At 40.1% G+C, this 71299-nt stretch overlaps 6 protein-coding genes and 2 long non-coding RNA genes across 11 annotated transcripts in view; 7 read left to right on the top strand and 1 right to left on the bottom strand.

The window, feature by feature from the left end:
- The first annotated feature begins 12110 nt into the window (after positions 1-12110).
- On the top strand, positions 12111-24667 carry LOC105902147 (carcinoembryonic antigen-related cell adhesion molecule 1-like). 3 transcript variants are annotated; one of them, XM_031576889.1, is made up of 6 exons: positions 12111-12182; positions 12525-12762; positions 22149-22240; positions 23131-23403; positions 23529-23780; positions 24193-24667. In XM_031576889.1, the coding sequence occupies exons 1-6, from the start codon at positions 12140-12142 to the stop codon at positions 24321-24323; spliced, it is 1029 nt and encodes a 342-aa protein (XP_031432749.1). In that variant the 5' UTR covers positions 12111-12139; the 3' UTR covers positions 24324-24667. The 3 variants fall into 3 exon arrangements, with proteins under 3 accessions (XP_031432749.1, XP_031432750.1, XP_031432748.1); XM_031576890.2 differs by lacking the exons at positions 12111-12182; positions 12525-12762 and adding an exon at positions 21372-21568 and having other exon boundaries at positions 21911-22240; positions 24196-24667; XM_031576888.2 differs by lacking the exons at positions 12111-12182; positions 12525-12762 and adding an exon at positions 21379-21568 and having other exon boundaries at positions 21911-22240.
- A 6644-nt stretch (positions 24668-31311) lies between these two features.
- LOC105894900 (carcinoembryonic antigen-related cell adhesion molecule 20-like) lies at positions 31312-33191 on the top strand. Its single transcript, XM_031576021.2, has 2 exons — positions 31312-32166; positions 32640-33191. Exons 1-2 carry the CDS (start codon positions 31878-31880, stop codon positions 32717-32719), a joined length of 369 nt encoding a protein of 122 aa, XP_031431881.2. The 5' UTR covers positions 31312-31877; the 3' UTR covers positions 32720-33191.
- A 3285-nt stretch (positions 33192-36476) lies between these two features.
- On the top strand, positions 36477-43974 carry LOC116222499 (carcinoembryonic antigen-related cell adhesion molecule 6-like). The gene is made up of 10 exons (XM_031576892.2): positions 36477-36522; positions 36860-37195; positions 39321-39596; positions 39799-40050; positions 41091-41223; positions 41420-41448; positions 41708-41754; positions 41912-41993; positions 42301-42353; positions 42510-43974. Exons 1-10 carry the CDS (start codon positions 36477-36479, stop codon positions 42558-42560), a joined length of 1305 nt encoding a protein of 434 aa, XP_031432752.1. The 3' UTR covers positions 42561-43974.
- A 64-nt stretch (positions 43975-44038) lies between these two features.
- LOC105894899 (carcinoembryonic antigen-related cell adhesion molecule 8-like) lies at positions 44039-50226 on the top strand. Of its 2 annotated transcripts, none has more exons than XM_031576886.1 (6): positions 44039-44399; positions 46151-46477; positions 46908-47186; positions 47454-47720; positions 48885-49011; positions 49785-50226. In XM_031576886.1, the coding sequence occupies exons 1-6, from the start codon at positions 44360-44362 to the stop codon at positions 49846-49848; spliced, it is 1104 nt and encodes a 367-aa protein (XP_031432746.1). In that variant the 5' UTR covers positions 44039-44359; the 3' UTR covers positions 49849-50226. The 2 variants fall into 2 exon arrangements, with proteins under 2 accessions (XP_031432746.1, XP_031432747.1); XM_031576887.2 differs by lacking the exon at positions 44039-44399 and adding an exon at positions 45717-45952.
- LOC122133250 lies at positions 47570-48715 on the bottom strand. Its single transcript, XR_006152651.1, has 3 exons — positions 48191-48715; positions 47781-47857; positions 47570-47745 (listed from the first exon to the last, which is right to left on the bottom strand). It is a non-coding gene; the product is annotated as an uncharacterized LOC122133250 (long non-coding RNA).
- A 2695-nt stretch (positions 50227-52921) lies between the features above and the next one.
- On the top strand, positions 52922-55228 carry LOC116222500. Its single transcript, XR_004164698.1, has 5 exons — positions 52922-53009; positions 53545-53653; positions 54688-54716; positions 54958-55006; positions 55119-55228. It is a non-coding gene; the product is annotated as an uncharacterized LOC116222500 (long non-coding RNA).
- Positions 55229-59509: 4281 nt separating this feature from the next.
- LOC122133282 (carcinoembryonic antigen-related cell adhesion molecule 20-like) lies at positions 59510-64430 on the top strand. The gene is made up of 8 exons (XM_042709126.1): positions 59510-59648; positions 60667-60933; positions 61027-61281; positions 61998-62109; positions 63242-63270; positions 63406-63428; positions 63736-63907; positions 64228-64430. Exons 1-8 carry the CDS (start codon positions 59510-59512, stop codon positions 64413-64415), a joined length of 1185 nt encoding a protein of 394 aa, XP_042565060.1. The 3' UTR covers positions 64416-64430.
- A 6397-nt stretch (positions 64431-70827) lies between these two features.
- Positions 70828-71299, top strand: part of LOC122133281 (SLAM family member 9-like) — a 4444-nt gene continuing 3972 nt past the window's right edge. Inside the window, exons 1-2 of the mRNA XM_042709125.1 lie at positions 70828-70925; positions 71245-71299. The exon at positions 71245-71299 is cut by the window's right edge and continues 275 nt beyond it. Of these exons, the coding sequence (XP_042565059.1) occupies positions 70880-70925; positions 71245-71299 (101 nt within the window). The 5' untranslated portion in view covers positions 70828-70879. The remainder of the gene's footprint in view (positions 70926-71244) is intronic.

Raw genomic sequence — 71299 nt, 5'->3', positions numbered from 1 at the left:
AGTAACCAGGATCATTGTGTGTCACATAACTTGATTAATTTCTTCTATTCAAGCTCAGCATAAAATAATCATAATAATATTAAACTGAAAATGTCCTCCCAACATTCAGCAGAAAACTCAGACCTTCTCTAGAACTGTTTGAAAGTGTATCCATCAATTATTAAAAATTTTCTTTAGGAAACATCTGTCTACTTGAACTACTGTAGGCATCACTTTATGTGACATACCCCTTACCAATTACATCATAATTATAGGATTTTCATAGTTTGATTAAGGGTTAGGGTTACAAAGTGTCACATTGGTATTATTGTTGTTGTTGTCGTGCTTATTTTTCAAACCAAACAAACAATGAAGAAAGCTGCAAAATTGTATATTAAAACATGCTCTGTCTAAATGACTCTCTCACAGCGAAGGCATCCCCCCCGACCATCATAAACTCTGGAGGCACCCTCATAGCAGGCAACAGCTCTGTCAACTTAACCTGTGACGCTCAGGGCACCATCATCACCAGAGCATGGACGAAGGGTGGCCAACCTCTGTCTCCTAACGACAGAACCACCTTCAGTATAGAGAACAGAACGCTGTCCATCAGCCCAGTAGAGAGTGGAGACAATGGGCAGTACACATGCACCGTCAGCAACCCTGTCAGCTCTGCACATGAGACCCACACACTTGTTGTCAATTGTGAGTATTTCTGAAATACTGGCATTGAGCTGCTGAGTTGATGTAAGTTTATGATACTTTTGATGGAAGGTATTTCACTGCATGTTTCTTGAGTGTAAATTACAGTTGTGATCGCTTCATTACAGATGGGCCTCATAATGTCCGCATTAGTCCACTCGACGTCGTAACATCTGGGGATAAAGTGTCTTTGGAGTGCTTTGCTGACTCTGTTCCTACTGCGAGTTTAACCTGGATGTTCAACGGGAGTGAAACAGGAAGCAATTCGCAGCTCATCATTGACAAAGTGGACCACAGCCATGCTGGGAAGTACACCTGTACAGCCTGGAATAGTGTGACCAGACTGACGGCCTCCGCTGAGCACATGCTCCACGTAACAGGTATGTGTGTCAATAAGGCAGAGAGGAAAGACACAGACAGGGAAGTATGATTCTAACTTTCCTAACCAGTTAACCAGCCCATATTGCCACATTGAAAATAGTATACTAATTAATACCTTACCACATTGAAAACAGTATGCTGATTAATACCTTACCACATTGAAAACAGTATGCTGATTAATACCTTACCACATTGAAAACAGTATGCTGATTAATACCTTACCACATTGAAAACAGTATGCTGATTAATACCTTACCACATTGAAAACAGTATGCTGAATAATACCTTACCACATTGAAAACAGTATGCTTATTAATACCATACCACATTGAAAAGATAGGCGAGTTTGGTCAAATGTGACTCCACATGGTGTGTGTGTTGTTACCATAACCGTTGATAAAAAGGCCTATCTGTCAGACATACAGTAAAAACAAACAAAAAAGTGAGATTGACATACTGATCACATATAGTAAACAGATCAGGAAGAAGACATGAAATTATTTTTCTCTTTTCAGAAGATAATCCTGCTCCTTTCAGTCCACTGTCTGGTGGAGCCATAGCAGGGATTGTGATTGGCTCAATGGCAGGGGCAGGTGTTGTTGCTGGCGTAACAGCATTCGGTCTAAAGAAGGCTGGGAAATGGTAGTGCTTCATGGAGAGTCTGGGATTATTTAACGCATGGGCATATCTGTGGCATGGCACTATTTACTCTCAATCATGATCATTACAGATAGAATACAAATACATTTCTATTTCTAAATAAGATTTCAGAATTATTATGTTCTAAGGGAGCTACGTAGACAGCTTTGAAGTGAAGTAAAACTGTTAACATAAATTTTATATCTGAAACTGATTTTCTTGTACCTTCTCAGTCCATAGTTCAATACCATCAAAATATGTGGTAACTATCAATACAAAGCACTTGTATACAAGGATTTTGATGTAAAACATGTAATAATTAATTTCTAACGCACAATCGTGTATGAAACTAATCCCACCTGCTCTTCAAAAAGCTTACCCTAACTTCTGTGTTTCAGTGTTTTATAGAAAAGCTATCATAAAGCATTCAACTCAAATTCACAAGATTGTTATGTTTACTAAGACAGCTTGATACAACGTAAGATAAGCAAAATATTTCTAACATGGTGATGTAATGTAAATAAATACATATTGAAGTTGATATTAAGTACTTATTCTTTCTTTGTTTGAATTGTCTTTAAGGGGATATTTTTTATAGTAACATGGTTCATGGTTTTTCTAATAAAACGGTTGACAACATTGCACCTTGACACATTGTTTGATTTTTATGGGTACCATATTTATTCATAAAAGTTGCACAATCTAAAACATTGTACCCTGACACCTTGTTTGCTTCATGACCCAGGGATCAACGTGATCAAGTTTTGATATGTGATCAGTTAGAGGAGTAGTAAAAACATGGATGTGATAGTTTCTTTCATAAACAGCAATCACAATACAAACAGCACAGTTTCTGTATTTGCTAAAGGTGTATTTGTCTTTGTAGTAAAGAAGTAACAGTCCATATAGCTTTGTCTGGTTTACTTTGTCAGTCCTCAAAGTTCAAACACATTTACAGAGCTTCCTTGGTTTAATCATTTACGTTACCAAGGCTACACAGGCCACACCCGCCATCAGTGACCCAAATATCAGGCTGAAACTCACTGTGACTCACTGACGGAAGAATCTGACAGGAAAATGGCTTGAGCAATGACACATTTAAACACTCATAGACACACTTTATAATAAAATGACACATTTAAACACTCATACACACACTTTATAATAAAATGACACATTTAAACACTAATAGACACACTTTATAATAAAATGACACATTTCAACACTAATAGACACACTTTATAATAAAATGACGTAAACTACTCCTCCTATTGTGTTAAGAAAACCTTTTGGTTATTATGACTTTGAGACATGGAGAAGCAGGACAGAGTGATGGCTCATTGAAGGATTGGAATTATACAAAAAGCACGTTTGTACAAGGGGTTTGAGTAAGGAGGGGGTGGGGTGCTCCTGACCAACTAGGACATTTAGGAGGAAAACACACCGGCACCATCCCTTTAAAAACACACTGCACAACCCCTTTAAAAACACACTGCACAACCCCTTTAAAAACACACCGGCACCACCCCTTTAAAAACACACCGGCACCATCCCTTTAAAAACACACTGCACAACCCTTTGTTGTGCCGCCTGATTGACCTCTCTGTAATTTGGGGTCATTTTAGGAAGCTAGACAGACAGCCATGGTGTTTCATTAACGGGTTCTATCATTTTGTAAATAGTATGTAGTATAGTAGTATGACCCAAACACAATAGGAGGGGTGTGTAACCAAGAAAGTAAGTCCTTCACTGTAATAATATAATTTATGTTTGATGAACCAGCAATTTATCTGGCTGATCCAGCCTGCTAAACAGCCTAAAATGTTCATCATGCGCCTATCCCCAGGGATAAACTCTATGACACCTTCTCTGTTCATAGGTCTGTACTTCAGACATGTCAAAGTTCCTCCATAGTTTACAGCAACATCAGTGAAACCAGCCTATTGTGTCTCTGGTTGGAGGGACTGTGTCTGCTGTTGCCTTTCTGCAACACGTGCTTGCCTGTCATTGATTGGCTGAGCTTCAGGCGGTTGGCTCACTGCACCACCCCTTTGTTGTGCCACCTGATTGACCTCTGATTGACCTCTTTCCAACGTCACGCTGGGCAACCTCTCTTTCTCTACCTGTACATTCCCCTTTATTTGAACATCCCCCTGTGCTAGGATCACTGCATTGGGCCAGCCATGACTGCAGTGTCCCCTGCTACCACAGCCAATATATATACATATATATCCAAGGGTGTAGGTTTGGTCTCAGCATTGGTAGGGACACTGCCCTGATATTGTAGCCTGGATACCAGACCGAACTTAGCCCCGCCCACAACATTTGAAGTCGGGAAGTTCGGTCTGGCATTACTCCATTGGGGAGAAATTATCTCCGGACAGAAATTGCCGGACCAATCAAATTGTCAAGGCGGGCTTTATACGATGATGGACAGATGATCAACAGTAACGTAATCAAGCACGTCACCAACACACGAGTTGAATTCGTTTTCAACAAACATGGCTGCCGCTGGAGAGCTGAAATGTAGAGATTCGAGTCCATTTAGACATTGACAGTGTATTCATTTTGAAAGAGGAACAGAGAAACGCGATCAAGGCATTTGTCAATCGAAAAGATGTTTTTGCCTTCCTTCCTACGGGATCCGGTAAAAGTTTAATTTATCAGCTGGCCCTGGTCACATACTACGTTGTTCTGATTGGTTGTAGGGAACCAATTGAGCGAAGAGGCATTTTTTCTCCTGGTTCGGTTGAAACACGCCCCATAATCACAGCCCAATGGAGCGATATCAGACTCATATTCTGACTAGAATTATGAGTATGACATCGTCAGGCTACTGATATTGTGTTGAACAGGCAAACTTTATTAAAATATATTAATTATTATTTTGTACTAACTTGTGTAACTTGGAACTGATTTAACATAATAAGAATAAAAAAAAAACTTAGTTTAAATGCAAAGTTCACCACACTCCACACTTATTGCAAGTATTAACATCACTTCTTTTTGTTGTCCTTTTTTGGATATCCCAAACATGAGTAAGACCTCACCTGAAGCCCTGACGGTCCAGGTGCTGCTTCCTCAACCTGCACCACATCTTTAAATGCAATCTTTACCAAAATGGACAATTCAACGCCCCCCCTCCACCATGTCCTGGCAGGACAGACCAGCAGCCGCCGTAGCAGGCGGCTCAACACGCTACGTTCATGGATTGAGCGACATAGGAGGTCCTTTGTCCCAGCTGCCATCAAACTCAAACTGTGAAATCTGCATCTGCACTGCACACTATGTGACTCTACACTGTACACCTTACGGTGGTTTTGCACTATACATCTTACACTGTACATAACCGTTTTGTATTGTATTGTATTGGTATCGTATTGTCTGTACTTATTGACGCTATGTGAGCTGCAAGATACCTAAATCTAAAAGCGTCTGCTAAATGACTAAATGTAAATGTAAGTACAACTTTGTACCCTTTGCTGTCAGCAATGATTTTGACCTTTTTGATGCACAATTATCCGGTTTTATTATTATTTTGGTCCGCAATTATCACCTTAAGGACCATTTCTGTAGCCTACCTTACCGGGTACTTTTCTGACAACTGTACCTTTGGGTACAGAAATTATACCTCTATTTCTCTGTGTGTATATAAATAAATCACAATTCATGTTAAAGGTACATGTTTTTGTAGGTAACCTGTTTTTACTACCACCCCAAATTCATGTTGATGACATATGGTAATGTGTAGGACAGATAAACACATCTGTCACTCCAACTAGCTGGTCTGGCTAGAAGTCAGCTGTCACGGAGCTGTGGAGTTTGTAAAACCTCACTTCTAAAAACACTAGCTAGCAGACACCTGAGCACTTGAATGGGAATTATGTGGATGATCATTGACTTAGGTGTCATTTTTACTCTCCATAGGAAACTGGGCCTTCCAAAGGGTCGACAAGGTAAGAATACGTTCTCTCTTTGTATGTGTGTGTGTGTGTGTGTGTGTGTGTGTGTGTGTGTGTGTGTGTGTGTGTGTGTGTGTGTGTGTGTATGTGAAGGAGAGTGAGGAAGAGAGGGAGACTGATGTTGTATTACCTCTAAATAACATCCTTGTTTTAAAACCATGTCATCACTGACCAGCTACAGGAAAGACCTCTGTTTGACTTGATTGGTTTTTTATCCCTGTCTCACACAGCTCACCTCAACAAAATAATGCTTCAACGGTGAGTCCAAACTACATTCTTTATCCGCATTCTTTTTAAGTGATCTTTGACTGCAAACATCAGATATCATTGCACTTGTCTTATCAGTGTAATGAATTCCCGTCAGTCTCTTCTTCCTGTAACACCACACCATTTTACCATCAATGTCATTATGACTACGCTCACAGAAACTTCCTCATACAGGCCAAAGCCGTTCCATGCAGGGGTGATAAGCAATATAACTGTACGTTTAAAAAGGACATTGCACCATAGCAGTATAGATGGAAGACAAGATATAGATGGTTGGTTTGTAAAGTGCAGTTCATTGAGTTGAGTTGACTCACCTGTGGAGGTTCACAGAGTAAGATGAAACTAAATAATGAATGCACTCAGTTCATTTCTGACACAACAGGATAACAGCAATATTCAGTTCCTTCAATGATGTCACTGAAGAGATACATTTTGAGCCCCATATGTCAGTGGAATCGCTCAATACCCTTGTCCTGTCACTTTTTTTAAATAAATTATATTAATTTTGTTTTAGTAATGAATTATTACCTGGTATGAATAATAACAAATACAAAAGCTTCTTTGTTTCTCATTTACTTGACTTCAGGAACTTGACTATACAGATATCAGACACTTTCAGAAAAGAAATGGGCAGAGGGAGGATCTGGGAAATGGAGGAAATTGTGAACGTTGTTGTCATGCATGTTTCTCCATTTACAGAATAGTGTAGCGTTGCAGAGGGCAGGGCTGGGAAATGGAGTTATTGTTGGAGATCAGAACACAGAATAGGCTGCAGTCAGACCTTCCTTCCCTCCAGGTCCCCAAGCTCACAGGCCCAAAGGCCAGGTCAGTGGCAAGTTATAAAATTGTTTATAATTATTCATTATTTTTACATCTTTTTTTGTAGATATGTTTTTTCACAAAGAGATACTTGTATGTGTGTATATGTGTGTATACAGTATGTGTGTATATGAGTGTATGTGTGTGTATACAGTATGTGTGTATATGAGTGTATGTGTGTGTATGCAGTATGAGTGTATATGTGTGTATACAGTATGTGTGTATATGAGTGTATATGTGTGTATACAGTATGTGTGTATGTGTGTGTATATGAGTGTATGTGTGTATATGAGTGTATATGTGTGTATACAGTATGTGTGAATGTGAGTGTATACAGTATGTGTGTATATGAGTGTATATGTGTGTATGCAGTATGAGTGTATATGTGTGTATACTGTATGTGTGTATATGAGTGTATGTGTGTGTATACAGTATGTGTGTATATGAGTGTATGTGTGTGTATACAGTATGTGTGTATATGAGTGTTTATGTGTGTACAGTATGTGTGTATATGTGTGTATACAGTATGTGTGTATATGTGTGTATATGTGTGTATATGTTTGTATATGTGTGTATACAGTATGTGTGTATATGAGTGCATTTGGCTTCTAATCCCCAAAGCCCACTGGTCTTGCTACAATGCCCTTGTCTATATTACCCAATACAGACCCCTTTCAGCTCGGAATACTGCTCCTTTGCTGGAGGTCAACTGTGATGATTGTGTTCTAAATGTGCTGTGGGATGAGACAGATTTCTGTGGACTATTCCAGAAAAAGGAGCTGGTGTTCCTGTAGCTGAATTGATAAAGCCAAGTGGACAAAGTCATGGGTTTGGATGAAAGCATCAGCTACATGACAAAATGTCCAGTTAATGCTGTGGTAAGACTACAGTGGCCCCAAATGGCTGATAGGTACTGGAAAACCAAATATTTATGGGCAATAAAATGATGATGCTGTGCCAAGGTGAAGGGATTACAAGCTTTATAGACTTGTGTGCTCAGTGCAAAGTGCTTCATTACATGATTTGCATTCATGATTACATGATTCTTCCTACAGGCTCCTGGACCACCCAACCAGGTACCAGATGTGACGTATGCTCAGGTGAAAAAGAAATGATCGCCCTCTCTTACTCCCTTAGTGGGGTTTTCAAGCAGGCACCTTCCTTCATCAGTGTTTTGTATATTAGGCCCACAACAAGTACCCCTGGACACCTCTCAGAGCTGGGTTCAGCTCAAGGTTTCTTGCTATTGAACTACAAAGGCAGTTTTTCCTTGCCACTGTTATCAAGTGCTTGCTTTGTAGGGGCTAGGGGTCAGTTCTGGTCAAGTGTCCTCAAGCTCGACATCAGTACATTCAACAGATGTTCTTCAGATGCCACCGCAGCACATTGCAGGCAAACATATCTGCTATAGGTTGTTGGATTCTCATACAAGTCAAAATTCTAGTTGTGTATGATTGCAGCTTGTGAGCCACCACTGATGTGCTCCGCCAACCAAATTCGGCTGGGCTGTTGAATTGCGTCGCAGTTGCACACACTAGATATCTCGAGCTATCTTAATATGTTAGGGAGCTGAGCTCACGTAGTTAAATAGGTAATAATCTCCAGGTACCATTGCCTCATGCAGTACACATATGGAAGTCACTAGCAAAACTAGCAAAGGTATATGTATACAATGCTATTACCTAACATGGTACAGCTCACTTAGCCAGTTAACCTCATGTCATTTATATAAATAAAGCCTAACATATCCTAAGAGTTTTCTGACTGTCCTAATCAGGCCTGAATGAATAGTTAACCAATGGATTCATTTATAGTCCTATATTTCCTCATTCTGTTTAGGCGGGTGTCTGGTATTGTAGTAAACATAATATGGATTAGGAGTGTGTTGATTTTCTCCCTCGAATGCTGTGAAGGGTTTTATTTTACTTTAAAGGCTATGTCCATCAGTAATGCATGAGTGATATCTTGACTTTTATTTATTTGGTGAGATGGAATCTGTTGGTCCTCTGTCTGTCAAAGCCACTTCAGTTGAAGTCACCAAATGTGTCAATGACTGACTAAAGTGAGGCGGAACAAAAACACAGCGACATACTTCCTCAAAAGATAAGGTCCTTATACGTGCTTCTTTATTCATCATAACTAAATATCTGTGCTTCTTTATTCATCATAACTAAATATCTGTGTAATTTCAAGAATATTGTAATGTAGGCATGTGTGTGGCTTTTGCATTCATCAGTTACAAGATTGAAATGTATTGAAAACAAACTGACAGGATTATATAGCTCAACATGATGTGGATGGGTTAATCAGGTATATTATTTGATTATCTCTAACAATCTTTTTTTCACACCAGCAGGCCTCCTCTGAAATGAACTGTCTCCGTTGATGTTTGTGTCACACGGGTAGAGGTCATAGGCCTGTCACTCAGGTTTTTCTACCGTGGTTTCATATACCTGGTCAAATACATCTGGAGCCTGTTCGATACAGTAACAAAAAGTGAGTGGTAGAACTCATTCAAGCAAATTCCGTTTTGTTACAAATTAAAACAAACTGATTTCAAAGGTGCAAGGCATGTGTGTACTCTAGAAGGATACCAGTGGGCAGGGAGAGGGGTCTCATACACATGACCATCCAAGCCTGAAACAGACAGGAAGTCATTTGGTTGAGATTTGTGTTTATGACTTCTTTGTTTAAGATTTCCTTTTCAACTGAATGTCCCTACATCAGTCGTTCTCAAAGTGTGGTCCGCCAGTGCCCCCTAGTGGTCCGCGACGGCCACAAGTAAATTATTGCAACATTTCTAACATACAGCTCAGAACGAAGAGAACAAAGTCAGTAGTAGCCTAATCTATTAAAGAGTAGCCTAATCTATTAACAAGGTCATGGATCGGTGGCTTAAGATAGGGACAATGAAAAGAAAATTAAATGAGAAAGCCTCTGACACAGACAAGGAGAAGGTGCAACGGCGAGATGGTTCAGCCGCAGTGGGCATCGTGGAGGCCGTGGATGCTAATAGTGCTAGTTTGCTGCCGCCTGCCGGCGAAAACCCTCAACCAATTTATGAAACTCGGCCTGAACATGAAAAAAAGTGAAACGAAAATACAGGAGTAGTATAAAGTAACCCAACGGCAATGTGAAAGACTGGTGGAGAGCATGCCAAGACACATGAAAGCTGTGATTGTAAATCAAGGTTATTCCACCAAATATTGATAGTGTGCTACGCCACTAGATGGCATTGTCATTGCAGGCCAGTTTTGAACTTAAGGGGGAAATCCACATCACCACAAGCCATAATGTTGCCATAAAAGGCAGTTTTATTGGGAATGCCATCAAGGCAAAAAACACGTAAAAACATCAGACACACACATACACACACTTGATATCCATGGGAGACTACCTGTTTGTAGTAATTACAACTTCTAGACCTGATTGCTTTAAGCATTACACTACTAGTATCCAGCCTATCTCCCGTGGTAATGATAGGCGAGGAAGACACCTGACACAGTGAGAATGACACAGCAGTGCGATGGAGGAGTTTGAATGTGTTTGTGTGAATGTCATTTCCTCTCCATACTTTTGTCGTGAAATGAAACTTAGTTTTTAACATAATACTGTGATGATGAGCAGGAAGAAGACTTCTCTTTGGCATCTTTGCTGTTTGTTAAAGACACACAGCAAATGAACACTCAGGAACTGATGACCAATGGGCAGGATGGCAAGGATCTTATACGCAGACACAGCGCACAGGGCGAGGGTAGACAAAGGGGCGAACACACGAGGAAAACTACACCATGGCATTACACACAACACCCAGGCAAAATGGCAACAGAAATACACGCTGACATTCTAAACTGGGTTGCTGACCTGACATGCATAACCCCCTTTATCTGAGTATGTCTCCTTTATCTGATTATATCTCCTTTATTGGTTTTACCAGTGGTAAGTTATCAGCGACTTTATTTATTTATTTTATTTAATTCATGTGCTTGGGAAGTTGAAGTTGCAGAAGGGTTGCATGTCCAGAGATTTTGGCCAAAAACTGTATGCATAACACATATGTAAGTAAAATACTAAATATAATCACAACATGCTTAATTGAGTATTAATGTGCAGTGACTGAAAAGTATTAACAGATTTTTTTGTGTTGAGTGTCTTATGTGTTCTTCGATGTTTATTTACACCAAGATAGAGTGCTATTTGACAGTTATGTCTTAGTAAACGGAAACCTTTTTTCATTGCAGCTGCGTTGGACTTGGAGGCTGTGGGAAAAGAAAAACAAGACCAGTGTTAGGCACACAAAAGCACATCTTACTTTTAGATGTCAGGTGATGCTACAGTTAAGTTCCACATAACTATTCAACATTCATGTACAATTCATTACTAACAAGCATTAGCTCAAGCATGGGGTTTACTCACTCGTTTGACAAATGTCACTGAAGTGTTCGCAGGAGTTGGAGGTTTGCGATTGTAGTTAAGTGATGGCGGGTCAGCTGGATTTGGAGGGGGTGAGGCAGGAGCAGGGATTGTGTTCGCAGGAGTCGGACCAGGGGATGTTGTGTTCGCAGCAGTTGGAGGTTTGCGATCGTAGTTAGATGACGGCGGGTCAGCTGGATTTGGAGGGGGCGAGGCAGGAGCAGGGTTGTGTTATCACAACTTTTATACTTTTTATTTAGAAAGATGACCAAGTACTCGGACCTGGCTGCGGAGTGCAGGGAGGCTGGCTGGAAGACCACCATCTACCCAGTGGAGGTTGGATGCCGAGGCTTTGTGGGGCAGTCAACCACACGCCTACTAAGGGACGCAGGCGTGACAGGAGGAAAGCTTAAGAAAGCAACAAAAGAACTGGCAGAAGAGGCGGAGAAGGGCAGCTTTTGGCTGTGGCTAAGGAGGAGGGGAAAGGGCTGGGGAAAGAACACCTAACCCAGATACCAGCTGCAGGGGGTGACAGGGAGACGTCCCCGTCACTGCTCCGCCACCAGGAGACGTTCCAGGATTAAAGGAGCGAAACGTCTGTGAATGGTGGTTCCTGGCTGACGACCCTGCAGCTGATCCACAGGCACCGGAGGAGGTGCGTCAGGCAGCAATGCCCAGCAGGAAATTCAAGCTACCTGTTCATTTACGATACAGGACAGTTCAGAAAATGATTGCTTATATAATGATTGCAAATACAAACTATGCCTTTTCCTCTGTTGTAAAAATTACTTTCAAGTCAGTGTCTGTACCCTTTAGTGACGATGTGATTTTATTACCCTAGGGAGGCGGGATTTTTTGTGAAGGGAGTTTCAGTAATAAAAAGGAAGTGCTCCTGTTTGAAACTGAATTGATGGTCATTTGCAAACACTTTATTAAGCAGGACTCTAAGAGTTGATCACAGTTAGTGAATGTTCTAAATGGAGTATTTACTCTTCAAAACTACTGCATTTCTTTTATTAGGTAATGTATGTGTAAAGTTAACAGAGCTTTATAATTCTATGCTAACATACACAATTTTAGCTTTTTTGAAATGCCATGTTTTGCTCAGGTAAAGTTTATTTAAATTGTGGTATCAAATGTTTGGGAAAGATTTTGCTCACATAAGAGCACATCATTATTACTCCTACTTTCATGGTTGTTGCTAATTGTGTTTCCATCTATGTTGCAAACACTGTCTTGATGTTGTCAAAGGATTTGGTTGAAGTACACTGAAGTGTTGAAATCCTGTTGTGAGTATATGGTGCTCTGTAGTATTTGTAACCACTATGAGAAATTCAATCTGTGACTTTCCTGTTCCTTTAGGATTTTGCTCGTGCCAAAATGAGTTACTACTGAATGGACCTCTGGATGGAGCAGTAGGAGGGAGTGTGAAGTTCACCCTTATTAACCCACCATCTGCAACACCTACTAGAATCACCTGGCATTTTAAAGGAAATAGAGAGGTTACAATCGTCACTTCCCTTGGTGATAGAGAGGATATACATGCTGATTATGTTGGAAGAATCTCTGTGGACAAAACCACCGCTTCACTGGAGCTCAGGGGCCTGACTCTTAATGACACTGGGCTGTACACTGTGAGCATCTCCATCAGTGATGTAGAAAGTCGGGGAGACACATCACTGAAGGTGTTCGGTATGTACTTCTTATACATCCACTGAATGAATAGTATTCAAATAATTTTACATAAGATGTAGTATTATGTTATTTGTAAATGGGACACAGAGATGTTATGGTGCTTAAAATGGGCCAACAATGTGACACCCTTAGCTTGTAAGTGTCTATGGCATTTTGAAAACAAACTCTTTGAGGACAGCTTACAGACAGACCACTGTGTTGGGGTGAATAATGTATGGTGTTTGCTGTACATTTTATTTTAACTGGCATGTTATAATTGTCCTCGGCCACTGTTACAACTGACCCCGACACATTAAAACTGCCCCCAGTAGCACTCCCTGCATTTAGATGAAAATGAGAGAAAAAGTAAGGCACATGTGTTTCAATTAGTGAAGTAAATATAGAGAAGAGATGTTTATGTATCAGTTAAAATAAAAGACGTCACCTCGGCCGATATTTTGCAACAAGGCAAAATACAAGGCAAAGCAAAAAATGTTACGACTGTACCTGATTCATAATGTTTTCCTTATACTCTGTTGTGTGAATGTGGTACATATACTGCTGTTTCCATGGTTCTGAAATGGGGCAAACAAATCCGTCTTAGCAGATATCGAAAGTAACCAAGAACATTGTTTGTCACATAACTTGATTAATTTCTCAGCATGTAATAGTGATAATATTAAATTGAAATGTCCTCCCAACATTCAGCAGAGAACTGTTTGTATCCATCAATAATTCAAAATTTTCTTTAGGAAACATCTTTGTCTTCTTGAACTACTGTAGGCATCACTTTATATGACATACCCCTTGCCAGTAACATCATAAATATAGGATTTTCGTAGAGTTTGATTTAGGGTTAGGGTTACAAACTGTGTCAAATTGGTATTATTGTTGTTGTTGGTTTATTTTTCAAACCAAACAAACAATGAAAAACCTTCCGAATCGTATATTAAAACATGCTCTGTCTAAATTAATCTCTCACAGCGAAGGTTTCTACTTCTCCCATCATTAGCTCTGGAGGCACCTTCATAGCAGGCAACAGCTCTGTCAACCTAACCTGTGATGCTCAGGGCACCATCATCACCAGAGCGTGGACGAAGGGTGGCCAACCACTGTCTCCTAGCAACAGAACCACCTTCGGTGAAGAGAACAGAACGCTGTCCATCAGCCCAGTAGAGAGTGGAGACAATGGGCAGTACACATGCACCGTCAGCAACCCTGTCAGCTCTGCACATGAGACCCACACACTTGTTGTCAATTGTGAGTATTTCTGAAATACTGGCATTGAGCTGCTGATGGAGTTGATGTAAGTTTATGATACTTGTGAAGGTATTTCACTGCATGTTTCTTAAGTGTAAATTACAGTTGTGATGGCTTCATTACAGATGGGCCTCATAATGTCCACATTAGTCTACTCAACGTCGTAACATCTGGGGATAAAGTGTCTTTGGAGTGCTTTGCTGACTCTGTTCCTACTGCGAGTTTAACCTGGAAGTCCAACGGGAGTGAAACAGGAAGCGATTCGCAGCTCATCATTGACAAAGTGGACCACAGCCATGCTGGGAAGTACACCTGCACAGCCTGGAATAGTGTGACCAGACTAACGGCCTCCGCTGAGCAGATGCTCCACGTAACAGGTATGTCTGTCAATAGGGCAGAGAGGAAACACACAGACAGGGAATTATGATTCTAACTTTCCTAACCAGTTAACCAGCCCATATTGCCACATTGAAAACAGTATGCTGATTAATACCTTACCACATTGAAAAGATAGGAAAGTTTGGTAAAATGTGACTCCACATTGTGTGTGTGATATTACCATAACTGTTGTTGGAAAGGTTTATCTTTACAAAAAAGTGAGATTGACATACTGATCACATATAATAAACAGATCAGGAAGAAGACATGAAATTATTCTTCTTTTTGATTTATTCCAGATTCCAGTCCACTGTCTGGTGGAGCCATAGCGGGGATTGTGATTGGCTCAATGGCAGGGGTAGGTGTGGTTATTGGCTTAACTGCATTCGGTCTAAAGAAAGCTGGGGTATGGTAGTGCTTCATGGAGAGTCTGGGATCATTTAACGCATGGGCATATCTGTGGCATGGCACTATTTACTCTCAATCATGATCATTACAGATAGAATACAAATACATTTCTATTTCTAAATAAGATTTCAGACTTATTATGTTCTAAGGGAGCTACGTAGACAGCTTTGAAGTGATATAAAAGAGTTAACATCAATTTTATATCTGAAACTGATTGTCTTTCACCTTCTCAGTAAATAGTTCAATACCATACAAATATGTGGTAACTATCAATACAAAGCACTTGTATACAAGGTTTTTTATGTAAAACATGTAATAATTTTTAACGCACAATCATGTATGAAACTAATCACACATGCTCTTCAAAAAGCTTACCCTAACTTCTGTGTTTCAATGTATTATAGAAAAGCTCTCATAAAACATTCAACTCAAATTCAACAACTCAAATTCAAAGTGAGAAGATTGTAATGTTTACTAAGACAGCTTGATACAACGTAAGATAAGCTAAATATTTCTAACATGGTAATGTAAATAAATAAACATGCATGAAAATAACATATTGAAGTTAATATTAAGTACTTATTCTTTCTTTGTTTAAATTGTCTTTAAGGGGATATTGTATAGTAACATAGTTAATGGTAATTACAAAACTATTCCTTTTAATTGATCTACACGTACCATCCCAGTGAGGAACAGTCTTGCAGGTAATTGTGTACAAATGTTTTTGTAATAAAATGGTTGACAACATTGCACCTTGACACTTTGTTTGATTTTTATGGGTACCATATTTATTCATAAACGTTCCGCAATCTAAAACATTGCACCCTGACACCTTGTTTGCTTCATGACCCAGGGATCAAAGTGATCAAGTTTTGATATGTGATCAGTTAGAAGAGTCGTAAAAACATGGTTGTGGTAGTTTCTTTTCATTAAGGCACACGAAGGCAATCTCACAGGATATGCCTCAGGAAAATGGCTCGAGCAATGACACATTTAAACACTCATAGACACACTTTATAATAAAATGACGTAAACTACTCCTCCACCACCCCTTTAAAAACACACTACACCATCCCTTTAAAAACACACTGCACCACCCCTTTGTTGTGCCGCCTGATTGACCTCTAATTTGTTGGGGTCATTTTGGGAAGCTAGACACAGCCATGGTGTTTCATTGATGGGTTCTATCATTTTGTAAATAGTATGTAGTATAGTAGTGTGACACAAACACAATATGAGGGGTAAGTAATGTTAGATGTAGATGATTTCATATATCAGACTACAGTGTAACATAAGAGACTTCATCTCAAACAACCCCCATTCCTAGTTTGCATATCACCATGCCAGAGCCATAAAGGCTCCTGGCTTTTTGTCTATGTTGAGGAGCCGTCAGACATGACTCCTGACTTTTGTGTGTCTTGGAGCCAGAGACATTAGGTGGCTTTTGTCTACAGCCACGACAAGATGGCTGAAGCCAAAGGTATTAGCATCCATATGGCCCTACCTGGCCATAGGCCTGTTCAAGCTAGACATCCCCTTTTGACTTCCAGACACACCCATCCCCTCCCCCTACCCCTTCTTGTTAATTCTACAATATAAATGTTTGTACTTTCTGTAATGTATTGGAAGAAGACCAACTCGTTACCAGAAGACGTGCCTCGTGCATGCTCGTGCTGTGTCAAGGTGACCGTGGCTAGTGGCTGAATAAACACATTCTTTCGCTAAGCCGTCTTCCACAAGTCTGTTATTCTGAACAAGCTAACTTGAACCAAGTGTGGGCCTCCGACGAATTCGCCGGAGAAAAGCAGAGTCTTTCAGTAACCAAGAAAGTAAATCCTTCACTATAATAATAGCATTCATGTTTGATGAGCCAGCAATTTAACTGGCTTATCCAGCCTGCTAAACAGCCTAAAATGTTCATCATGGGCTTACCCCCAGGGATTAACCCTCTGAATCTTGTTGGAAGGCAGACACCTTCTCTGTTTATAGGTCTGTACTTCAGACATGTCAAAGTTCCTCCTTAGTTTACAGCAACATCAGTGAAACCAGCCTATTGTGTCTCTGGTTGGAGGGACTGTGTCTGCTGTTGCCTTTCTGCAACACGTGCTTGCCTGTCATTGATTGGCTGAGCTTCAGGTGGTTGGCTCACTGCACCACTCCTTTGTTGTGCCGTCTGATTGACCTCTGATTGACCTCTGATTGACCTCTCTTTCTCTACCTGTACATTCCCCTTTATTTGAACATCCCCCCTGTGCTAGGATCACTGCATTGGGCCAGCCATGACTGCAGTGTCCCCTGCTACCACAACCAATATATACGGTATATCATCCTATCCAAGTTATGCCAATATATATATCATCCTATCCAGGTTATGCCAATATATATATCATCCTATCCAGGTTATGCCAATATATATATATATATATCATCCTATCCAGGTTATGCCAATATATATATCATCCTATCCAGGTTATGCCAATATATATATCACCATATCCAGATTATGCCAATATATATATCATCCTATCCAGGTTATGCCAATATATATCATCCTATCCAGGTTATGCCAATATATATATCATCCTATCCATGTTATGCCAATATATATATCATCCTATCCAGGTTATGCCAATATATATATATCATCCTATCCAGGTTATGCCAATATATATATATCATCCTATCCAGGTTATGCCAATATATATCATCCTATCCAGGTTATGCCAATATATATATCATCCTATCCAGGTTATGCCAATATATATATCATCCTATCCAGGTTATGCCAATATATATATCATCCTATCCAGGTTATGCCAATATATATATATCATCCTATCCAGGTTATGCCAATATATATATATCATCCCATCCAGGTTATGCCAATATATATATCATCCTATCCAGGTTATGCATGGCTTTCACTCACCATGATCCCACTCTGTTTTCTGTCTAAAGTGATTTTACTAAAAGGAGTTGGAGTGGCAGCAATGGCTTATTGCAAGTCACCCGCTTATGGGGCACGCTTGGTACACACGCTTACAATAAAATGTTATCATCAGGTAGTGTGTAAAGGACCTTTAGATAACAATGATTGTTAATGATTCATTGTTAATGATCCTACAAGGATAAAAAATAATATGTTTTAAAAGGTCACAGCCATGCATGCATAGTAATCATTATTACAATCCGTCTCTACAGCACAGTACAAGTATTTGTTTGATTATATTGTGAGGAATAAAGTACTCTTGGTGATCAATCACTGATCACTCACAGCCTGACGGAGAAGGCAATGTTCACTTTGAACTGGGAGTTTTTTCTCTTACAGCTAATGTGTAGCGTAGTAAAACAAATTGTGTGATGGTGGCAAAGGGTAATGTTAATGACCATTGCACATTCATTGCCATTGTTTTAGCCCACTGATATAGCCTTCAAGTAAACCATCTCAACCTTAGAGCCCACTGATATAGCCTTCTCACCTTAGTGACCTCTTCTAGTGTTCGACTATGCAGATGGATCCAGATTTATTCATGCCGTTCTGGGGGTGTATAAATCAATAATTAATATAATGAATCATAAAATATCATTAATCAATCACCATAATTAAGCATTATGATGTTCATGACATAGTCTAAGATATTATGAGCTAATGTCAAGGATATGTATTAGGTTAGGCTACTGTCAATCAGCTTTATCACAGTGGAAAATCGAACAAACACAATTGTTATCATAATGCTAGAACATTAACCTGAGTGTCCTTGCAATTTTGATGACTAACCATTTAGCATTAGTATAATGCCAAAGCAGGTACCACGGCACAGAACACTGCAACAAACTCAGTAACACTTTATTTAGATGGTCCGTCTACAGACACTTTACAAATGGTTTGTTGAAAACCAAGTTCAGTCTTTGTCACTGTTCACTGAACATCACCCTGGCTAAACCCAACAGAGTGGACGGAGGGAGAGCGCAGTCACCCCTTCAAGCCTTGAACTCTGACCTCTGACGGCAACGCCAAAGAGCCAGGCTCGATTGTATATCAGTCAGAGGACATACTCATATGTAGTGATGGCACTCTATCCCTCGGGAAGCACGCACAGGCATCCCTCACGCATCCTCAAACAGTACTTCTCCCAGGATGCCCCACATACTAGTGCTTCACCCTTCTCTGGGGTCTCACACAGGGGTCAACCTACCTGGGGGTCCCTCGTACGGTTCACATACTGGGCACGCTTATGATGGCCTCACAGCAAGTCATCCCACTTCTGACATGGTTTGTAGTGAAGGGACCGGCATAGGTCATAAGAATATGCCATAGTCAATAATTCAATGATATTATACCTAGTTATAATTGTTACTTTTATTTGGATTTAACTAGCATGTAAACAGTTCCTGGGTGAATATACTTGATTTTGACCAGGGGAGTGAGGTGCGACATTGGTCTCACCTCCCCCCCCCAGGTCGAGACAAAGAACCCTGCACCCATGGCCCATTTGAATAGACGGTAACACCCCTTAGATATCAGTGTATTTAACAGACTGTTCCTCAAGGAATAAGTCAGATATGCTGAGGTGAAGTCCTGTGAGGGAGGATGGATCTGAAAGTCTCTGTCTCACAGTGGTCGGCCGCCATTCTTCAAGAATAAACCTGGATCCTGACTGATCAAACCTAAGACTGAATCTTCAATATATGGTATAAATTATATCCCATCAATGTAGTCACCCCACCCAGGCCTTGAACCCGGGTCTACGGGGAGACTCCAAAAATTAATTTATTAGGAGTTCATTATTTTGACCTTAATTGTGGCCTTAAAAACAGTTGCTGCTAATGGTCACAGAATTCACAAGTTTGTTTTGTGACATTGTTTCCATTTTTAAAACACATTGTATTTATTTACAATGTTTCGGCTGGATGAAAATATTACAGCACCACCTCCTGGACTGTAAGAGCAGGTGCAATATTAGGAATCAGTGAAAAGACAACAAAAGTACCATTAATGGCAGCATCTTTCGACCAGTGTGTTAGCAGCAGCTGGTTTTGTTGAAGCCAGAAGGATGAAACTAAACTGCCCACATAATGGGACCATGCTAGTTTAGCCTGGTACCAGCAGGCTAGCAACTCAAAATGTATATTAGCTGGTGATAAGTAGGCCTATATGATCCCTTGGATAGTAATAAGGCTATCCCTGTTCCCTGTAATCTCTCGACCAATGTCAGCAGTCCACTAAGCATGGTTAGAGTCTGTATTAAATTGATGTATTGCTGTACAAGAAAAACAGCAGCCTGAAACTAGAGCAGGGTGATGATGAATCAGCTTCAGCGGTTGTCCATTTTGGTAAAGATTGCATTAAATTGCAGTTTTTAAAGGGAAGTTTAGATAATGTTACCCATGAATGTTATCATTCACACTGGCTATTTTGACTATAGGCCCCATGTCACCAGTCAGACCAGTCCGTTGAGAGTGTTGTCTGCATACATTGCTATGGTGAGGGGTTCTCTAGATTTGGCTTAAAATGACCCAGAGGAGATCACAGACTGTTTGGCCTTGCTGGAGTAGCTGGCTAAATGTGTCAGAATGAAATATCTATGTTTTTACTTACTTGCCCCTGCATTCAAACGATACCAGCACAACCAGCCTGTTTCACACCAACTGTAATAACTGTATTTTGCCACCATGTGGTAGTATTGTGTATATATCCACTACATACATAGGTCAATACTACAAACACCAATGGTGAAAATAATCAAACAGAAATGACTAACCATCAAACAAACATGTGTAGGATTGGGTCTCCCTCTGAAACCAACAAGGTTTTATTTCCCCACAGTCATCAGTGAGTGACATCCATTTTTGACATTATTGATTTGGTGAGATTAAATAGGTATTTCCTCTCTCTCAGACCCTTCAGTTGAACATTCCAAATACATGTTAATGACTCAAATTAGGCTGTACGCAGTGACACACATCCTCAACAGAGCACCAAGTAAGAAACTCAGTATGGTCCTTACACTTGTCATTACAGAAAATTGTTTGACACAGCAATATTGAAATGCAGGCATGTATGTAGTCATTGCATTAATCAGTTTCAAGAAATTGAAAATAAATCTTGAATTTCCGCTTGCTGTAGACAATGCCATGTGATCAGTGTAGGATTGGGCCTCCCTCTGAAACCAACAAGGTTTTATTTCCCCACAGTCATCAGTGAGTGACATCTATTTTTGACATTATTGACCAAACTTATTCTTGACTTATGAATCTTTTAACGCAAGACTTATACTCTCTTTTCTGTTCAAACTGTTTTTAGACAGTGCATTCAGAAAGTATTCAGACCCCTTCACTTTTTTCAAATTTTTTTTATGTTGCAGCCTTTTGCTGATAGCAATCAGGTGAAGGGCCTTGGTAAGAGAGATGGTCACTCTGGCTGAATGAGTTCCTCTGTAGTAAAAATGACTTTCAAGTCAGTGTCTGTACCCTTAAGTGTCAATGCGATTTTATTACCCTAGGGAGGCGGGATTTTTTTGTGAAAGGAGTTTCAGTAATAAAAAGGAAGTTTTCCTGTTTGAAACTGAATTGATGGTCATTTGCAAACACTACATGAAGCAGTAGTCTAAGAGTTGATCACAGTTAGTTCTAAATGGTCTAAATGGAGTATTTACTCTTCAAAACTACTGCATTTCTTTTATTAGGTAATGTATGTGTAAAGTTAACAGAGCTTTATATTTCTGTGCTAACATACACAATTTTAGCCTTTTTTAAATGCCATGTTTTGCTCAGGTAAGGTTTATTTAAAATGTAGTATGAAATGTTTCGGAAAGATTTTGCTCACATCAGAGCACATCATTATTACTCCTACTTTCATGGTTGTTGCTAATTGTGTTTCCATCTATGTTGCAAACACTGTCTTGATTTTGTCAAAGGATTTGGTCGAAGTACATTCAAGTGTTGAAATCCTGTTGTGAGTATATGGTGCTCTGTAGTATTTGTAACCACTATGAGAAATTCAATCTGTACCTTTCCTGGTCTTTCAGGATTTTGCTCGTGCCAAAATGGGTTACTACTGAATGGACCTCTGAATGGAGCAGTAGGAGGGAGTGTGAAGTTCACCCTCATTAACCCACCATCTACACAGCCTGATGGAATCATCTGGAGTTTTAAAGGAAATAGAGAGGTTACAATCGTCGCTTCATTTGGTGAAAGTGAGGATCCAACAGTTGATTATGTTGGCAGAATCTCTTTGGACAAAACCACCGCTTCACTGGAGCTCAGGGGCCTGACTCTCAATGACACTGGGCTGTACACTGTGAGCATCACCATCAGTGGTGTAGAAAGCCGGGGAGAAACATCACTGACAGTGTTCGGTATGTACTTTTTATGCATCCGCTGAATGAATAGTATTAAAATCATGTTATGTAAGTAACATGTAGTATTGTGTTATTTGTGAATAGGATGCTAGAACAGAGATGCTATGGTGCTAAAAATGGGCCAACAGCAAGCGAAATAGACTAGCCACTTTTGTAACAATGTGACACCCTTGGCTTGTAAGTGTCTCTGGTATTTTGAAAAAAACACATGTGCTTAAATTAGTGAAGCAAATATGGAGAAGAGATGTTTATGTTGCATCAGTTTAAACAAAAGACATCTCCTCAGCCGATATTTTGCAACAAGGCAAAATATAAGGAAGAGCAAAAAGTGTTCCAACTATATCTGGTCTCCCATACATAATGTTTTCCTTATACTCTGTTGTGTGAATGTGGTACATAAAGTGCTGTTTCCATGGTTCTGAAATAGGGCAAACATGTAAAGTGATAAAACATCTCCCTGTCTTAGCAGATATTGAAAGTAACCAAGATCATTGTGTGTCTCATAACTTGATTAATTTCTTCTACTTAAGCTCAGCATAAAATAATGATAATATTACATTGAAATGTCCTCCATTCATTCAGCAGAAAACTCAGACCTTCTCTAGAACTGTTATGAAGTGTATTCATCAATTATTCAAAAACTTCTTTAGGAAACATCTTTGTCTTCTTGAACTACTGTAGGCAACACTTTATATGACATACCCCTTGCCAATTACATCATAATTATAGGATATTCGTAGAGTCTGATTTAGGGTTAGGGTTATAAAGTGTGTCAAATTGGTATTATTGTTGTTGTTGTCGTGCTTATTTTTCAAACCAAAAAAACTATGAAGAAACCTGCAAAATTGTGTATTAAAACATGCTCTGTCTAAATGACTCTCTCACAGCGAAGGTATCTACCCCTACCATCGAAAGCTCCGGGGGCACCCTCATAGCAGGCAACAGCTCTGTCACCTTAACCTCAGGTCAGGGCACCATCATCACCAGAGCGTGGACGAAGGGTGGCCAACCACTTTCTCCTAGCAACAGAACCACCTTCAGTGAAGAGAACAGAACGCTGTCCATCAGCCCAGTAGAGAGTGGAGACAATGGGCAGTACACATGCACCGTCAACAACCTTGTCAGCTCTGCCCGTGAGACCCACACACTTGAGGTCAATTGTGAGTATTTCTGAAATACTGGCATTGAGCTGCTGACAGAGTTGATGTAAGCTTATGATACTTGTGAAGGTATTTCACTGCATGTTTCTTGAGAGTAAATTACAGTTGTGATCGCTTCATTACAGATGGGCCTCATAATGTCCACATTAGTCCACTCGACGTTGTAACATCTGGGGATAGAGTGTCTCTGGAGTGCTTGGCTGACTCTGTTCCTACTGCGAGTTTAACCTGGATGTTCAACGGGAGTGAAACAGGAAGCGATTCACAGCTCATCATTGACAAAGTGGACCACAGCCATGCTGGGAAGTACACCTGCACAGCCTGGAATAGTGTGACCAGACTAACGGCCTCCGCTGAGCAGATGCTCCACGTAACAGGTATGTGTGTCAATAAGGCAGAGAGGAAACACACAGACAGGGAATTATGATTCTAACTTTCCTAACCAGTTAACCAGCCCATATTGCCACATTGAAAACAGTATACTGATTAATACCTTACCACATTGAAAACAGTATGCTGATTAATACCTTACCACATTGAAAACAGTATGCTTATTAATACCATACCACATTGAAAAGAGTATGCTGATTAATACCTTACCACATTGAAAAGATAGGCGAGTTTGGTCAAATGTGACTCCACATGGTGTGTGTTGTTACCATAACCGTTGATAAAAAGGCCTATCTGTCAGACATACAGTAAAAACAAACAAAAAAGTGAGATTGACATAATGATCACATATAGTAAACAGATCAGGAAGAAGACATGAAATAATTTTTCTCTTTTCAGAAGATTTTTCTGCTCATTCCAGTCCACTGTCTGGTGGAGCCATAGCGGGGATTGTGATTGGCTCAGTGGCAGGGGCAGGTGTGGTTGCTGGCGTAATAGCATTTGGTCTAAAGATGGCTGAGGTATGGTAGTGCTTCATGGAGAGTCTGGGATTATTTCTAAATAAGATTTCAGACTTATGATGTTCTAAGGGAGCTACGTAGACAGCTTTGAAGTAATATAAAACAGTTAACATCAATTTTATATCTGAAAATGATTTTCTTGTACCTTCTCATTAAATAGTTCAATACCTTCAAAATATGTGGTAACTATCAATACAAAGCACTTGCATACAAGGATTTTGATATAAAACATGTAATCATTTCTAACGCACAATTATGTATGAAACTAATCACACATGCTCTTCAAAAAGCTTACCCTAACTTCTGTGTTTCAGTGTTTTATAGAAAAGCTCTCATAAAGCATTCAACTCAAATTCAACAACTCAAATTCAAAGTCACAAGATTGTTATGTTTACTAAGACAGTTTGATACAACGTAAGATAAGCAAATTATTTCTAACATGGTAATGTAAATAAATACGTATTGAAGTTGATATTAAGTATTTATTCTTTCTTTGTTTGAATTGTCTTTAAGGGGATATTTTTTATAGTAACATAGTTCATGGTTTTTCTAATAAAACGGTTGACAACATTGCACCTTGACATTTTGTTTGATTTTTAGGGGTACCATATTTATTCATAAAAGTTGCGCAATTTAAAATATTGTACCCTGACACCTTGTTTGCTTCATGACCCAGGGATCAACGTGATCAGGTTTTGACATGTGATCAGTTAGAAGAGTAGTAAAAACATGGATGTGGTAGTTTCTTTCATAAACAGCAATCACAATACAAACAGCACAGTTTCTGTATTTGCTTAAGGTGTATTTGTCTTTGTAGTAAAGAAGTAACAGTCTATATAGCTTTGTCTGGTTTACTTTGTCAGTCCTCAAAGTTCAAACACATTTACAGAGCTTCATTGGTTTAATCATTTACGTTACCAAGGCTACACAGGCCACACCTCCATCAGTGACCCAAGTATCAGGCTGAAACTCACTGTGACTCACTGACGGAAGAATCTCACAGGATATAGATCAGGAAAATGGCTTGAGCAATGACACATTTAAACATAGTCACACTTTATAATAAAATGACACATTTAAACACTCATAGACACACTTTATAATAAAATGACGTAAACTACTCCTCCTATTTTGTTAAGAAAACCTTTGGGTTATTATGACCTTGAGACATAGAGAAGCAGGGAAGAGTGATGGCTCATTGAAGGATTGGAATTATACAAAAAGCACGTTTGTACAAGGGGATTGAGAAAGGAGGGGGCGGGGTGCTCCTGACCAACTAGGACATTTAGGAGGAAAAGACACTGCACCACCCCTTTAAAAACACACTGCACCACCCCTTTAAAAACACGCTGCACCACCCCTTTAAAAACACACCGGCACCATCCCTTTAAAAACACACTGCACAACCCTTTGTTGTGCCGCCTGATTAACCTGATTGATTTGGGGTCATTTTAGGAAGCTAGACAGCCATGGTGTTTCATTAACGGGTTCTATCATTTTGTAAATAGTATGTAGTATAGCAGTATGACCCAAACACAATCTGAGGGGTAAGTAACCAAGAAAGTAAATCCTTTACTGTAATAATATAATTTATGTATGATGAGCCAGCAATTTAACTGGCTGATCCAGCCTGCTAACCAGTCTAAAATGTTCATCATGTGCCTATCCCCAGAGATAAACTCTATGACACCTTCTCTGTTTATAGGTCTGTACTTCAGACATGTCAAAGTTCCTCCTTAGTTTATAGCAACATCAGTGGAAACCAGCCTATTGTGTCTCTGGTTGGAGGGACTGTGTCTGCTGTTGCCTTTCTGCAACACGTGCTTGCCTGTCATTGATTGGCTGAGCTTCAGGCGGTTGGCTCACTGCACCACCCCTTTGTTGTACCGCCTGATTGACCTCTGATTGACCTCTCTCCAACGTCACGCTGGGCAACCTCTCTTTCTCTACCTGTACATTCCCCTTTATTTGAACATTCCCCCTGTGCTAGGATCACTGCATTGGGCCAGCCATGACTGCAGTGTCCCCTGCTACCACAACCAATATATATATCATCCTATACAGGTTATGCCAATATATATATCATCCTATCCAGGTTATGCCAATATATATATCATCCTATCCAGGTTATGCCAATATATATATCATCCTATCCAAGTTATGCCAATATATATATCATCCTATGCAGGTTATGCCAATATATACTGTATCATCCTATGCAGGTTATGCCAATATATACTGTATCATCCTATCCAGGTTATGCCAATATATATCATCCTATCCAGGTTATGCCCTGTTGCAGACATAGTCTAGTTAGAGCTAATTAGCCCTTGTACCTCTACATGGGTCAAAAATAAAGACATCAAGGCGTGTTTCGCTTTCATGAGTAGAAATGCAAAACATAGAGCTTTGCATGAACACCAGCAGCTCAGCTGCAATTCAACATATTCTCAATTCAGTTTTCATTGCCGCCAGATTGGCTGAATATTTGGCCTATTAGGGTGTAATAACTGCTCTTATATTTGTTAACTGCTCTTATTGTGGCCATAATTGTATAACAGTTGCTGCTATTCGATTCACAAGTGGCATTGTTTTTGTTTTGGGGCATTGTTTTAAGTTTGTTTGCAAACGACAGGGCATTTGTAAAACATGTTGTATTTGTTTACAATGTTTTGGCTGGATAAGTCAATATTACAGCACCACCTCCTGGACTGTAAGAGCAGGTGCAATATTAGGAATCAGTGAAAAGAGGGAGTGTTTTTGTCAAATCAACTTACCAAACAAAAGTACCATTAATGGCAGCATTCACTGTAGTCACTACAGGCAAAAATCTCCCCCCTCCCCCATCAATCGATAGTTCAAGCAGTCAGGAAAGGTTTTATAAGAGTAGGAGAGATGATTGTTTTGAGGAAGAAGAGCAAGTGGGAGTGGGAGTAAAATGCACAATTAGCCTCTCATTAGCATCTCATTAGCACAGCATCAGTCTTGTCAGGTAAACAGCAGTCACTCCCCGGGCTGGATTACTGGTTATGAACAAACAGTCAACCTTCACTGTTTACTGTAGTTCTCTCAAATAGCCTAAAAACAGTACCACCCCACCCATTCTCCTCAGTGTTTCATAATTCCACAGCAAACCCTGTTGTGTAGATTTATTTTAGATTTTAAAGCCCAAGGATTAGGAGGAACAAAACGCCTCTTTCCAACCCTTGTAGACTATTTAAACTATATCTTTATCATTTCTCCCTATTATTTCACAATGACTAATATGAGTAACAAAGGGCCTTGGCACACCTTACCTCCGGGAGCACCACCCTGCTCCATATGTTGGCACGTATTGGGCATAGTCAGGGAGCACCACCCTTCTCCATATGTTGGCAGGTATTGGGCATAGTCCGAGACAGAAGCACCAGATCAATGAAGATGGAAGCCCTCTCCTGCCTAACACTCACCCTGCTCACAGGTAACATAGTTGATTACGCTCTTAATTATATATATTTGTATTTTATACTTTGAATAATAATATTTAATGTCATTATAATTTAAAATGTTTTTTAATAATTGTATACTTTTCCATGTTTTTTACTATTATACTATATGTATTCTTATTACGTATTAATTCCAAGGAAGAGGGTGACAAAAACTGAAATGAGTTGGCATTACTGATTACCGGTTCCCTTTCGTCAGTGGCTGCTTTTTTATATATACTGTGGTAATATTGAGAGATGAAATACAAATATACCCATTTAGTCGCTTGCTGGAAACCAGGATCCCATATCCAACTTTGTTTATATAGTATTAAGTTGTCAGACATTCAATAAAACCACACATGAAGTTGTCACTGTCGAGTTACACTCACAGTGCATTCTGTTCATAACTATTAAGTTAGGTATTGTAATCAAATTGATCCCAGGAGGTCAGTGATAAATGCCACATATTTTCTATATCTGTTATTCGTGCTTTCACAAAGGCACACATCAAATGACTCATGTGCTTATGTGATGACGAGACCTGGAATAAGAGAGGGAGTGCCAGCTTTTCTAAAATCAGCTCGACACACACTGCTAATGACGTTTACTACTCATCAGCTCGAAACACACTGCTAATGACGTTTACTACTCATCAGCTTGCACACACTGCTAATGACGTTTACTACTCATCAGCTCGAAACACACTGCTAATGACGTTTACTACTCTGTAGTCTGCAAGCAATACTGCCTAAACACCTGAACATGTTTGAATGTTAATGGGCAGTGAAGTAGCAGTAGTAGTTCTTTATTGTTGCAGCACAAGTACACAAGTACCAGCAACATCTGTCGCATAGTAAACTAGCGAAAATGGCAATCCACCCGTCCATACATATACACATACATCTGACAAGGGGGTAGACAGGACGGGAAGACAAGGTTGAAGGAAGAATTGCAGCATAACATGAGGAAAGGGAGGAGAGAGAAAAAAGGCGACCCCCAGACTATGCTCCTAAAGGAGTACAGTGTGGGAGCAGGAAAAAAACTCCTCAGCACATAAGCACATACATTAAGTAGCATTGTTGCACTGTTTTTCAGGGCTTTGCCTTGGTCAGAACGTGCTGGAACCCAGCCCGGTCAATGGCGCTGTTGGAGGGAGCGTGTGGCTTAAAACCAATCTCAGTTCTCCCGCCAAATCGTACTCCGTCCTGCTCTGGAGTTTAAACCTGGAAGACATCATCACCTACGTCATAGGAGAGAACTTTACCGCACCTGCGTATCATGACCGGGTCGTCCTCAACATCACCACTGGCTCTCTGGAGCTCCAGAAGCTGACCCTAAATGATTCTGGTGTTTACTCTCTGGATATGGTGCCGAGTGGGTCAGCTGGAAGACATGGAGAAATTTTCCTGCGTGTGTTCGGTGAGTGTGTGGGTAGCGTCTAGTAAAGGCACATTACGTCCCAACATTAGAAAATGCATTTTCTAAAAGCACTTGTGCCCAACAAACTTAAACAAACATTTTTATGTAAGTCTCCTGCTGAATACGTCAGTATTTTGGTTTATTTGTTGATTGTCAACTGTATGAAGGGACCCATGAGACTTTTCAGGAAGACAGCTTATTCACCAGATGGAACAATATTATTCTTTCTTTCTGGCTTTTAATAACAGTATACTACCATAATTTACATTAGCTTTTTATTATTTTGGTGAAAGGTTGCCAGACTCTTTTTTTATTTTTTGATGGCCATATTTAATATTACATGCCCCATTTCATACTTTCAGGATAGTTGGCTACATTATCAAACTTTCTGTCAATTAGGAGTATTAACTTGGCATTTGTTGTGTGTTTATAATCCAACAGAGAAAATATCAGGTCCTTCCATCAGACCCTCTCGAGTCTTTGTGATCGCGGGTGAGAGTTCTGTCAACTTAACCTGTGAGTCTCAAGGCTCTATCACCAACATTGAGTGGACTAAGGATGGAAAACCCCTGTCCGTTAGCAACAGATTCACTCTCCCTTGGGACAACAGAACACTGTTGATAAGCCCGGTAGAGAGAACAGATACTGGCGTGTATGAATGTCGCCTCAGCAACCCCATCAGTGCTATGACAACAAACTACACCATGACTGTCAGTTGTGAGTATCTATTCAAATTATTACCACGTTGATACTGACCTAAGTCTCTATTCATCTGATCGTTTCACAGTGCTTAGTTGCATTTCCACCTTTGCATAATGTCATAATGGTAGGATGCCTCACCCGCATATGACACGACACATATGACTGTCTTCCACCTGTAAGAGGACCTGTCATGAGCAGCATACATTCATCTCAAGTTTCTTGTGGTATGATTTACCCGCTGAACTGATGGATGCTGATGGACAGGTTTCCCCACCCTCTCGTTCGTCTGTTGGTGTGGTATACATTTAAAGCAATATTACAGAGTTTCGGTCTAAAACTAGCAAGCACCTAAAATCACATCCCAAGACTTGGCATACACCTCCAACTGCCCAGTTGGTAGGTTGCACTGATAAAGGCTGGCTTACATGGTAACTGGTGTCTTTGGTTAATATTCTTGCCGATGTGCTGTGAAGGATTTCCTTATATTTTAACCGGGTGCTCTGACCCAAACAACCAAACCACCTAGTGCAAAGCTTGGAGGGCTAGTCAGAACGACAGGTGTGTTTACCTGTCCCTCACATGACCATATACTATCAAAATTAATTTACCAAAAGTAGTTGCTCATAAAAACATACTTAAAAAGTGGTAAATGATTGCACAGTGCTGCGTTAACTTTGGAGGCACTAATCTGGAGGTTGTAATGGCCTGTTGGACAAAATTGTTCTCCTAATTTAACACTGACAGCAACATTTTAGTAACACTTTACTGAAACCCAGTATTCACAAAGCATTATAAACGCATTCATAAAGGGCTGTAAAGTATCCACAATAGGCCTAACTCATTGTCATTATAAGTCTATATAATTATTTATACATAATAATGACAGCACTCATAAAACGTTACGATGTTATAGTATAAATCCTTACAGCTTGTAGTATCAGAATGCATACTAAAGCTTCTTTCACCTCTTGATAATGGCACTGATGAAACCAAATGCTCTTGATGTGACCTCACCAGCTCTCATATTAATGGCTGTGTAGGGCTTCTACTACACGATTGTGACGGTCTGGGTGCGACCGCACAGGACTAGTGCCCTGCCGGCACAAATTTTCCGTCCGTTGCAAACTGTTACACACACAGGGACTCTAAAATGCGAAAGCATTGCTATACGTAGGCTACATGCTACACTGTACAGTATATGGACTGGTACACGTACAAACATGGAAGGAACACAAGGCAAATGTATTATGCCGTGAAAACGTATTCAAATATATATATATTTATTTAAAGTTGGTGCACAAACTTCAAGATCATGTTTTATCTAGCGTATAAAGTTTACCGGCAACTTGTTGATTGATATGCTTTCCCATGTGTGCCCGATGGTAAAGGGGTGTCGCCGGGCAACAAGGGAATGTTTATTTGTTTCCGGAATTGGCCAGGTTCATTCTGGTTGTGGCAGTGGGGAAACTTTTGCTGATATTTTTTTAATCTGTTTCTTTCTTTTTTTCACTTCACTGGTTGGTATACGGATTGGTATCTTGCTTGATTTAGATTTTTCAAGCCTTATTAAACTACACAATCATTTTGTCAAACATACTCTGCCTCATACTCTGCCACCCGCACACGGTGACTCCGCTCGGTTCCGTTACAAAGATCATAATGCTTCATGGGTGTTGTCATGTCTATTTATAAAAAGTTATAATTAATTATGAATACTTTGTAAACAATATTAATAGTTTGTTTATAGTGCTTCATGGCTACAGTGTTTAAATAAAGTGAGTTTGCAAACTAGGTTGTCAGACACTCAGGCATAGGAAGTGACGAGGGGGCTATAACCCTAATGCCTGTTACCAGCATGTGTTGGGATTGACTTGAAAAGTTACACTATATGACCACATAATCATGCTAGTAACATAACGGGGAAGGGATATGAGTAAAACATTTATGAAAATACTTCCCTGGAGTTTTCCGAGGTATGACATGCCCTTCTCCCTTGTTTTACTGGACAGACGGACCACTGTATGTCGCTGTAAATGGAACCGGAGAAATCGGTGCCTCAGAGAACACAACCTTCTCCTGCTCAGCTGATTCCCAACCTCCCGCTACGTTCTCATGGTCATTCAATGACAAAGAGACAGCCGTGACTGGTCCAGTGTATAACATATGGGACAGTAAAGTAGAACAGTCTGGCAATTACACCTGCACAGCAAGCAATAACGTCACTGGACGCAAAGTCTCTGCCACACTTGCACTGACTGTGAAGGGTGAGTTTGGGATCATACAAATACATCAATGCTCTGACGGCTGGTTTCACTGCACATGCCATTCTTCTTAAACTATATTAATCAGGATGGAATAACATTGCTATTATTATTTAATGTTCTATTGGACAATTTAACATGGTTTACTCGCTATACTTTGTTTGGAAATATATGACCAACTATAACTCATTCCTCCTGTTTCATTTGTTCAAACATTCCTGTTTGCATGTGTCATGTATCCTTTGTCTTTCACACTGCGTGCAACATGCACCTCATATTTGACAGAAAAAGTTATCGAACCAACTTAGACATTTTTTTAGAGTGTGTTTCAGAGCCATAGATGAGGCGAAAAAGATGAGGCCTTTGCCATAACACAGGATGACATTTAAAATGACAATTTCCTGTTTGATTGTCTGAGGATCATAATGTACACAAAAACCAGGGAGTAAGAGTTTGCATTGTTTTAATTTCCCCAGGTGGATCCAGCTCTTTCAATGGAGGATTAATGCCAGGAGCCACACTTCTGATGTCCATGTTTCTTGTTCTTATCATTTAATACAGCAGCCTGATGTAACCACCACGCTAAAACAATGGGATATGGACATGTTTGAATAGTAACTCCTTGTAGTTCTCCATGTAGTCAACTCAATAATGCTATTCTATGTGTTGTAGCCATTTCTATGGAAATAATAGTTTTGTAATAATATTGTAATTGAATAATAATTGCAGCTTGAGAATTTAAGATTTAATGATATTTACGAGAACTAAGAAGAAACTGTGTTGCGTGTGTAATGTAGAAATGGAAATATTGATAGTTGACCAGTGATGCTGAGAATAATGTAATTTGATTGGCTGTTTGATTTAATATAAAAGAATAAGAAACTCTGCGAAACATGTCGAAGGCACTGGACCTTGGAGCAGCACAGTCTTTTGACCTACACGTAATGCCAGTTCATTTGTTAGAAAAGTAATATCCTGAGTTTTTGTACTGTATGATTTAAGTTATTAAGTAAACAGACAAAAAGAAGAATTTTAGATTACAGACTTTTATTTCTGACGTTTTGTGTACAAAAGTGTACAAAAGTGTACAAAAGTACAAAAGTACAAAAGAACTTTGAGGTCCTAATCTAGCCCGGCTGCACCCACACACACTATGTTTGAGGTCCTAATCTGGTGAGTCAGCTCGGCTGCACGCACCCACCCACACTATGCAAAGCTGAGGCTTGGAACCGTGTGTCAGAAGGGAGTGGATTGTGTATACGCATGCCTCATCTGTCATACAGGAGTAATGACTTAGTAAACCTCTTGATTAAAGTCATATCTATGAGTCTCAAATTACTTTGCTAAGAAAGAACCGAGTTTAATACAGGGGTACTCAATTACAACCCAAAAGGTCCACTCGCCAAATTTCCATTCAGGTCAGGGTCCGGAACAGTGACGGTCAAAATCCAAAAACATAACTCCAACAAAAAAGTTTGAACTAAGCACAAAAGGTGATGTGGTCTGGCCTTATTTGTGTGAAAGGTGACACCTTTTTGTGCGTTAAACTTGGGCATTAAAGATGTGAGGGCCAGGCGGAGGCACTGATGTAAGTGTTCATTTGTGAGTGTGCTCCTGTATTTGTTTTGCACCATATTCATGGTTGATAAGGCAGACTCACAACAGTATGTTGAGGTATGCATGCACGCTCTTGGTGTGTGGCTGATCTAACTATTGCATTGCATGTTGCTTGGTATGAGGATTGCAGTTGGTTTATTTTTCTGGCCCTTACCTCATAGTTCTGGGGGTCATTTTGTTCGAAGTGTGCATGCTTTGTTTCATAGTTACGTTTCACGTTACCACTTTTGACAAGGGCAACCGTGTCGTTGCAGATTAAACACATCGGTGCTGTGCTCCCCACAGGCAGCACAAATGCATAGGCTACTTGTCAGTCCACTCTCTTAAATTCGCGATTTTTGGAATCAACTTTTCGTTTTTTGTCGGGTTTAGAGCACGCCAAAATTTACGTTCGCTGATAAACAGATACCCTTCATAAATCTATCTGCCCGCGTTGTTGCCATTGACACACACAACCTGCGTGACCCACAGAGCTCGCGGCCAACATTGAGTGAGTGAGTTGTCATAGTGATGTTGTTATTACAGCTCCTGATTGGACCTCTGGATTGGACACGGAAGATAGAAACCACATCGAATAGGGAAAAAATATATAGCACGAAATCACACAACAATGAAAACTCGCTTGGATCATGATTTCAATTAAAATTTTGATTTTGGCTTCGGTCCACATTTGATTGCGTCTGAGTCCGGATCTGGACCGGGGTCCGCCTATTGAGTACCCCTGGTTTAATAGAACAGAGTGTAATAACCAGAAACAGAAACGTATGCTCCTGATGGGCGCTCACTCTGATAGAGATTTACTTCCCCGCTTTGCTTGTGGGGTACTTTGGGCACAATTAAAAGATCTGCATTGGAGGATTGAAAGTTCCTTTGTGGTTGATAGGATTTTAAGAGTTCATATATGTATGAAGGTACTATGCCATTTAGAGCTTTGGAAGTAATTAACAGAACCTTAAAAATCAATTCTAGAAGACACAGGAAGCCAGTGCAGTTCAGCTAAGACAGGGGTGATGTGCTCTCTCTTCTTGATCTTAGTTAAGAGTCTGGCAGCAGGGGTGATGTGCTCTCTCTTCTTGGTCTTAGACAGGGGTGATGTGCTCTCTCTTCTTGGTCTTAGACAGGGGTGATGTGCTCTCACTTCTTGGTCTTAGACAGGGGTGATGTGCTCTCACTTCTCTTCTTGATCTTAGACAGGGGTGATGTGCTCTCTCTTCTTGGTCTTAGACAGGGGTGATGTGCTCTCACTTCTCTTCTTGATCTTAGACAGGGGTGATGTGCTCTCTCTTCTTGATCTTAGTTAAGAGTCTGGCAGCAGGGGTGAAGAGCTCTCTCTTCTTGGTCTTAGACAGGGGTGATGTGCTCTCTCTTCTTGATCTTAGACAGGGGTGATGTGCTCTCTCTTCTTGATCTTAGTTCAGCTAAGACAGGGGTGATGTGCTCTCTCTTCTTGATCTTAGACAGGGGTGATGTGCTCTCACTTCTCTTCTTGATCTTAGACAGGGGTGATGTGCTCTCTCTTCTTGATCTTAGTTAAGAGTCTGGCAGCAGACAGATCTGTCCCAGGGTCAGCTCTAACCTATAATCAGAGGCCTTGGACAAAAGATATGAGTTGATAGCTACCTTTGTGGTTAACAGAGGTACCTCTGAACAAAATCAAAAGTTTCTTGACTTATAAACATGTGAGAGCACATGACGATGGAGTCTGGGTGGTCCTCTCACATCACAGAAAAGCAGAACAAACTCCCCAAAATAAAGATTTGATGAGTGTCACGTACACGACTCACGGTATGAAACATAAAGGGGAGGCCACGCAGAATTTATAATAATAATATAAGTTATTTATTTAATGATACAAGATTTAGGTTTATATAATAATTATAGCAAACGTGTGGTGAAAGTCAGGGTTGTGAATAGAAACCAAAAATGTAATGTACAGTCAGTTCAAGGGTAATATAAAACAAACAACGACGACAACAATCAAAAATCCGACGGCAATTCTCAATCCAATCTCTATTCCACGACCAACGATAACCAACTGAAGGGAAGACCAAAGCTCTCCCGTCTGCTGGCTGATCAGGGCTTTTGTAGCCCCGCCAATCAACCATACACCTGGTTCCAATTACCTGTTGTAGAGACAGAGACAGAACAGGCATGCAAAATGTCATGGGGCGGGGCCTAGACCCGCCAGGGTCGTAACAATGAGGCACTACACTGCATTTACTGATCACACCAGAGCCCTTACAAAAAGAGGTGGACACATGAACACATATTCATTACATCATTGTGTCTTTGGATATGAGGAATGTGAAAAATGTCAAAATCATGTGTCACCTAATCAAAAACAAAAAAAGGCTGTTTTTCATGTGAATTCATATGAGGTTTCAACCGCAAGAGGTCAGTAAATATTTGATAAAAACATCTCACCAGGGCTTTCTGCACTGTCTGACATTTATGGCATGTTTACAGCGTAATAATTTGAAGACCTTTGCCACCACATTATCTGTCGAAAGTGTTACAGTAAGCCGTCAATGACTGCGTGTCCTGTGTAGTTTCCTCTTGGTGTCCTCCACGTGAAGAAACCTCAGCCTACCGCTGTCTAGTTTGCACTCGGAAGCCAGAGGGGAATTACATGATCTTGTGTTAGATTTGTAAGTCAGGACTATCCTCAGTTTATTCTAGAATCCCCAACTTTCTGAATGGATCTGCTCATCTCATCCACTGTGTTGTTCCTTTCAGCAGCTGGTAAGAGGCAATGATTTAACGGTCTCAAGTAGAGAACAATACAGACTTCATGTAACGAGCAGCAACATTATTGTTCTATGACATGATGGTTTGTAGATGTTTGGGGGGGAAAAATTATTTTAAACCCTATTTATGCAATAACTATGCTAAGCACTTTCAGATTTGCTTATAGCACAGAATTGTTCTTGTTCTGGATTTAATTTTATAATTTAAATTTCCAAAAGCTTATTAATGATGATGGATGATGTTGTTACTATTTACTTTCTTACTTGTTTACTTACTAATTTCTACATTAAAGTTTTGAAGCTGTCTTTGTTTCTTTCCCTCATTCCTTCAGGATTTTGCTCGTGCCAAAATGAATTACGACTGAATGGACCTCTGAATGGAGCAGTAGGAGGGAGTGTGAAGTTCACCCTCATTAACCCACCATCTGCACCTCCTCAGAGAATCACCTGGAGTTTCAGAGGAAATAGAGATATTACAATCTTCACTTCAATTGGTGGTGGAGAGGATATACATGCTGATTATGTTGGTAGAATCTCTGTGAACAAAACCACCGCTTCACTGGAGCTCAGGGGCCTGACTCACAATGACAATGGGCTGTACACTGTGACCATCTCCATCATCAGTGGTGGTGTACAACAACAAGGGAACACATTACTCACAGTGTTTGGTAAGTGCTCTCTCTACCTCTCCTGGTTAAAGCTGGTTAAAGACCATTTTTCAGTGCTCGTGGGCACGGGATGTACATATTCTTCCCAGTTACTGGTCTACTCCACAGTTTGGTAGAACATGCTTAGTATTATTAAACCTTGATTAAAACACCTTTTTATCGCACAAAATGTTATTTCACCCATGTATGCCAATTGGTTGAAGTAGGCCTGTGGTATTTACCAGGGCCTCAAGGAGCTAAGAATGCACAGAATCTTCCTTTGATTTTTTGGCATGACCTTTGAATGTTAAGCAAAACATATTTTCAAAAGAACCAATACAGTAAATATATACATTTCCCCTAAAAACAACCAGTTGCCTTTAAGTGGCCGCACATTAGCTCATGATTGGTTCTCCTGTGTGATGTTAAAGGCCCTGTCCTGGCATTTATTACACCCCTATAAACTCATCCCTGTTCCTCAGAATAACATATTTAAAGGAACATATACAGTATATGAAGCCCTGATTCTGTCATTGGTACACTGCAGTTCCATGGTGGAAATACTAAGTCATGGCGTTACTTTGCTCATGATGTGTTGTGTATCGTATTAAAAACAGCATATGGACATGTTAACAAGGTTACATTTCCACCGAAAAGGGGCCTTTGAATAATGAATTGTCAGTCATGGTTATCATGGTATTCGCTGATTTGTCTCAGAATATACCACGCATGTCAAAATATAAGACAAGGCCAAGTGCCTTAAACCTTTCATTTTTGTCAGACATTTTTTTTAAAAGATTGAGTCTGTCCTGATCCTGAAAAGGAGAGACTGTTAATACCTGAAATGCTCAACATCTTTTTGTTCTCAGAACTTTAACCGTCATGAATAAAGCAAAACCCAGCTTGACAATGTGAATAAAAACTCACTCAATTGGGACATTTTAAAGATTTCCAAAAGGTCTTGCCCAGTATTACAGTATTATTGGGTATTAATCCTTTACAAACTACACAGACATATTGCTGTACATACATGTATGGGTGTCCGTTTGGTTTGAAAAGTGCGGGGTACACAGATGGGATTTTACATAGGCCATCCTACCTGCTATTACCATGAGCGTAGCCCGAGTACAAATGCACCCAAAATCACTTAATGCCAGGACAAAATGTGGGCCAGGACACTGGATACAGAAGTATGCCTTTTAGTCGTAGTTGCTGGCCTGCCCTGGGACAAAGGTGATGCCATCTGATTGGAGGTTATCAAAGGATAGGCTACGTACACATGGAGTCTTAACACTTAGACTAACGTCTCACACAACTTCAATTTTTGTGTGTCAATTTGATTTTCATCTATAAACTGGTGAATAAGCGCTTTGCTAAGCTAATCATTGCAGTGATAGGCGTCAAAAGGGGTAGGGACGTAACAGCATAACTGACACCTATGGCAGTCATTACTATGTATATTATAGACTTATGTGTCTCACCCCGGTCCTACACAACCTCCACTGGCCCTTAACAACCTGGCCCCTCCCTACCTCTCAGACCTCCTCCCCCTCCACGCCCCAACCCGTTGCCTCAGGTCCACCGGTGCAAACACTCTGAAGACCATCAGAACCAAGTGCCTGACCTGGGGTGACAGGGCCCTCTCAGTTGCTGCACCCTCCCTCTGGAACACCCTCCCCATCCACATCCGTCAGGCTCCCACCCTATCTTTATCCAAACAAGCCCTCAAAACCCCTGCTCCCTTTCAAACCCACCTCTTCAAACTGGCCTTCACCTGCTGACCCCTGCTCCCTTTCCCTCCCTACCCTCCACTACATGACTCATTCCGCACAGCTTCTCCATTTTCTGTTTTTTCACTAAAATGTTCTGTTTGTTTGTTTTGTTTGCTCCTTTGTGTTCTTTTTGTTTTGTTTGTCTTTGCCCAATGAAAGCATCTTTGAGTACCTAGAAAATTTAAGTATTATTATTATTATGTCAATTATTATGAGACATTATGAATACGAGTGTCATGTCCTCTCAAACAATCATGTTATGCCATAATACACACTTTTAAAGGTTTACAATCACAAAGACAATGACATGTTCTACATGTTTTATCATTGTGAAAGAGTCATTTATGTGTGTTATGTCTGTTTATTTCACACAGAAAACATATCCAATGCTACCATTACAATCACTGGTGGCATCCTGATAGCAGGAGAGAGTTCTGTCAACTTAACCTGCGATGCACAGGGCTCCATCATCACCAGGGAGTGGACAAAGGATGGCAAACCTCTGTCTCCTAGCAACAGCATCACCTTCTTTGAGGAGAACAGAACGCTGTCCATCAGCCCAGTAGAGAAAGATGACGGAGGAGAATATATGTGCCACATCAGCAGCCCTTTCAGTACTATGATAGCTTCCCAAACAGTAACAGTGAACTGTGAGTTTTGAAATTTTGGTATATTAGTTATGAATTACAATTCATCAAGTATAAATATAAACAGTTTGTGGTGCCATTTTTATGTACATACATATACTGCATCCTATTCATCTAGTACTGTCTTAAATAATATCAAATGATAGATTTAATTTGATTGTGCCTGCTTGAATTTGTTAATGTACCATTGTTTATCTCTTTTTAGATGGACCAGACACAGTTATCATTGTTGGTGTAGAGGTAGATTGTGGCCATTTCATTAATTTGACCTGTACTGCTGAGTCTGTCCCTGAGAGCACCTACACATGGGCATTTAATGGGACAGAAACGAGTGTGACTGGAGCTTCATACGTCAAAGAGCTGAGTGAATATGAAGACAGTGGAAAGTACACCTGCACTGCTTTGAACAGCATCACCAAACTCAGTGGCAAAGCGGATTTTGATGTGTCAGTTACAGGTACGCACTGTCAAGGCCTCTCTGAGCCATGTGGTCAGAATGATTGATTATGGACCGATTAGAATGCCTCCACCATAACCTCCGGTATGATTGATTATGGACCGATTAGAATGACCCCACCATAACTTCCGGTATGATTAGATCTCGTGAGAACAATGATACACGAATCTTTTCATTACATCACAGTGCTAACTTGACTTCTTTGGTGGCCTAAGACTTTTGCATAGTGCTTTCATCACAGTCTTGACAGCCTGTGTCGTCCGCAGTGGTTTATGCATGATACTACACAACTCACTATTCTGTGTCGTCCGCAGTGGTTTATGAATGATACTACACAACTCACTTTTCTGTGTCGCCCGCAGTGGTTTATGCATGATACTACACAACTCACTATTCTGTGTCGTCCGCAGTGGTTTATGCATGATACTACACAACTCACTATTCTGTGTCGTCCACAGTGGTTTATGCATGATACTACACAACTCACTATTCTGTGTCGTCCGCAGTGGTTTATGCATGATACTACACAACTCACTATTCTGTGTCGTCCGCAGTGGTTTATGCATGATACTACACAACTCACTATTCTGTGTCGTCCGCAGTGGTTTATGCATGATACTACACAACTCACTATTCTGTGTCGTCCGCAGTGGTTTATGCATGATACCTTGAGTAGCCCACATAATGCATATTACCCCTGAGTATCCCACATAATGCAAAACAAAATCTACACTGTCTTGCGTTGCCTTTCCTTGCCTGCTGTCTTCTTTTAAAGCTAGCACAGTACATTACTGTGTAACATTCCTCATTAAGACCCTGTGCTACCACCATGACTCCACCAGGCCAAAATAAGACTAGAATATCTGGCTCAAGTGGCTACCTAAGTTGAAATGCACTGGATCATTGCATGGTTGGTATTGTATTGCTTTGAAACAGCTTCTAAATCCCGTAACCTCTGCCAGACTCTGCTTGTATCAAGTAAGCTAACCGTTTTACTGTGTGTAATAAAATATGTTTGGCTCTGATATTTTGCCCCACAGATAAGAGGAAAGAGAATAGCTTGTCTGCTGGAGCTATAGCTGGGATAGGAGTGGCATGCTTGATCTTGGGTGTGGCTGTAGGGGTTGGAGGCTCTTTCTTTGCCATGAAGAAATTACCCATTGACCAAAAAGGGTGCGCTCAACTTCCACTGGGAGGTAATTTTACATTGTTTCAAAGAGATTCACTATTTAAAGGTCTATATTTCTCTTTCCCTGTGTGTGTGTGTGTGTGTGTGTGTGTGTGTGTGTGCGTGTGTGCGTGTGTGCGCGTGTGCGCGTGTGCGCGTGTGCGCGTGTGCGCGTGTGTGTGTGTGTGTGTGTGTGCGCAGGCTTCACTCTGGAAATTCCAGAAGAAAAAGTTTGTATTTATTTAATTTATTTTCTCTAGCTCCCAACTCTAGTATCATTTGTATAGATCTAGTTTATGGTAAGCAGGGCACATGTAACAAAATGCTTTAATACATGACATGATTACGTAAATACCATAAATATGCAGTATTTCCAATAGGTCCTGAACGTATTTTCTTAATGTTGTCATAACATACTGATATTTAAGGTAAGATGAACTGAAATAAAAGGAAATGACAAAGGTCCCTTTCATGTTTTTTTATGCTTAGATGAGGTGCCAGGTGATCGTTCTGTCTCCAAGCCTGCCTCAAGATATGTGAGTATCTTCACAATTCCTAACACTCTACATGGGAATATGTTTGTAACTACCAGTCAATTTTAGAAGGAAGAACACCTTATTTGAATCATATAATACGACTTTCAAAGCATTTTGTATACATTTTGCTCTGATGGTGTTTCACTTCATCCAATAGGATGCTCCTATACCTCTCAATGCAACCACTATAGCAAATCCAGGACTATATGAAGCACCTACAGACGGGACAGAACATTCAGGTACGCAAAAACCTTTTTAGGCTGTCAGGTTATATAGTGCAAAAGGTTCCAGCCCATCACTGTGCATGATTCTGATTCAGACAGGTTTGAATTATATCCAGCAACAATGTTGTGCAGAAGGTCAACAACATAGGTAACATAACTAGGGACATCTTAAAATAAAACATTTTATTGGATTTACAAAGCTTTGTTATTTGACTGTAACCAACGGTGTTTATTTTGGTTTATACATGTACATTTAAAACAAGTTGTAATAAACACAGAGTCATAGATGTCAGAAATAATCATTTCACTTCTGTTGTTTCAGGCTCTGTTCATTCAGATGACACTGTTTATGAAACGCGTATATCTGTCAAACGAGTGAGTAAACACATGCACGAGCTAATGCTTGTTGGTACTGAATTGAACATGAATGTTGAAACGTTATGTGGAATTTTACTGTAGCATCACCTAAAATCTAAAAGTAAGATGTGCTTATGTGTGCCTAACACTGGTCTTGTGTTTCTTTTTCCACAGCCTCCAGTCGTGCCCGAGTCTTTGTACTACAAAAATATATTTCAAATGTAAAGCCATCTTTCCAGCCATGTTTGACATGCATTGATGTCCAAAGCAGCCATGTTTGACATGTTAGTAAACATGTTAGCAAACATGTTAGTTTGTATCCAAAGCAGCCATGTTTGACATGTGTTTGTATCCAAAGCAGCCATGTTTGACATGTGTTTATATTCAAAGCAGCCATGTTTGACATGTGTTTGTATCCAAAGCAGCCATGTTTGACATGCGTTTGTATTCGAAGCAACTCACAAGTGCCAAGCGAGCAAATAATGAAGTTAAGCGTAAGACTTTTAATACAAAGTGCCAAATAGAATGTGCATAGGAAGTTGAAGAAGGGTTGCATGTCCAGAGATTTTGGCCAAAAAACTGTATGCATAACATATATATATGAGATTCTTTTGGCACTCTGAGATTCTTTTGAATGAAGAGTGCATTACAAATCAAATGAATTATTATTATTATTATTATTATTATATTTAGCCATATCTGTCATTAAATTGCTAAATACAAATCACAACATGCTTAATTGAGTATTATTGTGCAGTGACTGAAAGGTATTAACAGATCTTTTTGTATTGTGTCTCACGTGTTCTTTGATGTTTATTTACATCAAGATAGTTCCTTCCACTCCCACACAACCAGGAAATGGGTATACTAATGGACTGACCGTAAAGGCCACTAGACAAGGAAATGAGTGTTTAGTTCATTATTAACTGAGATCAGGCCATAGGTTCCAGTAAAGCCCAGTAAAGTTGCTGATAACCACTTACCACTGGTAAAACCAATAAAGGAGATATAATCAGATAAAGGAGACATAATCAGATAAAGGAGGCTATGCATGTCAAGTCAGCAACTTAGTTTAGAATGTCAGCGTGTATTTCTGTTGCCATTTGAGTCTGGGTGATGTGTGTGATGGCCTGGTGTAGTTGTCCTCGTGTGTTCGCCTCTTTGTCTACCCTCGCCCTGTGCGCTGTGTCTGCGTATAAGATCCTTGCCATCCTGCCCATTGGTCATCAGTTCCTGAGTGTTCATTTACTGTGTGTCTTTAACAAACAGCAAAGATGCCAAAGAGAAGTCTGCTTCCTGCTCATCATCACAGTATCATGTTAAAAGCTAAGTTTCATTTCACGACTAAAGTATGGAGAGGAAATGACATTCACACAAACACATTCAAACTCCTCTATCTCACTGCTGTGTCATTATCACTGTGTCAGGTGTCTCCCTCGCCTATCATTACCACGGGAGATAGGCTGGATACTAGTAGTGTAATGCTTAAAGCAATCAGGTCTAGAAGTTGTAATTACTACAAACAGGTATTGTTTCCCATGGATATCAAGTGTGTGTATGTGTGTGTGAATGTGATGTTTTTACGTGTTTTTTGCCTTATTCCCAATAAAACTGTTGCTTTCATGGCAACATTATGGCTTGTGTTGCCCTGAAGTGGATTTCTCCTCTAGTTCAAAACTGGCCTGCGGTGACATTGCCATCTAGTGGCGTAGTACAGTTAAACAGTAAATCTGAAACATTGTGTTGGTGCTTTGTGGCCTGTGCAAGTGTTTCACCACATTGGAGTAGCTCAATTACTCCATTATTAGGAAACATCTGTTTCATTATGCCACTGGACCGTATTACTGCATGTTGACAGCTAGTTTTACAATGACAGGAAATGCCACTCAGTTATTGTGTAATGGCTGACCGAACTGTCGAGTATGAGTGATGAGTCACTGGTGTTTCTTCTGAGTGCAGGCATGATATAGGCCTACGCATTCATACAGATCTCAGTGGCTATTGACAAAACTGAGACTAAAGACATGGCTCTTCGTGTGACCCTGGTTGTGATCCTGCTAACAGGTAAAATGATTCATTATCCGGATTATTCCGTTTTATGCACTTGATTTGTTTTTGCCATTCACAGATGTGAGTTGTCATAAAACAACTGAAAAGTATGAAACATTTTCAGCCTAGATGTCATATTAAATAGTTTATCATATAGCATTTATTTTTAAACTATTTAGATCCACAGACCAATTCATAGGCTAAAATAAATAAATGCATACCGATAAATACATTGCAAGTTTGCAAGTAAAAAGACAAATTTGAATCTACTATGCTACTTTTGTACATTGTTATATATTTATATAATGTGTAATATATGTAGGATTGATAGTTGATTGATACACCCATGGTGTTATTGTATAGGCCTATTTAGATTCGGAAGTAGTCTCCCGGGGATGTCTGAAGTAGGCTATATAGGCTGATGAATCACATCAAGAAACTGTTTTAAACATTGATTGCACAGAGCAGAGGAAATCGTTGCATAGGCTTACACATAACAGGTCACTTAACTATTTGTAGTTGCTAGTTGCTGGGAACATCCCGTGGCGAGTTCACTACCCACATTGGAATGACCATCCGGAGACGTGAGAAATGTTCGTACATTTTCGGTCTAAATATGGGTAGGGCACGGCGCACGGTTAAAGTGTGACACTTTCCAAAATGGCACAATGCCTCCTAAGTGGCAGTGAACAGGATATGAGTTCACTGGATTTGAGTAATGTGTTTGTAGAGGGAAGTAAGGCAGTTCACGCCATAAATACAATACTAAAACTATGCTGGTTTTCGCCATAGTCAGGACCAAACTGTAAAGAGTCTTCAGACTGTGGACACTCATCAGAAAGTGCCAAAAATACAGCTTTCCCGAAGGCACTACTGCAGTGTTTTTCCTACTAGTCCCGATACAGTTTTTGCCGTCTTATGCCTGTGTTGTGAAATTAACAGTGGATGTAGGGGGCCGGGGGTGAACACTCCCAAACAACATCAACATTCCCAGCAATTTTCCCTCAATAATTAGTCATTTTAACCCATGCTTTAATCAAAAAGATTGTATACAGTTTACTAAACTGCTGATTTCCACATCATGTTTAACACGTAACGTAAATGTAGGGCTTTGGTCTGTGCGTCACGGACTTCAGGCAACACAAAGACGTTGGATGATAAGAGTTTATTAGGAACAGCCGAAACCGTGGACAGGACAAACACAAAAGTAAAAACTGGATACAAAACGCTTAGAAGATTTAAGAGTTCAAAATGGTAACGCACAGAAGATCTGAAGTCAAAACTACAAAGCTCAGAAGTATTTGAGAAAATAAAAGGCAGACTTAAAGCAAACGCAAAGTAGATAAACCAACACAGAAACAATAAGCGCAGGAGCACGAGAGGAAAAGCAAAATAGGATGACCTTCAAGTCGGAGTTCGAAAACGGGCAGAGATCGAAAACAGAGTTCGACCAGTCCGGGGCTTGTGTCGTCAGGTTTTAGTCCTTCAAGATAGGAGGCCAGACAAAGAAGTGAAGGGAGTGACAGGTTTACGTGATTTGCCTTCCGTTGATGGTGAATGACACGGAGGTGGGTGAGTTGAAGTCGGAGGGGGCGTGGCAGGAGCAGGGTTAAGCGCTTGCATAAAGTAATTTAAATGTTTGCGTTGGTCTGTGGACTATAAAGTAACTTAAATGTAAGGCTTTGGTCTGTGGGCTATAAGGTAACTTAAATGTAGGACTTTGGGCTGTGGGCTATAAGGTAACTTAAATGTCATCCCTTTCACAGGTTTCGGTCTGGGACAACACCAGTCATTATTACCATTTGAATCCACCGTGAGAGCTGTGGGGGAAGACATGAAATTCACCATCAACCGTCCATCAGCTCCCTTCAAAGAAATCAGCTGGAGATTTAAAAGCGTCCCTGTCATCACCAGCATGGGTGGTGAGAATATCACCTTTGGGCCTGGCTACCCTGGCCGTGTCCGTCTAAACGCCACGACCGGATCTCTGGAGCTGCTGAATCTCACGCTGGAAGACTCTGGGTTGTACACAGTCACCACCAGGCTTGGAGGAGGCACAGAGCTTAGTGGGCAAACAGCCCTGACTGTCCTGGGTGAGTGGTTAGAGAACAGGTGTAGCCTGATGTGCCAGGGGTTTTGTTTGTCATATTCTTCTCTGCATTAGGATTTTCTTACATTATTATATTGCGCTTTACTAAATATATATTCTGTCCTCATTTTAGAACTTTATTGTTGTCATCATTTTATTATCAGACGTCTCTGTTTTGTTTAATCAATGTCTCTGGTAAGATATGACGTGAGCACCACTATGTGTGGATAACATCGTATACCAGTCTCCTCTCCTGTCTCGAAGGTTATGATGTTCTATGACTAATGTCCCTCCTCTCAGTCATCTCCTGCTCGGACTTTATTTGAGATATTCATCACAAAACATACCATATTTTTTCCACATTTATGAACACAATCTTGAATGAAAAGCCGAGATGCAGTGGGCCTAATAGTCCTTTGCCTTTTACACCGCAGCTCCCATCTCCAACGTTTCACTGGTGGCTAGTGCGACTGAGCTGATCGAGTACCACAGCTCCGTTAACATCAGCTGCACGGCATCTGGCTCCGTTGCCACGCTTAAGCTCTATGGTGCCGGCTACACCATGACAGCCACCGGATCTCCTGGTAAGATCTCCAGTGAGCTCTACAGTGTCAACTACCGCGTGACGAGACGTGACCGGGGGCCGTACACATGTGAGGCCTCCAACGCTGTGAGCGGGGCTGTGGTCCGCACCCTGACTCTCAATATTCTCTGTGAGTTCAAGATTTAGGAAAAGGCTCAATGGCGCAACTCCTGATGTGATTTGAAAGAGATCATTAAATTAAATGAATAAAACCTCCCTACGGTTCATCTTAGCTCATTCCCTGCACACTGACATTCCATGCACAGTTGCTGGGATAAAAAAAATTACTCAGCCACATAATTTTTATATGGCGAATGACATTTTGTGACTTAATGTCTGGGTATGAAAAACCTGCCATGCTGAATCTGTGATGTAATCTCGATCATTCATTTCTCAGACGGACCGGATGAGGCGATCATGGTGGCTACACCTAAGGGCCCATCCTATCACTCAGGCTCTGACATCACCCTGTCCTGCTCTTCTGAGTCCAAGCCTGCTGCCCAGGTCCAGTGGGCTCTGAATGGAACCCTGCTGGGTAGAGAGAGACCAGAACTCAGACTGGAGAATGTTCAGGCCAGTCAGAGCGGTGCCTACAGCTGCTGGGCTAACAACAGCAAAACAGGGAGAAATGTGCAGTCAGACAGATTGTATGTTACTGTGTTAGGTAAGAAACACTGTAACACATACACCTCTAGGCCTTTAGAATAGGCACTAACACATACACCTCTAGGCCTTTAGAATAGGCACTAATAACACATACACCTCTAGGCCTTTAGAATAGGCACTAATACATACATACACCTCTAGACCTTTAGAATAGACACTAATACATACACCTCTAGGCCTTTAGAATAATAATAATAATACAACTTTATTTATATAGCACCTTTCATGCAAAAGAATGCAGCTCATAGTGCTTTACAGCAAATACATAATATGCACAAAGAAATTACATGCACATAAAAATAGACATCAAAGAAACATAACTCAGATATAGTGCAAAAAAAATAAATTAATAATTATAATTCAAATTATAAAATTGAATACATAAAATGCATAGCAAAAGATAGAAAATAAAACTGCAGAGATATATTTCATCTAACCTTTAGAATAGGCACTGATACATACATACACCTCTAGGCCTTTAGAATAGGCACTAATACATACATACACCTCTAGGCCTTTAGAATAGGCACTAATACATACAAACACCTCTAGGCCTTTAGAATAGGCACTAATACATACATACACCTCTAGGCCTTTAGAATAGGCACTAATACATACATACACCTCTAGGCCTTTAGAATAGGCACTAATACATACATACACCTCTAGGCCTTTAGAATAGGCACTAATACATACATACACCTCTAGGCCTTTAGAATAGGCACTAACACATACACCTCTAGGCCTTTAGAATAGGCACTAACACATACATACACCTCTAGGCCTTTAGAATAGGCACTAATACATACATACACCTCTAGGCCTTTAGAATAGGCACTAATACATACACCTCTAGGCCTTTAGAATAGGCACTAATACATACATACACCTCTAGGCCTTTAGAATAGGCACAAAATAGGCATGAGGGTGTATTTGTTTGTTGTCTGTATGCTACATGCTATGATATTTGATGATGATGATGATGATGATGATGATGATTGTTTATATGATTTTTGGTATGATTTGCATGAATATTAGGGGTAAATATGAATATTGTTAACTTGCTGTAGCTCAGACCTAACTCATGGCTTGCTGTAGCTCAGACCTAAGTCGTGGCTTGCTGTAGCTCAGACCTAACTCCTAACTCATGGCTTGTTTGCAGAGGACAAAGGTGTTCCTGGCTTGAGTGGAGGACCCATCGTTGCCATAGTGATTAGTGCACTGCTGGCTGTAGCTGTCTTGACAGCCATCTTGTTGATTGTACAGCCATTCTTCAAGAAGAGATGCAGGTAAATCCACTGGGTTGTCAAGACCCACAATTATGAGTAGGAAGTGCATCTGATCTTGATATTGTCAGTCAGTTGTTCTGACAACACAAACAGTGTCAGTCAGTTCGAGCTCAATGACATCTGACGAGGTTAAAGTGTCACCATCACCGCGGAGGACAGCACAGGAGAAGAAGGCATGATGTCTTACCCTGCAGTCTGGCTAAGCCAGCTAAGCTGTTAAAGATAGTTGGCTGTTACAAAAAGCCTGCAGGAAGGTCAAGAAAGGGTGTTGTGAGAAACATAAATGCTTTCAGAAGCATTTGAAATGTACAAACAAGTATTTGCTCAGAGTGTTATTGTGATGTTTACTGTTAAAGAATGTACAGAAATGACACATAAATAATAAATAATAATAATAATAATAATAATAATAAACACTGTAAATGGTGCTGTAAATGTAACAGATGGATAAATTGTTATCTTTTGTGCAAAAGCATTTTTACCATTGACTCTCCGTTTCATTTTCAGTATGAGGCTGTTGTGTGTTGTGTCATATTCAGGGCAATAGAAATTATCATGTGTGTGTTCTTTTCTGACTGAGTAAGTATTAAAGACTGTTAAGAAATGCATAAGTGTGACGCCTATAGAAAATTATTGTGTGCTTTTCGACGCCCGAGTTTTTCACACGCTCTCACAAGTAATTACTACGGTTATCTGCCACGCAAATCAGAATACAACTTAGTTCGGAAAAAATCATGTCACATTATAACCAAGCCTTTAATTGTATGTTTCAGCCAAGATACAAAAAGGGATCAATCAGAATGCCTTCCGAGATCACCTTCACGTACTCTCTTCTAGAGTGAAAGAGAGGGACAACTCACCTTTTCCACGCAGTCGACAGGTTTTTCTGTGCCAAAGGCCCCCACCTCTCTTAGGTATCGGGCGTTCTGGACCACAGGCTGCTAATCTGACAGGTGTAATAAGGCGAGGTGTGTAGCGGGGCGCGGAGCTTAACTCACTTCATTAACTGACGCAGAAGCGAGGTTTTTAGTATTGAAAAAGTACCCCAAGATTTAATGTCAAAGGGGTCAAAAAGAATTTAAAAGAAAAGAAAACTACAAGCTCTCAAAAAACAGTGTACAACCCACACAGCAAACGAAGAGGAGCTGAGTCTACATGCATTGAGCTCAGCTTTTAACTGCTCCTGCTTCCGTCTTTTCATCACGGACTTCTCCTTATAAGGTCACAAAATATTCATTCCATCACACAATGTACTTTTGCCATGTCATGATTTAACAGAGGTGTGATTCATCTATAGGCCGGCTTCTTACAGCCGGCCTCCTCCTCGCGGGCCCCCAAAGGGTACACTTCCTGTGTTTAACCCACTTCACAGTTTCAACTGGACATTCACAGCTTACATCAGCATTGTTTCCTCACAAGCATTTGCACTAAAAACTTTTCTTATACAACAAGCACATTTCACTCTTGATCATAGCAATCAGCAGCAGATATAGATTTGTTAAACATCACTCAAGCAATTTCACACACTATCATATGGTTATAAGGCATGATTCAGACATTCTGCAATCATTTTAAAAGGCATATATTGGTTTAGATGATTATAAAGCATAGCTCCAGCAATTTCATAAAAGCATAAGTTTTTCATATGATTAATACATATTTCAAACAAGTATCAGTATGAGGTATGAGTGTGAATGTGAGTTTGAGAATGGATATGAATATGAGGCCTAACACGCATACGGATCCATGTCGTGGCTGTCAGGTTCATTCTTTCGTGAGTCGTTCATCAAGACATACTTAGTATGCCCACCCAACTGCATTTAGTAAGTATTAAAGACATACTCAGTATGCCAACCCATGATCCAACATCGGCTCAGATCTCTCATCGGTGTATTTGTCCTTTTCACCAACAGTAATAGATATCCACAGTTAATTTCTCTGGAAATGCAGTATTGATTTTATGTATGTGTGTAATGTACTCTTAACTTGTATGCACCCTATTCCATGTTTCAGTCACCAAATTATATAAAAACTATGATGGTGTTTGAGTTGTAAAACTGATAAAAGATCAAATAAAATCGCTGGTGGGAACATGTTGTTGCCGGTCTTTTCATTTACCTCATCAACTCAATGATATTATGGGATATCTTATGCACTAAGCACTCCAGAATTAAAGTTATGGAATTAAAAAGATGTTTGTTTAGTAAACTAATTAGCATCACTTAAATAAAAGTGAAAGTTCAAGTACAGAAGTGAAGGACCTGTTGAAGAAAGAGTCTATAGTTCAATCTGGGTGAAGTTTACAACATGATCTCATAAATGGAAACTTCGAAGGATGCAGAACAATGACCCGAAATCAAATCACATTACGCAAGATCCGAGACATGGTTGAGTTGATAGCCCTCTTTGAGGATACCGGAGACACCTTTGAACAAAGGCAAAGGTTATTTCTGCGACAAAAGCTGTATTTTCACTTCGACAGTGCGACTTTGAGCATTAGTCACATCGGATATATTTCGTTGGAAAAAGTAAGAACAACGATTTGACCACTGATGAAAACCACACTCATTCTACAATCTCTGGCTATAGCTCACATAGCAGGTAAAGCATTTCTATTGCATACTATAAAAAGTAAAGGTTAGTGAAGATGAAATACTGTACAATACTGTTAGAACTCCGGAAGTGACAATACAGAAAGCAGAAAGATCGTATTACATCAGTACTGTGTATTGTGAATGCAGTGTTAGTGGTTTCTGGGGTATGGACAGCCTCAACATTGGCAACCTTCAACCTTCAATTCCGTTTTTTCCAGTGTGGCATTTTCATCATGCCTATTTTGTGCCTATTATAAAGGCCTAGAGGTGTATGTATGTATTAGTGCCTATTCTAAAGGCTTCGAGGTGTGTGTATTAGTGCCTATTCTAAAGGCCTAGAGGTGTATGTATGTATTAGTGCCTATTCTAAAGGCTTAGAGGTGTGTGTATTAGTGCCTATTCTAAAGGCCTAGAGGTGTATGTATGTATTAGTGCCTATTCTAAAGGTCTAGAGGTGTATGTATGTATTAGTGCCTATTCTAAAGGCCTAGAGGTGTATGTATGTATTAGTGCCTATTCTAAAGGCCTAGAGGTGTATGTATGTATTAGTGCCTATTCTAAAGGCCTAGAGGTGTATGTATTAGTGCCTATTCTAAAGGTCTAGAGGTGTATGTATGTATTAGTGCCTATTCTAAAGGCCTAGAGGTGTATGTATTAGTGCCTATTCTAAAGGTCTAGAGGTGTATGTGTTACAGTTGAAAATCTGGTTAATCACAATCCGGTAAAGTCACGATATGGGTATACTGTGTAATACTAAGGGAAGTAAACGGAGACCGTCAGTAAGAGCTTTACTGGGACCTTGACGTGTTTAATTGCCGATAAGAGCTATAAACGATACCAAACCATGAGGGTTTGTTCAGAGGACCATTCTAATATAAAATACTTCTGGGTTAGTTTCAGATCAAAGCCTGAGGCACCTGATCTGAATTGACTGCAGCCATTGGCTGACAAACGAATAAAAGCTCATTTTAATTCTTATCGAAATCATTTATAGTACTACCGGTATATCAGATTGAGTTTTCATTGAATAGTATATAAATATAAATGTGGAGGTGAGGCATAGATGATCACTGCCTTTACTCTGCCCATCAGGACTTTACTCATGTCAGGGGGGGCTGCTACCAGAAGCTTTCAGTGCAATGGAAGGGGAACGCGTGGTGTTTAAGACACTCAACCCTCCCTCTCTGCCATACACCTCAGTCAGCTGGAGGTTTGGAGATCAGGATATCATCGTGCTCAACTCTACGACATGTGCGGCGTACACTGACAGAGTTTCTCTGGATAACACCACAGCCGCGCTGGAGATGAGAAGGTTGACACTCAACGATGCTGGGCGCTACTTTTTGACTATAGTTACAGAGGAGGGTGAGGAACACACAGGAAATACCACACTGGAGGTCTACGGTAAATCGTTTCTTTCATTTCCATCCTTCAAATGGCATTCAGGCTTTTCCCTCCATCCATCCCCACCCCACCCCCCTCTCCTTCATTTTGACATTGTGGGACGTTTCAGTCGTTAGGTGATTTGGTGTTTCCACAAAATAATTTCAAACAAATACTGAGACTCTAGTACACATTAGAGAAAATTAGATATAGTCTCAGAGGATCAGTGAATACATTCTATAAGATCTGGAGCCCTTTTCTTGACAGTGTCAGCACTTCAGACATAATTGAGGACTAGTCCTCGATAATTGATGGTTTACCTTACTGAGCACTGTGGCTTTTCTGATTTTGAACACAACAGAGATAAAGTTTGGTCAGTTTTTTTTTCTTTTTTTTCCTGTATTGTTTCTTTGTGTGTTTGTTTTGTTTGGGGTGGGGGGATGGGTGGTGGGATTTAAATTGTATACTGTATACGTCTTGTTTGCAATGAGATGAGAAATCAATAAAAAGATCATTGATTTAAAAAAAAAATACTGAGACTGATTCATGTCTTTAGGAGCGGGTGGATTGAGTAAGGGAGTCATCACGGCACTCGTTACATTGGGTGTGATCGTTGTCGGAGCCATCATTGTTGTGCCATGCTATTTCTATTGCAAGAAAAGGGGGTGAGTTACATCAAACAGCACACTATGACAATGTTGCGTGGTCTATGTCTATTGTTTTTTGAGTGTAAAATTCTCATTTGTAGTTCCACGTTGGTGCAACGAACTGCCTAGTACTACCAGAGCAGGGGCGTCCCTCTCTACCTTCAAGAAGCTTTTGAAGACCCAACTCTTCAGAGAGCACCTCCCTTCCTAACTGGCACCTTGACTAGCGCTTAACTTGCACTTCAGCAGTTACATTTCTGCACTTCTTTTTCCTTTTTTCTAGGTCGTTGTTTTCTAATTCTCATGTAAAGTAGTATTTATTGTTACACCATGCTTTTTATTGCTCTTAGCTTGACTGTTCTCTCCCTTGTACGTCGCTTTGGACAAAAGCGTCTGCTAAATGACTAAATGTAATGTAAATGTAAAATGTAACATCAAACAGCACACTATTACAATGTTGCATGGTCTATGTCTATTGTTTTTTGAGTGTAAAAGTGTGTAAAAGATTACACTAGAAAAGCGGCTAGTTTAGGAACGGTTGATTTGTTTGTACTCTTGTAAACACGCTATTTTCATCCAGCAATTTAATGCATTTAATTCTACACAGTTGAATGGATGTCTCCGCTACATGTGCACAAGGTGCCATTATGTGATGACTGCTATGCCAACAACTAAATGAAACTAGCAGTTTCACTTTCTGTGTAAATGTCAGAGTGGTGCATCGCCTAACCCATACGTTAGGGGGGCGCTAGTGCCATTAATGAACGTAGCTTTTCTGTCTGTTTCAGTCTGTCCATTGCCTCTTGAGCTTTGTACTATTCCATTGCAAATGAAATGTTTACATTATACTGCTGTATCATTCTAACCTCTCTCTTTCTCTCTCTCTCTGTCTGTCTGTCTGTCTGTGTGTGTCTGTGTGTTTGTGTAACTGTGTCTCTGTGTGTGTCTGTGTGTGTGTCTGTTTGTGTGTGTGTGTGTGTGTGTGTGTGTGTGTGTGTGTGTGTTTGTGCAACTGTGTCTGTGTGTCTGTATTTCCATATCTGCACATGTAGAGTATTTTCAGAAGTATATACAGAGAGAGGTCAGTAAACTTTTATGAAATGTTTTTCACTGTGTCAATATACAGTACCCACTGTTCCAACAATATTTCCCAATATTATCATGTTGTTGTGGGAAATATTATCATGTTGTTGTGGGGGATATCCAATGAACTGGTCAGGTTTAAGATGGCACTTGAACACATCAGAGCCCAGAAAAGTAAGTATGAATGTTGTTTCTGCTCACTGAGGAGTTTGTCTGTTTTCTCTGCTTTTCATGATCAGATACCCGTACCTAACCATGACCACCCCTACATTTTAATCTCGAGAGTTGGTAAGATTTACATTTCATTTCATATTTACCCTTTGGTCAAATCAAACGCTTAGCTTATACTATATACATGACTACAATGTAGAATTCTGAAGTTCTATTCTTTTTTTTACAGAAAGGTACCAAAATTGGGAGGTGCCATCTGACTGGCTGTTTATAAAGAGTGAAGGTTCACAGATACAGTATCTGACAGTTGACCAACAATAAAGTGCACATTAAACCTGCCCTGAGTTTCCTGATTTATTTAATTTACACTTTTGATAATTACCTACAAAGCCCTTCTGGGGACTTGGGATTGATCTTTATCTCTGTATCCTTGTGACACCAACCACAATCCTAAGCAATCTCCTGAGCTTTAGCAGAATGTGTCTCCAAAGCAGCTCACAGCACAGGTAGGGCCTGCATGTTGTCTGTACCAGCTCTGGCTGTTGAGCTGCAGAAACACAGTTAACACCACACACATCATGTTCACTACATTTGAGTTGGCTAGGTCACTATTCTTTGGTCTCGAAGGACACATGTCAGTTTTTGACCACAAGACGGCAGTAGGTATTCAGCATTAGTCTCTGCAGTGCTGATATGACATCAACACAGGTGGTTACACATTTACTAAATGAAACTTTGAGGAGCCAAGCCTGCAATACTGTCAAAGTCCTACTATAAAAGTGAGTTCTCTGTGATCCTCTGTGAAGTACGGACTGTCTCTGAGTTAGAACAGGATCAGAGAACTTAGAACCGGATCAGAGAACTTAGAACAGGATCAGAGAACCTGGCTCCGTCGGTTTGAGCCCAACCAGCTGAATGGATCTACACATCTCACTTATCCTGTGTTTACTCTGAGCACTTGGTAAGAGACATTCATTTCATGGTGTGACAGTGCAGAGATAAGGACTTTGTGTGAACTCACAACAAATTCAAAACTCATGCCTCATAGACTTATTCTATGTCTGACAGAAAACAGTTTGAATACCATATTCATACTTTCTTTAAATTATTGTATTCTTGTCCATCTTATACTGGACTATAAGAGAACTCCTAATTATTTTCTCATTGACTGGTAAGAATGAGCAGACATTTTAATAGTAGAGTACTCACTGATTTGTTTACTTATGTATTGAAACACATTGTTAAGCAAAGGTTCATATCCTATTGGCAGTTTATGACACTTTCTCTACAGCCATGGTGAGATATTCATGTGATATGTCCATATTCATGTCCTTTAGGATTTTGCTCGTGCCAAAATGAGTTACTACTGAATGGAACTCTGAATGGAGTAGTAGGAGAGAGTGTGGAGTTCACCCTCATTAACCCACCATCTGCACCACCTCAGGCAATCAGCTGGAGTTTCAGAGGAAATAGAGAAGTTACAATCTTCACTTCAATTGGCGAAGCAGAGATTGCACATGTTGATTATGCTGACAGAATCTCTGTGGACAAAACCACCGCTTCACTGGAGCTCAGGGGGCTGACTCACAATGACACTGGGAAGTACACTGTGAGCATCTCCATCAGTGGTGTAGAATACCAGGGAGTCACATCACTGACAGTGTTTGGTACGTACACTCTCTATAATATATGTCTACGAGCTCATTTACATATTATAAAATAGGGGATATTGAATGAATAAATCCCAAAAGGACTGTATGCTGATTACTGAATAGGTGACAATCGCCACAGGTTTGTCCGGTTAGAACAAGAACGGATGCCAAAGTTCCAATGATGACGGAGTTTATTGCACACACACACTCGCAAGACATGAAGTGGTAGATGAATGAATGATGCCCGTGAATATAATTATCTTTGTAAAAGACTTAAATTCATTGGCTGACAAGGATCGAATGATCCATGAATATAACTATCCGTGTAAAGGACTTATATCCAACAATGAATCCTTGAATGATTGAAGACCGTGAACCGTGGTTTGTTCTCAAAGACGCACGGTATGAATGATCGCAAATGTCTGATTGAATTGTCCAACTACTTGACGCTCCTCTCCAGCTCTGCTTACTTGACCCACACAATGGCCAGAGGAGGGTCGGTCTTATATAGGCCAGAGGGGGGATGAGAGGGCATGTACGGACATGAAATAAAGGGTAACCTTGAAACTGTTGGATTTGACCAGATGGTCAGTGAAATTCCACTGTTTACGAGCCCCACGGACTCCTGGGATCAACTGATTGGGTGACTTCCCAATAGACCCCGAGATCCCGTGTGGCCTGCACAGTGGGGTGTACAGCTGAATGCAGCTGGTGGAGGCAGCATTTTTAACACATATGGTATGTTTGCACTAAGCCATTTTAGTGTGTTTGTAGAATTTGGAAATGTAAAAACCTATAATGTTTTCTAAATAACAGTGCAGGAAACCACAACTGGCCAAAACACTAATCCTTGTATTTTCCTCTCATAAACGTTACCGCTGTTTCACACTGAATTTCTAAATTCTATTCTCTTCACATTTTCACCCACTGTTTATCTGCAAAGCATATTAAAATTGGCAGTTGATGGATCAATTTTAGCCTTTTGGTAATTGTAACCTTATCAATATTTCAACGTTCTCCAGCGTATTAATATGGACATTGAGATATGGTCACAGCTATGGGTAAATTAGGGAGATACAATGGAATCTTCATACCGTATCAGTCAATCATGAGTGAGGGCTGGGACACTCCATTTTAAATAGTATAATTAATGTAGGGATGTGCAGGTCATGGCATGGATGTAAGGAAACATCATCACCATAAACAATCACTGTGCTTGGTAAATCAAATCAAATCAAATCAAATCAAACTTTATTTGTACGGTGCATTTCATACAAGGAGGTAACACAATGCGCCTCACAGTAGGAAAGAAAAGGGGGGGGGGGGGGGGTTACAAACACTTGTAAAAAACACACAGATTTTCTAGAGATGAATAAATGAAATAAAATAAACGTACTAACCGCACTGGCACCGTAAAGGACTACTCAGCACGGTCATCGTCAAACTAAGAGACAGCTGCTGGGGGGGGGGGGGGGGTTACAAACACTTGTAAAGAGACACAGATAAGTAAATAAATAAATGTTACATAAATGTTAAATACATACATTTTACAGGTTACAAAACACTTGAAAGTGCATGTTTAAAGGTTTCAACCGTTTCAGCCATTCTTAGGTATTCTGGCAGAGTGTTCCAAAGGTTGGGGGCATAGAAACTAAAAGCTGCTTCCCCATGTCTCTTTGTCCTGGTATTTGGAACTGTTAGAAGTTCAGTGCCGGAGGACCTCAGGGATTTACTGGGTGTGTACCTTGAGAGCATGTCTGTTATATATTCAGGTGCATGACTATGGAGTGATTTATAGACTAGTAGGAGAACTTTGAAATCTATTCTAAAACTAACAGGTAGCCAGTGCAGTGATTTTAATACTGGTGTGATGTGCGCTCTCCGTCTTGTTTTAGTGAGGACTCGCGCTTCTGCATTCTGTATTGTTTGTAGTTGACTAATGGCTTTTTTTGGTAGACCAGACAAAAGCGAGTTACAGTAGTCTAGCCTGCTCGTGATAAACGCGTGCATCAGTCTTTCGGTGTCAGCCTGAGCGAGAAACGGTTGCACCTTAGCAATGTCTCTTAAGTGATAAAAAGATGTTTTAATTATATTTTTGATATGGGTTTCAAAATTGAGATCTGAGTCAAGTATGACGCCTAGATTTCTGGCTTGGTGCTTGGTGTTAAGTGCTAGTGTTTTTAAGTGTGCAGATAGTTTCTCTCTTTCGTTTTTTTCACCAATGACTAATACCTCTGTTTTATCTTGGTTTAGCTGGAGAACGTTTTGTGACATCCATACATTTATATCAGAAATGCAATTTACCAAACAATCAATAGAGCTGTAGTTGTTGGGTGTTACAGAAATATAGAGCTGGGTGTCATCTGCATAGCTATGATAGTCGATGTTGTACCTCCTAATTACACTACCAAGGGGTAGCATGTATAGACTGAAAAGTAAGGACCCTAAAGTGGAACCTTGAGGGACCCCACAGGTCATACAAATGTTTTTTGAGCTGTGGTCTCCGAGGGCGACAAAGTATTCCCGGCCAGTTAGATAGGTCCTAAACCAGTTTAGGACCGGACCAGTGAGGCCAACCCAATTTTCAAGTCTATCAATAAGGATATTGTGATCAACAGTATCAAAGGCTGCGCTCAGATCCAGAAGGGCCAAGACAGATAGTTTTTTGGAGTCAGCATTAATCCTGAGATCATTTACAACCTTGACTAATGCCGTTTCTGTGCTATGATTGGAACAAAAACCAGATTGGAAGGTGTCAAATACACAGTTAGCATCTAGGAAATTATTTAACTGTTTAAAGACAATTCTTTCCGGGATTTTGCTTAGAAAGGGAAGGTTCGAGATGGGTCTAAAATTATTTAGAACTGAAGAGTCTAAATTGCTTTTCTTCAGGAGGGGTCTCACCAGGGCAGTTTTAAGTTCTGATGGGAAAATACCTGTAAGCAGGGGACAGTTTATAATGGCTAGAATGTCCTTAGACACAGAGTTCAGAGAATTCAGACTGGAGAACGTTCAGGCCAATCAGAGCGGTGCCTACAGCTGCCGGGCCTATAACAGTAAAACCCTTAGGTCTGAAACATCATCACCATCAACAATCACTGTGCTTGGTAAGATGAGTCATTCAACTGGCAGTTATGAGGTTTGCTCTTGCTTGATTAGCGGGAGTAATAAATGTTACTGTCACACCGGCCCTCTCTGGTGAAGACCACCAACACCTGATGTATAGTCTATTTCTATGGTAGGGCAACAAAAGGTTTTTGGTATGGAAGGTCCAGGTATTTAACATGTCTATGTCTGTGCATCCATTTCCTCTTCCCTTTGTCTGTCTGTCTCATGTACGTACATGTGCATCAAGAAAATGTTTCAAAGAGCTGTTAAAGTTGAATAGGTAAACTATTAATCCTCTTGTATCTAATCAGTATGGCAATATATTATACCAGTAAGAAGCAACATTCCTGCTCAGAGGTCATTTCTGCGGTTGATAGCTTGATTATCAGATTTCAGAGTTTCACTAACGTGACATAGCTTAAATCATTTTTTAAATGATCAATTAGCATCTGTTAATATAAAGTGCACAGACATGCACAAGATGAAGGGACTTTACTGCCAGAACTGAAGGGTTGGGCTGCATTGGTTTAGCTGTTGAGTTTCCATCAGCTTTATTCCAATTAAATTGCTGTCAATACCCATGAATATTAATCAAAAGTTTCAACAGGTACATCTTGTGTTAGACCTGAGGCTGCAACAACCCGTACTGAGTTTAGAAATGTAGAAGTTTGTCTTGTGAATTCAGATATTTAGGAAGAGATTGATTTGAGTCGTGTGGGGCAATAATACAATGAATGACTACTCTGTTGTCATGGGGTCCACCCTATGTTATGGTATTTCACACCTTCCATTAACATGATGACATATGAGGTTCTTCTTTATAACTAGAGTGTGTTTTAGCTTGAATAACTAGCATGTCTTCTCATGAATGCAATCCTTTTAAAAGCATTATTTTAAACAGCTCACAAGGCAAGAAGGCTCTGCATGTGTGGTTTGAATCTCTGAATTGATTAAATCTCAAACAATCTAAACCTGGTAGTCATTTACTTCTGTTCCCTTCTTTTCCACTTCACACAGAGAGAATATCTGCTGCTGCCATTACAATCACTGGGGACAACCTGATAGCAGGTAATAGTTCTGTTAACTTAACCTGCGATGCACAGGGCACCATCATCACCAGAGAGTGGAGAAAGGATGGCAATCCTCTGCAAGGAGTTAACATCGATGAGCTCAACCGAACAGTTTCCATCAGCCCAGTAAAGAAAGAAGACAATGGAGTTTACACATGTCAAGTCAGCAACCCTTTCAGCTCTGAGACAGTCTCTATAGGACTGATTGTGAACTGTGAGTGCATGATGTTTTGGACTGGTTCAAGCTATTACACGTGTATTAAACTTGGTTGAAATGTGTTTTGTTACTGGCTAACATCTGTTACAGACGGACCAGAGAAAGTAAACATCATGGGAGAAGGAGCCATAGAGATTGGTCGTCTAGTTCATTTGACCTGTACTGCTGAGTCCGTCCCTGAGAGCACCTACACATGGGCATTTAATGGGACAGAAACAAGTGTGACTGGAGCTTCATACATCAAAGAGCTGAGTGAATATGAAGACAGTGGAACCTACACCTGCACTGCTCTGAACAGCATTACCAGACACACAGTTGATGCAGTTTTTGAACTGTCTGTCAAAGGTAACACATTCTTTCAGAATCCTCTGATATACTGTACCTGTATGAATTTTTGTTCCATAGCCCACTTATAATGAAGGAAACGTTTATTCAGTAATTTCAGGACACCATCTTTTCACTCAGTCTGTGTACTTCCATGACTTCCATGTCTACTTCCATACTTCCACAGGAGGATGATATGATGTCAATCAGTTGTAGTTTTGTGTGGAGCTGAAAGACACCTTTGAAGCCAAAAGGAAGCTGAGAGGTGTAATGGCACTAAGGCTATACAGCTATTATCAATATCTGATTGGTAGGACCTGCAGCACTGATCACTATGGCAAAACCGTTCAAACATTTACACAGTGGTTGCATGGTGTTCAAGTCCTTTCCTAAAGTTAAAATGTGAAATAACTTTTTTTTTTTTTTGGCTATTATACATTTGATTGGTAATGTATAGCCATTATGCTAGACTAATTCAGCAAGTAAAACAACATCAGTTGGAGAATAAGACCAGTAACATTGTGTGCCACATCTGTCTACAGTCATAGCTACTCATAATCATAACAAGCAGTAAGGTCACACCCTAGTTGCTGACGAAGAGAATATCTTGTTTGACTGTTTTAAATCCTACATACTTGCATTGGTGTTGCCAACGTGCACTGTTTTACATACTGGAGGATTTTAGCCAGGTGTAAATGTAATGATTTTTTAATTTAATTTGTTATTTTCTTCCACAGAGAAGGGGCAACCTGGATTGCCAATAGGGACCATTATAGGCATAATTGCAGCAGTTCTTTTCATTGTTGTGGCAGTGGTTGGCATTTCAGTATTTCTGTTGAAAAAGAGAAGGTAAGTTCACTCCTCAGTCAGTTAACACTGGACTGGACGATCACTGTCCACACACATTGAATTATCAGGTATCCCTGTGTCACACTCACAAATGTAATACATTCCCAGAAATGTAATAAACCACAGACACAATAAAAATCTCATCATCTCCAACAAATGTAATTTCCTGACCATATAATCCCTTTCTTTATAGTCTTTAATTGGGGGTGAAGCCCTCTTTGTGTTTCTACCTTTTCTTCTTATTCCACTTGTTTCTCCCATCGTTGGAGTCTATAGCACCCACTAGAACCATATGGTTAAACTTTTTGACATTTTGCATGTCACTTTTGTGTCAACTGTATGCCTGAATTTCAACAACGAGGTATCGTTGGATCAAGCAGAGTTCAACGCATCTTGTGCGTAGGCATCAATTTCCACTATATCGGCCAATATATGAAAAAGTTTAAAGGAGCAATATGTAACCCAGAAACCAAGAGTTTAAAATCGGTACTGCATTCCAAATATTGAAGATCGTCGTCTCCCCCCTCCCCCTCTTCCCCCAACTGGAAGCTCACCCTGGGTTTTTTGTACTCTCTCAGTGTTAGCTAGATGCATGTACGTCAGCCAGAGCTAAGCCTGTTTACCCAAAAACAAGCCCACTCCACCCAAAATAGGCTACACACTGGACTTGAGGTTAGTTCTTTCCAGGCCCCGATGATGATAAGATACTGCTCAAGTTAACAGATAATGTATAAATCAGTCATGAAGTGCCCTCACCAGTGTCAAGTGAAGCCACTGATGGCTGGCCAGGTGCCAGAGAGGAGCAGAGAGAGGAGCAGAGAGAGGAGGAGAAAATCTATATCTACACTTATATATTAAAAAAGAAAATCTTTCAAACAAGCCTCAGGTCCATATTGTGTGATTTTAATCCACATTCAGTGTGTAAAATGAATTAGTAATTTTAGTCTCAAAGAGATGTACTGTCCTTTAGTGATTACTTTTTCCTTCTGTATGTCTGTGTGTGTGTGTGTGTGTGTGTGTGTGTGTGTGTGTGTGTGTGTGTGTGTGTGTGTGTGTGTGTGTGTGTGTGTGTGTGTGTGTGTGTGTGTGTGTGTGTGTGAATGTGTGTCCTGTCTGGACCCTTCAATAACAGGAGTTTGCCTGGAGACCCTACAAGAAGAGGTTTTAGTTGATTTTGATTACTTATTTTGTCTCATGCACGATAATCACAAGCTTTTTGTCATTCATATTCCTTAAATGTTATTTTTTCTAAAGTAATGTTTGCAGTAATAAATATCATTTGTCTCTCTCATTCAGATATGGCAGTCTATGAAATACCTGTGAGTAAAAACAATTACAATTATTATTCATTTAACAATTCCACAGTTTCATCCAAGCATTCAAGCTTAAATAAGTAGTACACGTGGTGTATAAATAACCTGGTAAATATGGTTGATTTCCTGGATGTGAAACCCATGCCTTTTGTGTCATCACCATGAACACATTAAGCATCACATAATATATGAAAACATTATCATGAATGACATTCCCTTGGATTTGATTATATTCACAGCCTTTCTGATTCATATCATTACAGTGAGATATAAATGAAATATTTATGCTTTAAAATGCTCTATGTTGTTCTAGTTTACCAAAAAGGACAACCATACCTACGCAAATACTATGAGAAACCCAGAACTACTGGGTGGACCTGCTCAGGTGACACCTAATTCAGCTGGTAGAAATCCTCAGCAGGCACTCAGATCATGCAGCAGAAAAGGTGGTGACTCAACATCAAGCATCAACCAACATCAAGCAGGTCTGAATCAAAACTGAGGAAAATTAAACTGCAAGTCACATTATTTTACACTATTGTATGTTTTCAGCTGTCATGGTACTGCAAAGCAATACAGTCTCCAGCTTTCAAGCTTTCTTCTGTAGAAAGTAGAATTAGTTTCAGTTGACAAATAATGTAAACACTTTCAGTGGAAAATGAAATATAGACATAAAGACACCATGAATGCCAATAATGTCATGAAATAGGGTTTGGTCATGTAGGAACATTCAGTTGAAAAGAAAATCTTAAACAAAGAAGTCATAAACACAAATCTCAAACAAATGGCTTCCTGTCTGTTTCAGGCTTGGATGGTCATGTGTATGACACCCCTCTCCCTGCCCACTCATTTCATTCTACAGTGAGTACACAAATGCCTTGCACTTTTGAAATCAGTTTGTTTTCCTTCTACTGTGAGTACACAAATGCCTTGCACTTTGAAATCAGTTTGTTTTCATTCTACAGTGAGTACACGAATGACTTGCACTTTTGAAATCAGTTTGTTTTCCTTCTACTGTGAGTACACAAATGCCTTGCACTTTGAAATCAGTTTGTTTTCATTTGCAACTTCAGAATCATTTCAGACCCCAAAACAGAATATGCTTGATTGAGTTCTACCATTCACTTTTTGTTACTTTATCCAATATGTATCTGACCAGGTCTATGAAACCATAATAGGAAAACCTGAGTGACAGGCCTATGACCTCTACCCATGTGACACAAACATCCACGGAGACAGTTCATTTCAATGGAGGCCTGCTGGTGGTGTCATCATAGCACACAGTTTGCCTTGTTAAAAGTATCCAATGACCTGCTCCTCTCTCTTGACTCCGGTGACTGTGCTGTTCTGATTCTTCTTGACCTCTTTGACACAGTGGATCCCAACATTTTAATTGACCATCTTCAGTGTGGGGTTGGTGTTAGTGGTATTGCCTTGAGCTGTTTCTCATCCTACCTCAGCAATAGAAGTTTGCTGTGAATTTAGGAAATGTTTCCTCCTCTCCTGCTAGTCTTTCTTGCGGGGTCCCACAGGTTTCCATCCTTGGTCCCATCCTGTTTTCTATTTACATGCTCCCCTTTGGTCAAATTATTCAAAAGCACAACATCTCCTTCCATTGCTATGCAGATGACACACAGCTTCATCTCCCCCTGAAACTTAACGGCTGGCGAAATCTAAACAGTCTCTTGGACTGCCTTTAGGACAGTAAGTGCTGAATGGCACAAAATGTCCTACAATTAAATGAAAATAAGACTGATGATAGGTGAAAATTCACCCTAGTTACCTCAGGACTCCGGAGCTGCATATAAGTATATTTATTAGACAAACAACAATTGCAATCGGGCTCACTCCCACACAAGGCTGAAAGTGAAGCAATGATAAACACATCGCACAAGGTTTATATAGACAGAAGTTTAGCGTTCAGCAGAGATAACCACGTGGTGGATTTCTGACGTCCGAGGCAAGGATGGAAGTTTTGCAAGGTCGGAAGAAGCACAGTTCGACCCTTCTTATCACTTCTGGTCTAAACATGCTCTTGTACATATGCAGACTAAGTGGCACCTAATATTCTAAGTTACACACACGCAGAAACACAGAAAAGGCATGTTCCTGCTTACATAAGAACATGATTCATACAAGGAATATATTAATACAAGGCACTTGATTATTATATTCTTAAGTCATTGACAGTGTTTGGAAATTATCTTCATCAACTGAAGTTATATCATTCGGCCCCCCTGACTCCATCAAACTGACCACCAGCAGCATAAGCAATCTGTCTACTCTGGTCAAGCCCCAAGTCAAAAACCTTGCTGTGATATTTGATTCGGCCTTTAAATTTAACAAAGCGGTCAATGCAGTAATTAAAGCCAGCTTCTTCCAACTTCGCACCATTGCCAAAATCAAGCCTTTCCCTTCACCCAAAGATCTTGAGAAGGTCATCCACGCCTTCATATCCTCCCGGCTAGACTACTGCAATTCCTTATATACTGGAATTAGCCACTTGTCCCTGTCCCGCCTACAACTAGTCCAAAACGCCGCTGCCTGGCTCCTGACCGGTACCCGGAAAAGAGACCATATTAGCCCTATCCTGGCCTCTCTCCACTGGCTGCCAGTGCGGTTCAGGGTTGATTTTAAGGTGCTCCTGTTTGTTTTTAAAGCCCTGAATGGGCAGGCCCCTTCCTATATCGAAGACCTCTTAACCACTTATTCCACCGCCAGGCCCCTCATGTCATCTAACGTAGGGCTCCTGGCAGTATCCCAATCTAAGCTTAAATCCAGGGGTGACCGCGCTTTTGCTGTTGCATCCCCTAGACCAGGGGTTCTCAAACTTTTGCAAGCTGGGCCCCCCCAAAGCTGGTTAGGGGTAGTTGGGGCCCCCCCATCCGCCCGCGGCCCCCCGCCACCGCCCTCAACTACACCACCATATATAGATAGATAGATGGATAGCGTATTGTTATTGATAGGCCTGACATGTCAAGGTTAGGCTATTGTTATTGTTAGGCCCATACAGACAATTATTATAACTATTTATTTTTATTATTGTTATTATTATTATCAGTAATAGTAGGCCTATTAGTAGGCTATTCATTATTATCACCATCATTATGTTATTATTATTATAATTAATGATTATCGACCAATTATTATTATTGTATTATTATTATTCATCATAATAATAATAAGTGGTATTATTGCTATCATTAGGATACTGTTATTATTATGGGCCTCTTGTGATCTTTACAAAAAAAAGAATGACGAAAGAGGGGAGATGCTTAAGTCTACTGTCACTCTTCAGCTGCTCTTTCATGTCTAGTGACAGCTCATCTGCTGAGCAGAGAAATGGATCCCGAACTCAGGCGAATGAACGGTAGTCCTCTTTGAAATAGGACCCAAACTGATTTCTGATATTCGCCGTGATACAGTGTAATTTGACATAGGAGCTAAACTCAGCACAATACCTATCATTATTCTACACGTGTTGCGTGGCCGGCAAAATCAGTGTTTCGGCAATTGTATGGGGTTTGCCAAGCCTAGCAATTCTATGAGCAACTACATAAGATGCCTCCAGACACTGCTTGGAGATAGTGCTATGCTTGGACATGGTGGTTCGTTGTTGCTGGAGGCCATCACGTTTATGTTTAAAGAAGTCCACAGGCTTCTCTTTCTGACTTTTACGAATCAGAAACTTGTCCATGTTGTGTTTGTTTGCTGATACAGTGTGTGAAGTTAATAAAGTTCTAATTTCAACGTCATGTTCTTGTATGTGTGGTTGTGAACGACTTGCACACGAACAATGGATAAGGCTGTGCTAGGCAATGATTCCTAACAAAACGAACTGTAGGCTACACAATGTAGACAGGGACAGTACAAAATAGTATTCAAGTGCTGGTGTTTTATTTGTTGCAACACGGTGGATGATCAGAAAATGTAAAGGTAGGCTAGGTGTTAAGGAGAAAAGGGCTAGCTGTAGTTGGAAAAGGTAGCTAGCTAGGCTAGCTCTCGGGGCTACGAGCTTTTCTAAAAGATTGTGGAGCAAATTACTCCTTAGAATAGGCTACGAATAGACCTACTGCAAGTGCAGTAAGGTATTACTAAGGAAGGAGTGAGTCTTTAAAAATACTGTTTATAAAGCAATGAATATCTGAATGATAGAGGAAACAAGAGAAATTGAACAAACTCTGCAAAGTGTCGTCTCAGGGTGAGCGCTTACCTCCATGCCTGCGTTTTTTTTTTATACTCGGAAGCGGAGGTGCTACTCGCGTTGAAATGATAATACTCCGTTTTGATTGGTGGATCAGGAGCAAAACAGTATTTGATTTGTTTGGGTCAGTCCAGCCCTTTGCATTTCGCCACTGAGGGAGCTTTCACTACCACACAACCAGTGACAGGTCTGTGTTTTTTTTTTTTTTTCTCCGTCTGTGACATCGCGGCCCCCCTGGAGAGTGTTCGCGCCCCCCCAGGGGGGCGCGCCCCCCACTTTGAGAACCACTGCCCTAGACTGTGGAACAGCATCCCCCTCTCTATAAGATCAGCCCCCTCTATTGACTCCTTTAAGTCCAGGCTCAAAACCCACTTTTATTCTTTATTTGGATCATCCTGATCTGAGTTGGTAATTTGTATATTTGCTTTCTGTGTATATAGATGCTTAGTTGAGTGTTTTGCTTCTGTTTTTCTATTTGATTTTATATTTTATTGTGTTCTAATTGTTTTATTTCTGTTTTCAATTTGATTTGATTTTTTTATTGTGACTTAATTGTACAGCACTTTTGTCAACTTGAGTTGTTTTTAAATGTGCTTCATAAAAAAATTTGAATTTTACTTTGTGAAAAAAAGATGGCTAGAGATAGATAATCAAATAATATACTAGATTAAGTCATCCACAGCATGTTGAACTATATAATCCTGTGAGTTTATTTTCAATAAATATTAATCCTGTAACTGATGTATGCAAAAGCCACGCCGATGCCTACATTACAATATTCTTGTGTTGGAATTACACAGATATTTTGTTATAAAGAAGCAAGTATAAGGACCTTATCTTTTGAGGAGGTGTGTAAACGTGTTTTTGTACCGCCTCACTTTAGTCAGTCATTGACACATTTGGAGAGTTCAACTGAAGTGGCTTTGACAGAAAGAGGACCAACCGATTCCATCTCACCAAATACATAAACGTACAAAGTCAAGATATCACTCATGCATTACTGATGGACATGGATAAAAGTTAAATAAAACCCTTCACAGCATTCGAGGGAGAAAATCAACACACTCCTAATCCACATAATGTGTACTACAATACCAGACACCCGCTTGATCTGTGTGTGATCAGATATAATCCATCATAAAGCAAGCGGAAATTTAAGATTTATTTTCAATTTCTTGAAACTGATGAATACAACGACTACATACATGCCTGCATTACAATATTGCTGTGTCAGACAGTTTTCTGTAATTACAAGTGTAAGGATCATACTGAGTTTCTTACTTGGTGCTCTGTTGAGGATGTGTGTCACTGCGTACAGCAGCAGTCATTAACGTTAGCGTTAACACGTTATGATTAAATTACAGGATTAATGCATAATTTTAACGCATTTAACTCATGCGCAGAATGAGCTTCCAATATACCCACAATTCCACCCAATCTGCACTAGTCGCCGTTTCTAATGCAGTCAGACGGTAGCTGCTATCCAAACAAACAAACAACATGGATAATTCTGATGAACCTGAGGACTTTCTGGATGGGAAGTTCGTATTCCAAAAAAATAAAGATGGAACATTCGATAAAACCAAAGTGATATGTACACTCTGCGGGAAGACGTTATCGTTTCACCGTAGCAAATGCGTTGGTCGGCGAGGGGAGTTCAAGTGGAATGTGCCAAACCACCCTCACTTAACAACGTAGGCCCCTGACTAAATCTGCCTGTGACAAGTTGACTAGCACTGTTGCCAAATGGATTGCAAAAAGCTGTAGGCCGATTAATATTGTTGAGGACGAGGGGTTCACCGAAGTTTTGCGAGTGGCAACGGGGGACTCGAGCATCAAAGCACCGCAAAGACACACAATAATGACAAAAATCCACGAGCTGTATGAAGGTGAAAAGAAAAAAAAGGAAAATGACTTGGCTGCTACGAAACATGTGGCGCTGACAGGGGATCACTGGACTTCTGTGAGTAACGATAACTACCTGGGTGTAACTGCACATCTAATCACCAACGAATGGAAGTTAAAGTCGTTTACACTAACGTGCATGAAAACAGAAGAGCGCCACTTTGCAGAGGCATGTGCAGAACAGTTCCAAACTGTTGCAAGCAATTGGGCAATTGAAGACAAAACGACCACTAGGGCCTTTAGAGGCATTAGATTGTGTCATGGTGTGGTTAATGGTTGTTTGACAAAAAAGAGAAACATTTTCAACCATCCTACAAAAACAATGGCTAAGAAGCCCAAATCATTTCTGTTTGATTTAAAAAGAAAAGAAAAATGTTTTATTCAACCATACAATGGCTAAGAAGCCGAATTCTGTTTAGGATGAAGATTATATTAATGTTCCATATGGAATAGCAAAGAGAACTGCTAAAGAACTGCTGAGTTGCAGCACCATTGTTTTATTTCATGAATAAAAAAAGAAAACATGTTAAATGTATATATCCGTCTTTTGTCATAAATCTTTTTGTTCTCACAAAAATATACCGAGAAAATTGGTAATATGCGATTAATCATGATTAATCCACAGAAACCTGTGATTAATTTGATTAAAATGTTTAATCATTTCACAGCCCTAATATATATATATATATATATATATATATATATATATATAATATACAGCATAATCTAATTATATATAATGATATATTCATATTTTAAGTACTGCAGGTGTTATTTCTCCTTAGTTTCCTGATTTATTTAATTTACACTTCTGATCATTTCCTACAAAGCCCTCCTGGGGACTTGGGGTTGGTCTTTATCTCCGTAACCTTGTGACACCAACCACAATCCTAACCAATCACCATAGCTTTAGCAGAATACACCACAACGATTCAAATTAATTTACAAACGTGTGTCTCCAAAGCAGCTCACAGCACAGGTAGGGCATGCATGTTGTCTGTACCAGCTCTGGCTGTTGAGCTGCAGAAACACAGTTAACACCACACACATCATTTTCACTTAATTTGAGTTGGCTGGGTCACTATTCTTAGGTCTCGCAGCACACATGTCAGTTTTTGACCACAAGAGGGCAGTAGGTATTCAGCTCTCGTCTCTGCAGTGCTTCTATGACATCAACACAGGTGGTTAAACATTTACTAAATGAAACTTTGAGGAGCCAAGCCTGCAATACTGTCAAAGTCCTACTATAAAAGTGAGTTCTCTGTGATCCTCTGTGAAGTACGGACTGTCCCTGAGTTAAAACAGGATCAGAGAACCTGGCTCCGTCGGTTTGACCCAAACCAGCTGAATGGATCTGCACATCTCACTTATCCTGTGTTTACTCTCAGCACTTGGTAAGAGACATTCATTTCATAGTGTGACAGCGTAGAACTAAGGACTTTGTGTGAACTCACTTTTAAATAAAATGTTTGCACTTTTTTTAACAAAATTGTATTGTTGTCCTTCTTATACTGGACTGTAAGAGAACTCCCAATAATTTTCTGATTGACTTGTAAGAATGAGCACACATTTTAATAGTAAAGTACTCACTGAATTGTTTACAACGTTTAACACATTGTTAAGCAAAGGTCATATCCTATTGGCAGTTTATGACACTTTCTCTATAGCCATGGTGACATATTGATGTGATATGTTCATATTCATGTCCCTAAGGTTTTTGCTCATGCCAAAATGAGTTACTACTGAATGGACCTCTGAATGGAGTAGT

Source organism: Clupea harengus, chromosome 11 (assembly GCF_900700415.2).
Source record: "Clupea harengus chromosome 11, Ch_v2.0.2, whole genome shotgun sequence".
NCBI lineage: Eukaryota > Metazoa > Chordata > Actinopteri > Clupeiformes > Clupeidae > Clupea > Clupea harengus.
Note: the sequence above shows the minus strand (reverse complement) of the source record. Positions and strands in the feature narration are given on the sequence as shown.

Coding starts and splice junctions, on each gene's coding strand:
- LOC105902147 (XM_031576889.1), top strand. CDS start 12,140: ATGGAGTATTTACTCTTCAAAACTACTGCATTTCTTTTATTAG. Junction 22,241..23,130: donor AACATCACTGACAGTGTTCG/GTATGTACTTTT, acceptor ACTCTCTCACAG/CGAAGGTATCTACCCCTACC. Junction 23,404..23,528: donor CCACACACTTGAGGTCAATT/GTGAGTATTTCT, acceptor GCTTCATTACAG/ATGGGCCTCATAATGTCCAC.
- LOC105894900 (XM_031576021.2), top strand. CDS start 31,878: ATGACATGCCCTTCTCCCTTGTTTTACTGGACAGACGGACCACTGTAT. Junction 32,167..32,639: donor ACTTGCACTGACTGTGAAGG/GTGAGTTTGGGA, acceptor TAATTTCCCCAG/GTGGATCCAGCTCTTTCAAT.
- LOC116222499 (XM_031576892.2), top strand. CDS start 36,477: ATGGATCTGCTCATCTCATCCACTGTGTTGTTCCTTTCAGCAGCTG. Junction 41,755..41,911: donor CCAAGCCTGCCTCAAGATAT/GTGAGTATCTTC, acceptor TTCATCCAATAG/GATGCTCCTATACCTCTCAA. Junction 41,994..42,300: donor AGACGGGACAGAACATTCAG/GTACGCAAAAAC, acceptor CTGTTGTTTCAG/GCTCTGTTCATTCAGATGAC.
- LOC105894899 (XM_031576886.1), top strand. CDS start 44,360: ATGGCTCTTCGTGTGACCCTGGTTGTGATCCTGCTAACAG. Junction 47,187..47,453: donor CCTGACTCTCAATATTCTCT/GTGAGTTCAAGA, acceptor TTCATTTCTCAG/ACGGACCGGATGAGGCGATC. Junction 47,721..48,884: donor ATTGTATGTTACTGTGTTAG/GTAAGAAACACT, acceptor GCTTGTTTGCAG/AGGACAAAGGTGTTCCTGGC.
- LOC122133282 (XM_042709126.1), top strand. CDS start 59,510: ATGTCCTTAGACACAGAGTTCAGAGAATTCAGACTGGAGAACGTTCAG. Junction 59,649..60,666: donor ATCAACAATCACTGTGCTTG/GTAAGATGAGTC, acceptor CACTTCACACAG/AGAGAATATCTGCTGCTGCC. Junction 63,908..64,227: donor CATCAACCAACATCAAGCAG/GTCTGAATCAAA, acceptor TGTCTGTTTCAG/GCTTGGATGGTCATGTGTAT.